This window comes from Adiantum capillus-veneris, chromosome 17, assembly GCF_014529385.1.
Source record: "Adiantum capillus-veneris isolate H3 chromosome 17, ASM1452938v2, whole genome shotgun sequence".
Taxonomy (NCBI): Eukaryota; Viridiplantae; Streptophyta; class Polypodiopsida; order Polypodiales; family Pteridaceae; genus Adiantum; species Adiantum capillus-veneris.
In genome coordinates, this window is record NC_140947.1 from 111,112,076 (window position 1) to 111,184,164 (window position 72,089).

The 72,089-nt window shown below is 43.0% G+C and overlaps 1 protein-coding gene across 3 annotated transcripts; it reads left to right on the plus strand.

Annotated features, from left to right (window-relative positions):
- The first annotated feature begins 31,221 nt into the window (after nt 1–31,221).
- Nucleotides 31,222–49,770, plus strand: LOC147437878 (uncharacterized). 3 transcript variants are annotated; one of them, XM_086487307.1, is made up of 7 exons: nt 31,222–31,560; nt 31,938–32,024; nt 46,806–46,883; nt 46,963–46,995; nt 47,089–47,151; nt 48,332–48,445; nt 49,209–49,770. In XM_086487307.1, exons 1-7 carry the CDS (start codon nt 31,294–31,296, stop codon nt 49,404–49,406), a joined length of 840 nt encoding a protein of 279 aa, XP_086343433.1. In that variant the 5' UTR covers nt 31,222–31,293; the 3' UTR covers nt 49,407–49,770. The 3 variants fall into 3 exon arrangements, with proteins under 3 accessions (XP_086343433.1, XP_086343432.1, XP_086343431.1); XM_086487305.1 differs by having other exon boundaries at nt 31,223–31,560; nt 46,963–47,151; XM_086487306.1 differs by lacking the exon at nt 31,938–32,024 and having other exon boundaries at nt 46,963–47,151.
- The last annotated feature ends 22,319 nt before the right edge of the window (nt 49,771–72,089 follow it).

Genomic DNA, 72,089 nt, shown 5'->3' on the forward strand with positions numbered 1-72,089 from the left:
GGGACCCCTAAGTCCCAAACTATGATGACTTTTTGCTTTCTAAAAGAAACCTTAGTGTTGTGTTGGGTTAGGGAAACTTTCATCGTTGTTTTTAGTGCATAATGGAGACTTACTTTAAATTTATTTCACTTTCATTTCATATCCTGACATGTCTTGACTTTTTTTGCATTCTATTGTTTTAGAATATTAAAGTAAAACTTGACTTGCATAATTCTAGTAAATTCTATGGATACATACACGCACGCATACACATATATATTGATGAGTTTTTTTAATTTCACATTTCATTTCACAGCTTCACATGGCTTGACTTTTCTTACATTCTATAACTTAATTCTAGTCAATATTCAGGAAAGTCTCTTTTATTAAGCAGTCGTCGCGACTGAGTTTCCTTCCCACAAAGAAACGAACTGAAAATACTAGCATAAATTTGAAATTTGCAAGATTTTTGAACTATTTTCTCATATATTTCACCAGTTTTTCTTCCCTTTACCATGGTTTGCAACCAGGTAGTCTCCATTTTCAACTGGCTCAAGGCTAAGCTGAGGCAATCCTTTCTTGAACACCGATTCTACTTAAACTCACCCTAATGATTTTATCACGTTCTAATTATTTTAGAAAGCCATCGTGATTCTTTCACTTGTTTATTCTAGCTCTTTCCTTAACTAAAGACAATGATCCTTTGGTATGATTTGAGTGTTTTGTCTTGTTCTCTAAAAAGAAGCATAACAACATGCCATCGTATCTTTTTGGACTATATAAGTAGTCTTTAGTAAAGGATTGAATGTTGGGTGAATCTCTCTAACATTGGATAAGGCTTGCATAATAGTGCCACATGGCAAGCTAATGATAATAAACTTTTGTTTAATTATTTTTTAGGTTTTTGTGAGAGGGTGTTGAGATTTGTGTGCCTCTCTCTTTAAAGAGGGACGTTGAGTATTGTGTCAAATATTATTTTTTTATGCTTTTAAATATATTGTAATCTAAATAATTCATTGTTATATATTTTAAAAAAACAACATAATATTTTGTTGTGATACGACATATTCCAAAATACTATTGTCACTTTCTATTTTTCTCTCTCACAAAAAAAAGCTCTTACTAATGAAATTCTTCTCAATAGCCTTATGTAGGCCATAGTGAATTTTCACCTTTTTACCATGATTGAAAGGATAATATAGAACTGTTACCTCTATTATGTTACCTCTATTATATATTTTGAGATTCCACTCTTGACTCACATGAATGACATTGACATTAAATAATGACATTTCTGTTAAGTATGGAGCTTGATTTACCCTTGTAATTTTCTGTGGTAAAAGTGCACATTTGTAAGGCCCCCATTATGAGGAGAAGCCATCGTGTGTGAAGGAAAATCACTCACCGAAAACCAAAATTTTCACGGACAAGAATCAGGGGCAACTTTAAAGGCCTCGGGGACAGAGGCCCTCGAGACTTTTTTTTTCGCCGGAATATTATGGCCGGACGGGAGCCGGAAAGTGGTCGAAAAACAACCGGTCGGTTGGCCAGTGGCCGGTAGTCAATGGCCGATAGCCGGTGGTCGGAAGTCAATGGCTGGTGGCCGATGGTCGGAAGTCAATGGCCGGTGGCCGGTGGCCCAATTCAATGGCCGGTGACCGAATTCAAAAGCGGACTTGTCCTCTCAAGGGCGGCCACACATGGGCGGATTGGAGGGTCCGATTTGGACTTATTCGCACAAGGGCGGCTACACATGGTTGTCTCTCATAAGAGAGGGCAACCCTTTTGGCCTATAAAAGGAGGCCATTTCTACACACGTTTCATAGTGTGAAGTTGATGCAACAAGGTGAGTGTGAGGTGGTGAGAGTGAAGCAAGGCGGGAGCTCCATTAAGGGTATAATCCCTTTGTAAACTACTTCTTGTTTTGAAGTACTAAAGCCATTGAGTGGCTGCTTTCCCGTGGACGTAGCCCACATTGGGTGAACCACGTATATCGTGTGTACTCTCTCTCTCTACTCTATAATCTCGTGTATATAAATTTGTCTCTCTCCATTAATTAATCTACTCAATAATCTATTTAGCTACGTCTTATTTCCTAACAACTGGTATCAGAGCAAGGTTTGCTCGTAGCTAAATTATCTCGAGGAAAGGATTCCTTGAATTGAGTGGGAGTTATGGCGGAGGAAGAGAAGCTCAAGATTGAGAAGTTCAACGGCAAAAACTACCAACATTGGAAGATGCAGATTGAAGACTATCTCTACCAGAAGGACCTCTATTTGCCACTAGGCGGTCTTGCGAAGAAGCCCGCAACAATGGCAGATGAAGCATGGATTGTCCTTGATCGAAAGGCACTGGGAACAATTCGGTTAAGCTTGGCGTCAACGGTGGCCTTCAATGTTTTGGAGATGAAGACCACGGAGGACTTGATGAAGTCACTTGACGACTTCTACGAGAAACCATCTGCATCCAATAAGATATTTCTTATGAAGCGCTTGTCAATATAAAGATGGCAGAGAATGGTTCAGTTGTAGAACACCTAAATGACTTTAACACAAACATAAGTCAACTTCGATCAGTGAAAATCAATTTCGATGACGAAGTGCGAGCTCTCCTTATACTATCATCTCTACCGGATAGTTGGGACAGCCTTGTGATGGCTGTAAGTAATTCTATCTCTGGCACAAATACTCTTAAGTTTGATGATGTTGTGGGTGTTCTCCTAAGCGAGGAAATGCGAAGGAGAAGCACAGGAGAATCATCAAGTGTTGCACTATCAGTGGAAACAAGAGGAAGGCTTAAGGAGAGGTTCAAAAACCAAAAGGGTCGTGATCGCTCAAGGCGGAGCAAGTCACGCACAAAGTCAGTTCTTGAATGTTGGAACTGCGGCAAGAAGGGCCACGTCAAGAAGGATTGCTGGTCCAAGAAGAAGAAGGAGACAGAGTCTCAAGACAACAAGCCAACATCGGAGGCCAATGTGGTAGGTAAAGTAGAGCAAGATGCTCTAATTCTCTCATTAGACAATGTGTCTAATTCCTGGATAGTAGATTCCGTGGCTTCATTCCATGCGACACCACACAAGCAACATTTCCAAGACTACACCAAAGGTAATTTTGGGTATGTATACTTGGGAGATGATGAAGCTTGTGAGATTATCGGCAAAGGTACAGTTTCTGTCAAAACTGCTAACGGAAATGAATGGAAGCTTAAAGATGTTAGGCATGTTCCTTCTCTTCGCAAAAATTTGATCTCTACAGGACAATTGGACGATGAAGGTCACAACATTGCATTCAGAAACAAACGGTGGAAGATCTCAAAGGGATCTTTGGTGGTTGCCAAGGGTGAAAAAGTCGGTACACTTTACTTGTGTACTATTAGCACGCAACCTTCAGCTTGTGCAGCAACTACAGAAGTTGACAGTGCGGTGTGGCACTACCGACTTGGGCATATGAGTGCCAAAGGAATGCAAATCCTTCAAACAAAGAAGCTTCTACCAGGTTTGAAAGAAGTGGACTTAGAGTTCTGTGAAGATTGTGTTTATGGTAAACAAAAGAGGGTAAAATTTAAAAAATCAGGAAATGAAAGAAAAAATAAAAAACTTGAGTTGGTTCATTCTGATGTTTGGGGTCCTGCAAGTACACCATCACTTGGTGGCTCATTGTACTATGTAACATTCATAGACGATGCGACTAGAAAAACATGGGTTTATGTCATGAAGAATAAATCCGATGTATTTTCCATATTTCAAAGGTGGAAAGCCTTTGTGGAGAATGAAACAGGTACCAAGGTTAAATGCCTCAGATCCAACAATGGAGGCGAATATTGCAGCCAAGCTTTTGAAAGCTTTTGTGCTAGCAATGGCATTCGGAGGCAAAGGACAACCCCAAGGACACCTCAACAAAATGGGATTTCAGAAAGGATGAACAGGACAATCATGGAACGAGCACGAAGCATGCGGCTACATGCAGGCCTACCGCTTGAGCTTTGGGCGGAAGCTGTAAGTACGTCTGTGTACTTAATCAATCGGTCACCCTCAACGGCATTGGATGGGGGAGTTCCAGAAGAGGCATGGACAGGTAAACCGGTGAATTATGCATTTCTCAAAGTGTTTGGGTGTGAGGCTTTCATGCACATAGATAGAAGCCTAAGATCAAAGCTAGATGCAAAGTCCAAAAAGTGTTTCTTCATTGGCTATGGAGAAGAAGACTTTGGGTATCGCCTATGGAATCCTGAAGATGGTAAAATCTTAAGGAGTAGGGATGTAATTTTTAACGAACAAAATATGTACAAAGATTACTTGGAAAGAAAACAAACAAAAGAAACAGGTGATGAGTACATGGAGCTTGAGGACGGTGAAGACTCAAGGACTGCAAACGGTGACAATGTGCAACAACGTCAACCAAATGAGGAGCCTCAACCTATTCCCCGAAGATCTACAAGAGCAAGTAGACCTCCAGAAAGGTTTGTTCCTTCCTTCAACCATCTCTTGATCTCAGATTCTGGAGAGCCGGAATCATATGAAGAAGCTATGCAACATGAATCCAAAGAAGAATGGACGAAGAGCATGCAAGTGGAGATGGACTCACTACATCGCAACCAAACATGGGAGTTGGTTGAGTTGCCTAAAGGTAAGCGGGCACTTCAAAACAAATGGGTGTACAAGCTAAAGGAAGAAGAAGGTGGGAAGAAAAGGTACAAGTGTAGGCTTGTGGTAAAAGGTTTTTCTCAAAAGAAAGGTATTGACTTCAATGAAATATTTTCTCCTGTTGTAAAAATGAACTCAATTAGGCTTGTCTTAAGCCTTATGGCTGCTCATGATCTAAATCTCGAGCAAATGGATGTAAATACGGCATTCCCTCACGGTGACTTAGAGGAGGAAATCTACATGCTTCAACCAAAGGGGTATGAAGTAAAAGGTAAGGAGAAAATGGTTTGCAGATTAAAGAAGAGCTTGTATGGTTTAAAGCAAGCATCAAGACAATGGTACTTGAAGTTTGATCGATGGATGTTGGATCATGGATTCACAAGATGCAACTCGGATCACTGCGTCTACACGGAGAATTTGGGAGATGGGAAATTCATCATCCTAATGTTGTATGTTGATGACATGTTGATTGCAAGTGCTAACATGCAGGACATCAAAGACCTAAAAGAGGAGCTGTCCAAATCTTTTTCAATGAAAGATTTAGGTGCTGCAAAGAGGATACTTGGTATGAAAATATCAAGGGACAGGACGAAGAAGACAATAAAGCTATTTCAAGAAGATTACATCAAGAAGGTACTAGAAAGGTTTGCAATGCAAAATGCAAAACCAGTTTCTACACCTTTGGCTGGTCATTTTAAACTAACGAAGGATATGTGTCCAAAGACACAAAAGGAGATAGCCTATATGTCTAAAGTTCCATATGCTGTAGCGGTAGGTTCTCTAATGTATGCTATGGTCTGGACAAGGCCAGACATTGCACATGCAGTGGGAGTTGTGAGTAGGTTCATGGACAACCCAGGTAAAGAGCATTGGCAAGCTGTGAAGTGGATACTTAGGTATCTAAAAGGGACAACAACAAATGCTTTGTATTTTGGAGGAACTGATATTTTTCTAAAAGGGTATGCTGATGCAGATATGGCAGGTGAAAAAGATACTCGAAGGAGCACTACTGGCTATGTGTTCACGGTTGGAGGCACAGCAGTAAGCTGGGCTTCAAAGCTGCAGAAAGTGGTTTCACTTTCTACCACGGAAGCAGAGTATGTAGCAATGACGGAGGCAAGCAAAGAAATTATGTGGCTTCACAGATTCTTAGAAGAGCTTGGATTCAAACAAGACAATTGTGTCTTGTACAGTGATAGCCAAAGCGCTATCCATCTTGCGAAGAACTCAGCCTTTCATTCAAGGACAAAGCACATTGAGGTGAGATATCACTTCATACGCACTCTTTTGGAAGAGGGACAACTAAAGCTAAGAAAGGTGCATACAAGTGAAAATTCTGCAGACATGTTTACAAAGGTGGTCAACAAGGAGAAGTTGAGCTTTTGCTCATCTTCAATCGGCATTCAAGGATAAGAAGCCAGAATGGAAAGCAGTCACAGGTTTGGTTTGGAGATCAGTCTCCAAGTGGGAGATTGTTAAGTATGGAGCCTGATTTACCCTTGTAATTTTCTGTGGTAAAAGTGCACATTTGTAATGCCCCCATTATGAGGAGAAGCCATCGTGTGTGAAGGAAAATCACTCACCGAAAACCAAAATTTTCACGGACAAGAATCAGAGCAACTTTAAAGGCCTCGGGGGCGGAGGCCCCCGAGACTTTTTTTTCCGTCGAAATATTATGGCCGGACGGCAGTCGGAAAGTGGTCGGAAAACAACCGGTCGGTTAGCCGGGGGCCGGTAGTCAATGGCCGGTGGTCGGAAGTCAATGGCCGGTGGCCGGTGGCCGAATTCAAAAGCGGACTTGTCCTCTCAAGGGCGGCCACACATGGGCGGATTGGAGGGTCCGATTTGGACTTATTCGCACAAGGGTAGCTACACATGGCTGTCTCTCATAAGAGAGGGCAACCCTTTTGGCCTATAAAAAGAGGCCATTTCTACACACATTTCATAGTGTGAAGTTGATGCAACAAGGTGAGTGTGAGGTGGTGAGAGTGAAGCAAGGCGGGAGCTCCATTAAGGGTATAATCCCTTTGTAAACTACTTCTTGTTTTGAAGTACTAAAGCCATTGAGTGGCTACTTTCCCGTGGACGTAGTCCACATTGGGTGAACCACGTATATCGTGTGTACTCTCTCTCTCTCTCTCTCTCTCTCTCTCTCTCTCTCTCTACTCTATAATATCGTGTATATAAATATGTCTCTCTCCATTAAGTAATCTACTCAATTATCTATTTAGCTACGTCTTATTTCCTAACAATTTCTTTTGAGATTCTTTTAAAATTAAGTTTTTTTAGAAAATTTCTTCTCTATCATTTGTTCACGAGTTGCCTCTTCTTTTTTATATCCTTAAAAAGGCATTACCAAACAAGGCATTAAGGGGTGCATTCATAGAAGTTTGATATCATGATGTGAGATAGTGCAATATTTTCATTGGTGAAATAATATTTTCATTTAAGGACCTCCTCATAGTCCATTTTATTGAATTTTTTGGCTTTCTAAAAGAAACCCTTAGTGTTGTCTTGGGTTAGGGAGACTCCTTTCATTTCACATCCTCCATGATGGAGACTTACCTTTCATTTCATATCTTGACATGTCTTTACTTTTCTTGAACTAGTATGTGACATGCACGTTGCCGCGACTACATGTGTGTCAATTGAAGCGACCATTGTTCTCCTTCCCTTCAACAGGGAGGGCAAATGTTGACAAATGCCTATGATCCCACTTGTGCATCAACCACCACTTTAACTACTCTCTAGATGACAATGTATAACAACACACATGGTCTAAGTGCTCCCTCCACATTCACATCAACCAAGCACAAATCTATCTTTTGGATCAACAATATATCTACCTTTTTGAGTGTAAGATCAAACAACTAATGAAGTGTAGTTACTCTCCACATTCTTGCGGATTGACCAAGGACAAATCTCCTTCTAATTGGTCATGCCAAGCTCCAACGTACTCCTCCTAATGATGGCAAGTGTGTCCCTCCCCCCCCCCCCCTCTCCCCCCCAATTTTCTCTATTTGTGTGTGTGTGTGTGTGTGTGTGTGTGTGTGTTGAGTTCAAGAATTATCAAGTCACTTTGAGGTCTCTTGGGAATGAATTAAGTAATGGGCTCCCTTCGCATGATGTCTTGTCTTAACATCCTATGTTACTCTCTAAGGAGGCAGCAAATTTGCGATTAGGCTAGAGACATCCCTCTCACACAATTGATATGGGACCTTGGTGAGTGGTAGTGGCCCTCTAAATAGACTAATAGAGAGCTCATATTCTTCTTTGGATATAGTGTTTGCATTGAACGGCGAGTTCTTTAGATGCATTAGCATTCCCTCTCACCATCCTTACCAATCAAGGCATTGGTCATGATAGCAACTCTCCCATGCTTCTCTTGTGTAGTTTTGGTCTTGCATTTGGGGCATCATAGTCAACTAAATCATCAACTGCTATTTGTTGGCACTTAGGATGTATGTACCAACCAACATGCCAACATTACACCACATAGTAGTAGAAGAAACTTTGCCATTGGTATGCACAACTGATTTGGTGAGCAGTGTGTTTTTTGCTTCTCAAATGCAATATTCATGATGGGTGTGTGACATGGGGGTGATTGCATGGTTATAGCAACTTCATCTCTATATGTGGATAAATTTCAAACTTTACAGGTTGGATTGCACTCAATCTAGCTAACATGTACACTTGCATCTACCAAGACTCGTCACATGGATGCTGAGGTTTCTTGCAATTGACCATAAGCAGGTTAGTTACATAAGGAGCATATTGTTTGTTTGTGTACATTTGAGCACAATTGGCACCTTAAAATGTGAGGGCAATGAAAGCAAAAAATTTCACTCAATCGTTTCTCTTTGCAAGAATTTTGGGCATCATGCTAAAAGAAAGGGCGTGCTGCAAAACACACACACACACATACACACACACACATACACACACACACATACACATACACATACATGTACACACATGGAGCACACATGCACGTTCTTCATTGAGAGAGAAGACTGTATTCAACCATTCACATGCTTTCCCTTACCCATATTTTATACCATAGCAACCATTTGGCTTAGCTCCACTCCCTTAAATGTGAGACATAGCATTGAGGCACTACATGGAGGAGAGTCTCTTTTTGTACGTGAATTATATCCCTTAACAATTTGAGAGTGCGATCATCATACCCTACATGAGTGCTCAGCTCCTGATCACATCAAACTTGCTTTACCCACATTTTAGCCCATACCATGGCCTACATACCTTTCTCTCCTAATAACGACCTTATGGAATCAACTTGTGAGTGGTGGCCACCCTTATATCCATAGTCTTCAAGCATGTTACATGTTGTACTCGATTCCAAAGGTCAATCTGACCTTTAAGGATTCTGTGTGTGTGTGTGTGTGTGATTAACCTTTGAGGTCACTGTGATTGTTTCTATGGCTAAAATTTTTAGGTCCTTCTGATCTTCTTCTTCTTATTATTATTCTCTCTCTCTCTCTCTCTCTCTCTCTCTCTCTCTCTCTCTCTCTCTTCTAATTTGCTATGCAGCATGACGACTTGTTGCCAACAATGTTTGGATTGGATAAGTTTTGCCTAAACTTAATAGCTCAGAGTCAAGATTGGTCGGTCTCAAGATTAACGTGTCTCAAACCACGTGAGAAGGAAGAGAAACATCTCTCTCTCTCTCTCTCTCTCTCTCTCTCTCTCTCTCTCTCTCTCTCTCTCTCTCTCTGGCTGCATGTCTAGTTTGTAGTATTAAAATGAAGCATGTGAGAGACTAAAAGCCCGATCGCGTGTACCAGCGAGCCTACTTTTTGCCCGATCACGAGCTGGCTCTATTTTACACTATTTTTCTCTATTTTACGATGGAGTTTTTTCTTTTCCCCTTGCCCTCAACCGGCATTTTTGAAATTGAAAACGACATGACATTAAGCTAGGACACATTTTTCCCAAACATTGAATCGAAGACCCGCCTTGCACGATCGTTGTCGTGAGCACTATAGCAGCAGGCAATGCCACATGTCCCCTTACAAAACCCCTTTTTTCTTGCCTATGTCAGGAGTTCGAGATGTGAAAACTTGGGAAAGCTAAACAGCTTGGATGGTCATGTTGGAGCTCTCAACATTGTAGCATCTGCTAGACTGGCCTAAAAAAGACAAAGAAAGTGTGGAGACGGATGTGGGTCCCTCTCTCCCTCTCTCTCTCTCTCTCTCTCTCTCTCTCTCTCTCTCTCTCTCTCTCGTGGTGTGGAGGGCCGTAGCTAGCGAAAAATGGAGCTCGTTGTGATCAAGGGTGGCGGACATGCAGTAGTAGAGGAGTAGGTGGCTTAGCAAGCGCTTGTGGCGAGTGGGACATGTATCAAATCCAGACTCTTGACATCCTGGCCAGCAGAGGATTGAGGTTGTATAAGGGTATGGGGCTTGTGCATATCAACTGTTGGCAGCCAGGGGTGTTGATAGAGAAGACTACATGTGGTGGGTTGTGTTCATGTTCGAGTTTGGCAGAGGGGGGGGGGATTCTCTGTCATGCGCTTAGGCCAATCAATGGCGCCCTCTCTCTCTCTCTCTCTCTCTCTCTCTCTCTCTCATAGAAGTAGACACACACACTCCCTAGCAAGACTGAATGGGATCCCCCCCCCCCTCTCTCTCTCTCTCTCTCTCTCACACACACACACACACACACACACATAGCAAAAACTGCAGCAAATAACGAAGACGTCTCTCTCTCTCTCTCTCTCTCTCTCTCTCTCTCTCTCTCTCTCTCTAACCTGCGACACAAACGACGATGTCGTAGAAAATGAAATATGATCTTTCTCTCTCAGACCTACGATAAGCCACATCTCTCTCTCTCTCTCTCTCTCTCTCTCTCTCTCTCTCTCACACACACACACACACACACACACACACACACATACACACACGTGCATGTTTGAGACGTACCAACTTATCCATGTGTGGCATAGCTCGTTGCTCGTTTTTTTTCAAGCTGCGAAGTAGAGACCCTTTACAAAAACAAAAGTAATCACCCTTCAAACTTGAAGGCTGGAGTGAAACTCCATGGCCTTGCTAAAAAGTTCAAATAATATAAATCTATATATAGTACTAAGTATTGTAACCTTTTTTTTCAGAACTTAAAAGTCAAAACTAAGTCTTTTCATTTTCTACCATCATAGTACTTGCTACTTACCCTTCACTTTTACATTTCAAACCAAATGTTTCTTAAGGTTCTTGAAATGAAGGAAAGAGTCACACATGGATCCCTTCTTGGAAATCTCTATTCGCTCCTCTTCAATTCTTTACATGGAATCTCAGCAGATCCATTGAAGGCATTCCGTCTGTTATAAAAGTCGCAGCAAATTTCCCTTGCGACTCCCAAAGTTTGAGCTCAAGACGTCACAGTCAACGAGTCATTGCACTGAGCCAGTTGATCGTCACCGGCTTCGTGCTTAGAGTGCAAAACGTTGTATATAAAAAAAATAGCTCTCGTCGTTCTAGCCTCACGCATGACATTGGCAAGCTCGTTACCTCCACCTACATGCCCACGTGTCGAGGAGAGAGAGAGAGACCCTTTAACTGAACCCACGTGTCGGGGAGAGAGAGAGACGCTTTAACTTTTCTACTTTTCCCTCGACCTTCACCTTGGCATATATTGTGATTCCGTCTAATTTAGACTTTTGGACTACCTATTCCTCCCTTGAAAATTTTAAGCTTAATTATATATAGTATAGATTATATTGTTTTGAATGCTAAAGTGAAGCTTCACCTTGCATAAATTACACACACACACACACTTTTTTTTTGCATTCTATTGTTTTAGAATGCTAAAGTGAAGCTTCACTTTGTATAATTCTAATAAATTCTATACACACACATATATCTATACTCTTTATAATGCAGCTTGAAATTTCCAAGAAAGGAGAGGGTGTCCACTTGCCATTCCCTTGTTCATTTCAAAAAACACCTACAAAATATCTAATCTAAAATGCAAAAGTAAAAGGTAAGATTGTAAGAAATGACAGCCTAGCCTTTTCAAAATGTAAGAAGTGACAAGGTTTTTTAAATGTAAAATCAAGATACTTTTTATTTCACATAAAATAAATGTTGAAGTTTAATTGGGCATAACAAAAAGGGGATAACTTCAGTGGAGGTTTTGTTACTTGATGCGAATTTGTTTTTTGAAGATATAACAAAAACAAAATATCTTTTTTTTTGTTTAATGAAAATATAATTTTTAAAGATATATTTGGTTTTATCTTTTTAAGGGGCTTTTTTCAAGACCAATATTGATATGTTTTAGAAAATTTTGGAAGTATGTATTTCTTTAAAGAGCTTGAGAAAAAGAAAAAAGCTTGCTTAATGTCGACTTGGTGTTGTTTCGCTTTGAGGACATACATGATATGCAAATGCAGGGATCGTTATCCGCATTATTGACCATGAGAGAGAGAGAGAGAGAGAGAGAGAGAGAGAGAGACCATCACATTGCATGTGTGCATACACATGTACATTTATGAGGGGGAGAGAGAAAGAAAGATTTTCCCGTTGAGTTCACGCACTTTTCAAATTTTCAAGATATTGTTTTTTGGCATTATTGTATTTTTAAAGGATAGCTAAAGTTTTTCACCCGTATAAAATGGATTAAATGCCCTACAAAGACCAACCCTCACATTAACACCCCAAATGGGTAGAGAGATTTCCCAGTTGTGATGGACCTTTTACCAATTCTTGGATATTTTGTCATTTTCATTTTTAAGAGTTAACATGTGGGCCATGCTTAAAAATCTATAAATTCCTTAAATTTTGGCAGGCAAGGGTGTCATTTTAAAATCAACGAGACAGAACACCTCAAAATGGGTAGCGAGATTTCCCAGTTGATGGACCTTTTACCAATCCTTGGATATTTTGTTCTTTTCATTTTTTAGAGTTAACATGTGGGCCATGCTTAAATATATAAACTCCTTAAATTTTGGGAGGCAAGGGTGTCAATCTAAAAATCAACGAGAGAGAGAGAGAGAGAGAGAGAGAGGGGGGGGGGGGCGACAATTGTTAAGTGCCGTATTTAATGTGTTGAAATGCAAAATCCAACAAATGACGCAAGAGGAGAGAGGAAGATAGAACAAAATGCTCGCGTGTAGAAACAATTTAAAGTGACTTTAAAAGTTACAAGACAAGCCTTCAACAAAAGTGAATATCTATGGGAGGGAGGAAGAGGAGGAGGAGGAGGATAAAGAGAGAGAGAAGATAAATAAGAAGAAAATTGTTGATGCCATCGGAACAATCCCAAAAGATTTATCTCACAACATGGGTAAGAATAAAGTTGTTTTTGTTTCATTTTCTCTCTCTCTCTCTCTCTCTCTCTCTCTCTCTCTCACACACACACACACACACACATACACACACACACACGTGTCTTGATAAAGGAGAATTTGAAACATTATAGGAACATCCAATGAAATCTCAAAGATCTATCTGATGGTAGAGAGAGAGAGAGAGAGAGAGAGAGAGAGAGAGAGAGAGATTCCAATCATAGCCATCTATATTTCTCTTTTCAAAAAAATGAGAAAAAAGAGTTCGCTTCTCCTTTTTAAATGTCCACCTGGGATAGTCACTTCCACTAGAGGGTTTTTTTTTTCCGGGGGGGGGAACGAGGGGGGAGCATAGAAACTTTGAATGTGATAGTTATTGTATTGGAACAATAGCAAGATGCCTCTCTGTGACAAATGTGACAAACTCAAGACATATGTGACCAATCTTTCCTTCAAGCATATGTGTGTGTGTGTGTGTGCGCGCGCGCGTGCACTATGTGCACATATAGACATAATTGGAACATATCATGATGTCAAGACCTATGTATATATATATATATATATATATATATATATATATATATATATATATATATATATATGTGTGTGTGTGTGTGTGTGTGTGTGTGTGTGTGTGTGTATAATGCTTGAAGCAAAGATTTGTCACATATACATATACATATATATATGTATATATATATATATATATATATATATATATATATATATATATAATATATATATATATATATATATATATATATATATATGTATACATACATCCATACATACGTACAAGGATAGAAGCAAGTAAGAGAGTGGAGTAGAGATATTGAATCCAATTGCGTTCCTATCATTGAAACCAATTCTAAAACTCACTCCATTTATAAAAAAAAGTTGTATTATTACATTGAATTCTCTTAGATTTCAGCTCTTCACACCATGCTAACTTATGTAATCTCTATAATAAAGCTTGGTAGCATTGCTAGATCAAGGTAGACCAAATGAAGGAATCTCTCTCTCTCTCTCTCTCTCTCTCTCTCTCTCTCTTTATATATATATATATTATATATATATATTATATATATATATATATATATATATATATAAAGAGAGAGAGAGAGAGAGAGAGACACACACGCGCGCGCACACACACACACACACACCCAATAGAATTAAGTTTGTTGAACAAGGGCCAGCACCTCATGAAAAATAATGTGTATGCGAAGCTTCCAATCTTGGTATCAAAAGAGTGCTTTGCAACATCTATTAAGAGGTCGTGTCATGCATCACTTTTATAAATGCGATAGACTATACGTGTAGGAAGAAAGTATTGATAGTGTTCCACTTGGAAGAGAAGATAACCCTATGAGAATAGAGGCATTGTTTCCTTGGCCGCAGCAATGCGCGGGTCACATACTAGTATTAATTAATTCTTTTTATTTCACCTTTCATTTCACAACTTCACATGGCTTTACATTTCTTGCATTTTATAGCTTGATTCCAGTGAGTGTTAACGTTCGAGAAAGTCTCTTTTATTAAGCGACTGTTGATCGAGTTTCTTCCTCACAAAGAAAGAAATCAGAAATACTAGCAGAAATTTTGAGATTTGGCAAAAATTTTGGACGACATTCTTACATATTTCATCGGTTTTTCTTCCGTTTACCATGGTTTGCAGTTACCTAGTCTCGATTTTCAATCAGCTCAAAACTAAGCTGAGGCAATCCTTTCCCAAACATTGATACTAGCTTAATTTAACCTAACAATTTTATCACTTTCTTATTGTTTTTGAAAGCCGTCGTGACCCTTTCACTTGTTTTATTTCTTATGCTTACTAGATCTACTTTTTCTTATAAAAGCATTGATGTATTGTTTTGCTTTAGTTAGTAAACGAGACTCTTTATTTTATTGTTTTTATTTTATTGACCAAGAAGCCCATAGGGGAGTGGTAGAGAAAACGTGCAATTCCTCTTTGCAACTCTCACCATCCAATGGTCACAATCACATTACGTTTTCTTCTTGACATTTCAAATCATTTCAAAGAAAATTAACACCATATAATACTAAAAGTTGATTGTTCAAATCAGGGCTATACAAATATATTTTCGTTAACCGATGAAAATAAGGACAAACTTGAAATTCTCTCAATTTTTAGGTCAAAATTTTAAACTTTTTCCGGTAATTACACAAAGTTGTATAAATTTGCTAATTTTGTAAAAGGTAAGCTCAAAATCTAACCGAGGTATTATCATTTTAGCCGGTTAAAATACACTCGACCTCAGGTTTCTCTTTTCTGCTAATCTCACATTATGTGAGATATATATTATATATAAAAGAAAAATTACAACTGCACCATGCTCCAACCGAGCTATGACCAAACAAGATCCAAAGTATACGTGCCTTTTATAGGGAGGCACAACCCCATACAATAAAAAACAAACATCTCGGGGGCTTTTACATGGATCCCCCCAACCCGAGCTATAAAAAAAAAACCACCTTGGTTGCCACCATCCAACAATTCTCTGCCACCGCCACACAAGATGCCCAAGGCTAATCCGTCCTCAATCAGCACAACAAGAGAAAGATAGCATCCAAAAGAGAAGTATCCGAACAGTTGAAAGGACAACCATAGTAGAGGCCATCCACACAGGCATCCAAAAGCGGTGTCCCACCACAAGCAAAAGCACCAGATACGTTCAAAACCATCAGACAAAACCAGCATCACATACGTCAAATCCATCACCCAAGAGCCATGAACTGGAAGCCCAACCACAACCATATTGAAGATCACGCCGCAACATGAACTCGTCCTTAGAAGTGAACCAACGGGCTTTTGCAAGGGGGCCTTGCCCTTTTGAAGTAGCATTGGCCGCTAAGATAACCTCTGTAAGGGGAGGCCTTGCGGCTTGAGGGAGCCCGAAGGAGGTGCTTCAGGAGGGCAAGGTGGGGGGTAACACCGGTTCACATCATTGCTTGCTTAATAAAGTATGAAGAATATTTATTTGAATTGTTGTATGCAATGTTAAATGCTATTTCACAAACACACACACACACACACACACACACACACAGACACACACACACACATATGAGAAAGAACCTTATTTGTAAAGAAGCCTTACTATACTCATTTTAACATTTTCATTATGAAAGTGAGTGAGTGTGTGTGTGTGTGTGTGTGCACGTGCATCTCTCTCTCTCTCTCTCTCTCTCTCTCTCTATATATATATATTATATATATATATATATATATATATATATATATATATGTATATAATTTCTCTCCATTAATATGTCAAATGTGTTCTAATAATCGCTCAATTTATTATAGCAAAAAAAATTTCCTTCTTGAGGCCATCGTGAAGTCTTCACCTTGTTTTATTTTATTCTAAAATATCAATGTGGTCCTTTCACCTTGTTGTTAAAGAGGCCCGTCATAACATATATGCCATTTGTGATTATGTGTGTATTTGGACAATACAATTTTATAGTAAAACACAACAAAAATGATATGTAATTGTAAGCACTCATTAAGACCTACTGCCAATTGTTGCCATCCTCTCTAACTACCATCATTGGATCCTCACCAATGAACTTGACCTTATGCTTGTGAGCCCTCACACCACCTTGATCATCCTTCTTTATTGATTGCACAATCAACTCTTAGCCATCTTACAAGTGGCGGCATATGATCAAGCACTTTCTTGCATCACAATGCACAAGACAACCACATGTAGTAAGTACAATGCAGTAGTGGTGAGTAAGAAGCCCACAAGATTTTTTTATCAATCTCAAGTTCCTCTTACAACCCACAACCTTGCTATCGATGTCAACAATGAAGGGCCATGTGAGGAGTACGGGCCTGCCAACAAGCATCGATATTTGTTATTCCTATTCTCTCTACAAATATTGGAGGTAGGCAAGCAGTCTATCATATTACCTGGTTTGAACACACCACCAATAACAAGCTAATTTTGTTCACACCCAAACACAAAATATCACAAAAGAAAACCCTATTCAATTAGTGTATTACCTTGTTTTATTGGGTACTTGAAAAATGCCGCTCGATGAGAAATGTGAACTAAAATAATTATAATCTAAGGAATGTGGCTGATCCTACTAGTGCATGGAGCACAAAGTACTAATCATAAGCACTAAAGAAGGTGTAAAGACATTTACAAGGCTAGCATACTAGATAATGACAAAAACCACAAAAATTGACTACCTTATCCATTAGGGTTAAACACATTATCAATGGATAAATGGACCTTAAAAATATCAAAATTGGTATGTGGGGAATACAAGCCCTAAGGAGCACAATGAGCTATTAAGCTATTGATTTGCAATGTCACCCCTTGAGAACTCATGTATAGGGAAGTAACATATCTAATGTGATCAATCCACAGAAGAAAGTGAGCCTAAAGCTTTGCAACAGCTTTGACATTCTCACGAGGCACATAAGACATGCTCATCTCTCATGCAGAGAGTCTCTTCTAGAACAACTGATAATGCACCTTGATGTGCTTTGTGTGAGCATGGAACATTGGGTTCCTTGAAATTGGCAAAGCACTCTATCAAGGAAGATCATGGTGGTAGACTATTCTCCACCACCCAAGTTAGTCAAAAAAGGCATCTCGACCAAATACACTCGCCAATGGCCATGCCAAGTTAGCCTCACGACCATAAGTGGCCATTTTAGGTTGCATGATCTATCAAGCATGAAGCAAAAACCATTAGGAGACACTTATGTGTCATGGCAACCGGCCCATTTCGAGGCTGAAAAAGCATGTACATATAGCTGAAACCATCCTCCCTTGGGATAACACTAGTAGTAGCCACTTGTGTGTCATAGCAACCGTCCCATTTTGAGTCTAAAAAAGCATGTACTTATAGCGGCAATGATCCTCCCTAGGGATAAAACAACCTAAGATATACGGTGCCACTTAAGTATCAAAAGATCCATTTAATAGACTCCAATGCTTAGACCTTGATCTATGCATAAATCTACTCAACTGTGAGACTGCATATAAAACATATTGCTTTGTAATGCATACATAGCTTGGAAAATTAATAGCGCACTGATAAAAGGGTGATGTCAAAGTAGTGTCTAGCCTCATGAAGCTTCAAAACTATCTTCATAGAAGTAGAAATAGACTTGCAATCTTCATGGCTAAATCACACAACAATGTCTCAATGCACTTTGTTTGCCACCAAGTAATAGCTGAATCTACTTGCTTAAATTGTATGCCCAAATAATGATACCAAAGCCCCAAATGTGACATGTCAATAGAGGTATTAAAATCAATCTTAAAGTCAAGAATATGTCCCTCATTTGGTCAAGTGACCAAGAGGTCAACATAAAGCACAACGGTCCTAAATATATCATTTGCATGATTGAGATACAAAGTGCTCTCTGTTGGACTATTGTGAAAACCATGTGTTCTTAAGTAAGTACAAATCTCTATATCAAGCATGTGGAGCTTGTTCAAACCATACAAAACCCTCTTAACCTGGCACACCTTGTTTTCTTCCTCTTTTTGCACAAAACCACAAGGTTGTGCTACATACACTTCCTTATGAAATCACCTTAAAAAAACATAGTCTTTATGCCTAGTTGATGTATATTCAACCATTATGAGCTATGAATGCACAAATGCTATGAATGGTAGTCATACAAAAAGTGTGCAACAAAAGTCTTATCGAAATAAATGCCTTCTTTTTTAGTTACAATTTTGCCACAAATATTAGAAAATCCCAATTAAAACACATATATTCTACAAATCCTTTATAAAATAAATTAAAAAAAAAGGTCTTGACGTATATCTCTTTTGTGTGTGTATGTGTGTGCTGATCTACTACTGTATATGTGGATGCTATTTTTGCACTTGGGAGAGAACAAAAAGGGGGAGAGGGGGGCTAGGTTTACCTGAGATCTACTCTCTCTCTCTCTCTCTCTCTCTCTCTCTCTCATCCACAAGCTCGAAATTAGCTCGCAATACAATTTTTAAAAAAATTATACGTATTATCATTGGTACCACTATCAATATGGCCGTCGGTATTTTAGTTGGTATATATTGACAATAATACCCAAAAAAAATTTGATTTCAACAGATCATCAAAAGGTGTAGGGCAAGTACCGCCATTACCTTTTTGATTTCCTAGTCGTGATGTGGGGTGTGTGGAACTGATAAGTGACTCTCAATGCTAAGTATTGTGGAAATGAGCGTTGTAATTGAGAGTCCACATTGTGGTTGGGACAAGAATTATCATGTACATTGCAAAGTCTGTAAGGCCCCCATATGAGGAGAAGCCAATAGTGCACATATATTTGGTGGATTCTAGCTTGCACACTGATGAGGTCTTTATTTGTGATCATGGATGGTGCATAGTAAATTCAGGAGGCCAACCTTGGGGTCCAGGGAGGGGTTCGAGGGCAATTCCCAAAGGAAAATTTTAAAGGAATATTCCCAAAATATTCGTTACAATACTAAGTCCATATCTTGGCCATATGTACATTCCATTGGTACTATGGCTGGTGGCGGTGGCCACAAACGGTGGGTTAGCATAGTCAATATTGCACATGCCACACACACATATGCACACACTTATCTACCATCCACCCGTAGCACTTTATAAGGAGGCCATCTCCATGAACTATGCCACACACACACACACACACACACACACACACACATATCTACCTCCCACCCGTAGCACTATATAAGGAGTCCATCTCCATGAACCATGCCACACACACACACACACACACACACACACACACACACACTTATCTACAACCCAACCATAGCACTATATAAGGAGGCCATTACCATGAAACATGGTATCCATATTGAAGGATAAACAACCCCTTATATTCTTGCCTACTAGGTCTAGTTGTCTATATCACCATCTAAGCTCTACCTTAAGAGTGCATGGGTGGATGACTCCATCAATTTGTAGTAGTGTTAATCCAAATTTTGATTTGCCTTTAAGGTACTTTGCATCATATCTCTCTCTACCCTCCTTGCTACAAGATCCTATTTTGTTCTACATTTGTTACAATAGAGGGTAGCATTCTCAAGTATAACATCCACTTCATCACGCACCTTCACGTTCTAATTTAAGGCCATAGCAATACGTTTTCAATTGGCCACATCATACTTTGTCAATTTATCCAATGCATATTGCCTATGTGACAACTATATGCATCCCCTTTGGTGCGTATAATCTCAATGCCCAAAGAATTGTGTAGCTCTCCCGAACCCCTCATGTCACAATCTTGCTTAAGACTCTTTAAATATTGAGCTTCAGCATCACGATTACCACCAACAATCAAATCATTGACATAGATGAATATAATCACAATATTTGCATGATTTTTCTATACATACAAGGGGTGATCCCCATCAAGCATAAAAAAGTCAATAGTAAATAGGCTACACTTGTCTCATGCCAAGATTTGGGTGCTTGCTTCATCCCTAGTTGTGCTTTCCTTAGCTTACATATGCTCCGGATGTTTTGTATCCTCCTATATGTGGATGCTTCATATACACTTCTAGCAAGTCACCATGAAAGTAAAAAATCATCACATCCATTTGATGCAAAGCCCAATCTGTTGTTGTAGCCACTACAATGATGGTACAAACATTGGCCATTCTAGCCACAATGTTTAACGTCTCTGCATAATCTATTCCATAAGTCTGTGCATAACACTTTGCCGCTAATCTAGCAATAGTAAATAGGCTACAATTCTCTCATGCCAAGATTTGGGTGCTTGCTTCATCCCTAGTTGTGCTTTCCTTTGCTTACATATGCTCCGGATGTTTTGTATCCTCCTATATGTGGATGCTTCATATACACTTCTAGCAAGTCACCATGAAAGTAAAAAATCATCACATCCATTTGATGCAAAGCCCAATCTGTTGTTGTAGCCACTACAATGATGGTACAAACATTGGCCATTCTAGCCACAATGTTTAACGTCTCTGCATAATCTATTCCATAAGTCTGTGCATAACACTTTGCCGCTAATCTAGCAATAGTAAATAGGCTACAATTCTCTCATGCCAAGATTTGGGTGCTTGCTTCATCCCTAGTTGTGCTTTCCTTTGCTTACATATGCTCCATATGTTTTGTATCCTCCTATACATGGATGCTTCATATACACCACCTCTAGCAAGTCACCATGCAAGTAAAACATCCTCACATCCATTTGATGCAAATCCCAATCTGTTGTTGTAGCCACTACAATGATGGTACAAACATTGGCCATTCTAGCTACAATGTTGAAAGTCTCTTCATAATCAATTCCATAAGTATGTCATAACACTTTGCCACTAATCTAGCTTTGCACCTACTTATGGTTGGGCCATTTGCATTGTGTTTCACCTTGTAAACCCATTTATAAGCAACCCCATTCTTTGCTTTTGGAAGAATCACCAAAATCCTTGTTAACACATACAAAGGAGATTGATATGAGCTCAAAGAATATATATGATACATTGTTGCCTTTATTTGATAGTAAATGTATGAATATAAGTCACACTTATAGCCTATGTAGGTTTCAAATGACGCTTTAATTAACTATTTTCTTCTAAGATTTACAAATGTAATTGATGAGGATAGCATTGAAAACGAGCAGGCTAGAGGCATGGCAAAGTGGTTGGTACAAACCTTGTGTGACAGTCAGTTGGGTGTACCTTTTTCTAGTCATACTTGTTCAAGTTCTCAGAATGTCTCTTATGCATTAGATTGTTATGTTTTGGTTGTGTCTAGTATATATGATGAGGCACAAAATTCAGACAACAAGTTGGCTCCACTGTAATACAAGAATGATGCTATTGTGAAAAGTGGCACATGCTCTTTGTATGACTTGCCTCCTGAAAAAAAAGACCATTGGTGCTAATTGGGTTCCCAAGGTGAAACTTATGCCTAATGGTATTGTTGATCACTATAAGCCTCCATTGTGTCATGTCTTTCACATGTTGCCACTAAAGCTTACCAAATACCTTTCCACTGTACAACCTTCCTTAGCCATGTTAAAGGGCAAGAAAATCATCACCATGCAGCCGAGGCCTAAGGAGGATGAGCCGCCAAGAAGACCTTGCTGAAAAGGAGTTGTCCTCATTGTCGATGTTAGTAGCTTTGAAGTGGAGGCAGAAGGGTCTACAGATGAGGATGCTATGAAATAAACACCCTTAGCACAATGAAGATCCGCCGATAGTCTCTGATGGACCCATTCATGGACTTCAAAGTGGAGATAAATTACAAGGCAGAGGTGAATGCAGTTTGGCTGCAGAGGATAGGGTTGAAGGCCTTTGCCTCTCTTCCATGGGATGAGTGGAAATTCAACTACTGTGCTAAATCATTGTTGGACATTCTTAGAAAAACAAAAGGAATTTCTCTAGAACTCTCTCTTTAACTCTTGAAGTTGTAGCAATAGTTTTTAAGCTACCATTGAAAGGTGCCAATGATTCCTAAGTGTTCTGAGTTGTTGTTGAAGAAGGAGTTTGGGGCTAAGGTGGAAGGAGATACTATATGTTGAAGAATGTAATATTGCAAGAAGGGAGGAGTTAAAGTGTTATTTGGAGTAAATTTTGATTATATGTCAAAAGAAAATTATGCTCCTCTATGTTTTGCATAGCAAGGTGGTACAATCAATTGGGGTAATTGGCTATATGAGAGGATTTTTGCTAAAGTCTACTTGTCTGAGGGGAGGGCTCAAAATAATAGTAGATTGTGTGCTTATTTAGCTACTTTATTAGTTATGCTTAGATGTTTCTAGTAAAGACAGAAGAGCAAGGGATACTTGATTTTCCAATAAAGCAGCAGTGGTGAAGGAAGATCAATTGTCCAGTCAGAAGTTTGACTTACCAACAAGTTTGGAAGATGATCAGGAGAAGCTGGAATCTTTTAGGTTCTTGGTGCATGCAGGGTACACAGAAGAGGAGGCTCTTAGGTGAGAAGGAAAAAGATAAAGAAGACCATAGTGAAGAGAAATTCATAAAAGAGTTGGAGGATCATTAGCTGGTTTTCTTCCACTCATGCCTCTGGGAATGGAGGAGCAATAGTTGGGGTTGCTAACAAACCAACAGTTTCTTACTGAGGTACAATACAATCAAAGGGGTTGTTGGGTGGCAATATCCTTGAAAGAACCCTTCAATTATACTATTGTATGCATATATGCTTTTGATTCCTTTTGTGAGAGAGCTGCAGTTTGCTCAGATTTTAGTTGCTTGTCCCCTCCTATTGTTTTGATAGGTGATTTCATATGGTTACTAACATCAATGACAGATGGAACTCACTTGGTCAGACCATACAAGTAAGGAGAAGGAAAAGTGTGATGAAATGTTATAAGCATGCACTAGTTAATTTGTCTGAGAGCACTAGCTTTACTTGGTCCAAAAAAACAACAATATAATTGTTTTAGATCAGCAAGGTTAGATAGATTTTACATGACTAAAGATGCTATGCACGATCACTGGCACGTGTGTTGCAAAAATGATTTTTCCCTCCTCATTTTTTATCATAAACCATTGATTTTTGAGCTTAGTAAGGGTGAACACAATTTTAGGTAAGTGTGGCCTCACCTAGATAACTCTTTGTTTAAGCTTGATTCAGTTAAGAAAAAAGTGCAGGGTATTTTTGAGGATGCCTTTTCATGCAATTAGAATGCATTTAGAGCATGTAATATTGCCATTAAAAGCACTTAGAAGTCTTTTGCACTTTTTAAAAGACTGGCCAAGGATAGGAGAGCTTGTAGAAGGATGATGGTAAATGAAAAAATCTCTCAACTAGAGAATGAACTTCCAGTAGATAGTCCGCCTTCCCTTGATCTTTTGACTCTTAAAGAGGATATGAAAAGGGAAGAGCTTCTAGAAGCACAAGGTACCCTTGCTTGGACCAAGCAATTTTGGGTTGGAAAAATTGATAGACCCAATCCCAATATGTTTGCCTTGTTAAAAAAAGAAGTGTAGGGACTTTCTTGCCCTTTTGAGGGATAAAGATGGCATTAAGGCCACCTCCAACAAAGAAAATATGGAGTTTGCTAAGGCTTATTTCTCCAACATTTTCTCCCCTCTAAGGACATTACAAATGCGAGGGCTTGACAAAAAATAGTGCCATTAAAATTGACCAAACTACTAGACCAACCACTTTTTGAAGGGAGATTGGAGAAACCATTGGATGTTTATAACTAAAGACCTATCACCTATCTAACTTCTATCTGTAAAATTTTATCCCTCTCCTTGGCTAGGAGACTCAGTCCTCTCATGGATGGGGATGGAGGGAGCTTTATGGAGGGAGCTTTTCCAGATTTTGCTCAACTAACCAATTAAAAAAAAAAAAGCTCGCTTCACTCCAGAATCAGTCGTTGGAGCGAGCTTTTCGGAGAGAGATTTTTTCTTAGTCCCTCTCTCTCTCTCTCTATATATATATATATATATATATATGTGTGTATATATATGTATGTATGTATGTATGTATACATATATATAACACACACACTCACACACACACACACATCTATTTCTATATGAGATAGATATGTGTGTGTGTATATGATTGGAGACTATGTACTCAAGAAAGATAGAGGGACACCATCATCACTCAACAAAGGCTAGCCTTAGCGATGCTAAAGACTAGAGTCCCCTACTGAGCAATAATTGGTTCTCCTGAGGTCGAATCAAAGTACACCCACCATCCTTGATGGGAAGGTAAAGTAATATATTTCTCGATCAAGGCATGCCAATCCGGTGGAATGGCCTCTTCAATCTCTCCAAGGGTGCATCTGTGAAGATGAATATGATGGTTGGGTACAAGACACCGACAACATCTAGAGATCCAAAATGAGGAGGGGTATGTGACAAAGCATGATGCAGAAATTGTTTCCAAGGCTTTGCCCCCGGAAACGATCCCCGTACTATGAGCTTCACAAGAAATTCCTTGCTGTGAATCTTTAGATCAATAATCCCCAATCCTTCCTCCTCTCTTGGCAAAATGATTGTGGCCCAATGGACTCATGGTTGAGTGTCAATAGATCTCTCTCTCTCTCTCTCTCTCTCTCTCTCTCTCTCTCTCTCTCTCTCTCTCTCTCTCTCTCTCTCTCTCTCTCTCTCTCTGTGGCAATCAAGTGAAAGACCAAGATCGGATTGAGATAAAAATACAAGTCATGAGCAACTAAGCTAATTGATGCATAGTAACAATAAAGCCTAGTCGAGAAGATACACTTGAGGGGAACTAGGTGATGAAGGTCTGCAACTAACAACTTGCTCGACAATATTGCAAGAGAGATCAACACAATCACAGCCAAAAAGGTTAGGACAATGGAGACTTCCACTAGGTTGCAAAAGTGCTCGATGTTGCTGCCACTTCTCCTCATCCCACCTTCTACTCTCCTCTCTTCGCAATATACGATGCCTCCATGGACGCTGCTACATCTTTTGCTTAGCCAGTGGATTTGTGATTAACCATGCAAAAACAGAATACATAGCTTCAAATGGTCAATGTCCTAATGTGGTAATGCATGCTAGATATCAACATATTATGGATGGTCAGCTTTTCAGATTGCTTGGTATTCCTATTGGATTTCATGCCACCCCGAAACAAAGATGGAATTGGATAAGTTCATTGCAAAGCTCTTCACCTGGAAAAAGTATTGAGTTTTTGTGTTTAATCATATCTCTTGTCTGCTATTGTCTTTTTCTTGTCTTGCTGGTTGCCATCACAATACCAGCTTAACAGGTTGTTCAGCTTGGGTAGAAGGTTCTTGTGGGTGTCATGAATGCTTGAGAGTTAGTCGCTGCCTGCATCGTTGCCTACATCATCGCTAGAAGGCTATAGAAGAATCTAGAAGGATCTAGAAGATTCTAGAAGTTTCTAGAAACATGGAGAAGATTCCGAAAGAATCTAGAAGTTTCTGGAAAGGTCTAGAAAGTTGAAGAAGGATCTAGAAGGTTCTAGAAGAACTAGAAGGATCAAGAAGTTTCTAGAAGCTTAGAGAAGATTCCGGAGGAATCTAGAAGTTTTTGGAAAGCTCTAGAAAGTTGAAGAAGGATCCAGAAGGCTCTAGAAGAATCTAGAAGGATCAAGAAGTTTCTACAAGTTTGGAGAAGATTTCGGAAGAATCTAGAAATTTCTGGAAAGCTCTAGAAAGTTGAAGAAGGATCCAGAAGGTTCTAGAAGGACTAGAAGGATCAAGAAGGATCAAGAAGGTTCTAGAAGATTCTGACCTCCTCAAGAAGAACCTAGAAAATCCTAACCTCCTCAAGCACTAGTATAAATAGGGATCTTGGGCCACAAGCCCCTCAGTCTTGCCAAACTGTTATGAGCGCGTATAGAGCTAGAAGAGAGCAAGAGGAGGCGCTTACAATGTACATGAACTTGGACTTGATGATAAGCTTAATATTGATTATAAGACTTAATACTTTATTAAGAGAGCTATATACAAGACTTGGATTACATGAATTGAGTTCAAGACAAGGCTTTCTTGCATGGAAGGTTCTAGATCCTTCTTCAACTTTCTAGAGCTTTCCAGAAACTTCTAGATTCTTCCAAAATCTTCTCCATGTTTCTAGAAACTTCTAGAATCTTCTAGATCCTTCTAGATTCTTCTAAAGCCTTCTAGTGATGATGTAGGCGATGACATAGGCCATGATGCAGGCAGCGACTGACTCTCAAGCATCCATGACATTACCCCCTCCTTTAGCGACGAGTTCCACGAGGAGCTGTGGTGTTCCTTGAGTTGGGCTTCCATGGATGTTGTTGATGGAACTCTTGGACTTTGAGAGATGCATGCTGTAGATTGTGTGCTAGTTCCCAGGTTCGTTCACTAACATCATAGCCTTTCCAATGCACCAAGTACTGTAACCTGCCACGCGAAACTCGAGAATCTAGGACTTTCTCGACCTCATATTCGTCATGTCCTTGAATCTCAACCGGAGGAGGTGGTTGTAGGGCTCTTCCTGGGATCTTAGATGTGTGACAAGGTTCTAGGACTGAGACATGAAAGACCGGATGGATTTTCATGGATGAGGGCAATCGGAGTCGATAGGTGATTGGATTGACTTGACGGATAATTTTAAACGGGCCAAGCCTTTGATAATCAAGCTTTTGATAGGGACAAGATGAACGTAGATAACGTCAGAGGAGCCACACTTTATTCCCTTCTTTGTATTTTGGATGTTGCATGCGATGGAGATTTGCACTTTCCTTATACTTGGATTGAGCTTCTTTGATATGAATCGTAAGTTCTTTGTGAATTGCAGATAATTGTTGTGTAAGATGAATAGCAACTGGATTCTTGACTTGATAGTGTCTGTGGATATCCTATTTGGGATGTTGACCATAATTAGCAAAGAATGGAGTGTGACGGGTGGAGGCATGAAAACTGTTATTAAAGGAGAATTCTGCTAGCGGTAGGAGCTCGACCCAATTATCATGGTGATAATTGATAGTACAACAAAAATAATGTTCTAAAACTTGATTTACTCTCTCTGTTTGTCCATCACTTTGTGGGTGATTGGCTGAGGAGAGGTTGATTTGTACTCCGAGTAGCTTGAATAAGCTTTTCCAAAAGCTAGAGATGAATTGTGGGCCTTGATCAGAAACTATGTCATCCTGTAATCCGTGATAACGATAGATATGTTGTAGAAAGAGTTTGGCCGTACCTTTGCTGGTGATGGTTTTAGTGGTTGGAATGAAGTGTGCCATTTTTGTAAACCGATCCACGACTACTAAAATGGAGTCAAATCCTTATGACAAGGGTAGCTCTACAATGAAATCCATGGAGATGGATGACCATGGTTTGGTTGGAATGGGCAAGGGACGGAGTAACCCATGAGGACGGCGACGAGGGGCCTTTGATCTATTGCAAGTGTCACAAGTGCCTACATACTCCTTGACAAGCTTCCACATTTGAGGCCACCAAAAGTCGCGGGAGAGAAGCTCAATTGTCTTATTAACCCCAAAATGCCGTGCTGATGGAATATCATGCCGTTGCTGAAGTACCTCCAAGCGTGTTGGTCCTGGCAAAATATAGAGAAGACCCTTATAGTAAATTAGTCCATCAATTTCTTGAAAGTCCTCATTAACCTCTTGTCCTTGTAGTTGTTGTCTAATATTCTGAGCAAGTGGGTCTTTGGCAATTTGCATCTTCACCTTAGAAAGAAAAGTAGAATCTTCAGGAGCTTGGCTCATGGTGGCGTTTAGCTTAAGCTGCTCAGGTTTCAAAATCACCGACTCTGATTGATCAAATGTTGCATCGCCTTCTCTAGGTGCAAGGTAGGATCTTCTTGATAAGGCATCTGGCTTAGCTTGTTGACGGCCAAGTCTATAAGAGATAAGAAAATCAAACCTTGATAGGATACCACTTCACCTGGCTTGGCGACGATTCAAGACGCGGGATGTCATGAAGTATTCCAAATTCTTGTGATCTGTATAGACAGTGATCTTATGAGGAGCTCCTTTAAGTTGGTGACGCCAAGTGTCAAAGGAGTCGATGATTGCTAAGAGCTCTTTGTCATGGATTTCATAATTGATTTCTGCAGCTGAGAACTTGAGGGAATGAAAAGCCACTGGATGTACTCGACCATCCTCTCCTACTTGGAATAGAATAGCGCCAAGGGCAAAATTTGAAGCGTCTGTTTCTAGGATGAAAGGCTTTGTAGGATCTATGTGAATTAGAATGAGTGCGGTCGTGAAAGCTTGCTTGAGAGTCTGAAATGCTTTCGCGGCATCTGAGTCCCAGACAAACTTATTATGGCCTGTCAACCTTGTGAGTGCTGTAACCACCTTGGGTATCCCCGTATAAAGATACGATAAAAAGTTGCAAATCTGAGGAAACATTGAACATCTCTTACCGAGGTGGGTGTCTCCCAATCAAGGATGGTTTGAACCTTCTTTGGATCCATGGAGATTCCATTTTCTGAAATTACATAACCAACAAATTCCACCTTAGATTGATGAAAAGAGCACTTCTCCAACTTTGCATATAACCCTGATGCATGAAGCTTTTCAAGCACTAATCGTACATGGTGCTCATGCTCTTCTTGGTCCTTGGAAAATATCAAGATATCATTCAAATATATTACCACAAAATAATCCAAATACTCCCGAAAAATATCGTTCATTAAATGTTGAAAAATAGATGGGGCATTTGTGAGACCAAATGGCATGACGGTATATTCAAAGTGGCCATACCTTGTCCGAAAGGCTATTTTCATCACCTTCTTTGATTCTGACTAGGTTGTAAGCACCACGAAGAAGGATCCAGAAGGTTCTAGAAGGATCCAAAAGGCTCTAGAAGAATCTAGAAGGATCAAGAAGTTTCTAGAAGCTTGGAGAAGATTCCGAAAGAATCTAGAAGTTTCTGAAGCTCTAGAAAGTTGAAGAAGGATCCAGAAGGTTCTAGAGGAACTAGAAGGATCAAGAAGGTTCTAGAAGATTCTAACCTTCTCAAGAAGAACCTGGAAAGTCCTAACCTCCTCAAGTAACCTCCTCAAGCACTAGTATAAATAGGGGTCTTGGGCCACAAGCCCCTCAGTCTTGCCAACACCAGTTGTGAGGCTCCTATGAGGAAATCCCTCTTCTAGTTCTTATATTCAAGTCTTGTCCATGCAAGCAAGCCTTGTCTTGAACTCAAGTCATGTAATCCAAGTCTTGTATCTAGCTCTCTTAATAAAAGTATTAAGTCTTATAATCAATATTAAGCTTATCATCAAGTTCAAGTTCTTGTATATTGTGAGCGCCTCCTCTTGCTCTCTTCTAGCTCTATGCGCGCTCATAAGAGTGGGGTGGATATGAATAAATCAATAAAATACCAAAGATTGCTTGGAATATTTGTTGCATGTCCAAGGACAGAGAGAGTTTAGGAGTAATGGATATATAGAAACTGGCCACCAAATTATTTGCCAAATGGGTGCTCAGATCAACTACCTCAAATGACTTATGGGCATGCTTGATCAGGAGAGATAAGCATATCTTCCATCTAAAGGAGTATAGAGCATGGAAAGACTTATCCTTTGAGGGCCTATTATTTTATAATGCTAATATTGTCCCAAAAGGCTCTAACTTGGTTTGCACGTATTGGAAAACCTGATTCTTCATCAAAAGCTATTGGACTCCTACTAGAAATTTAATGCATACTAAGCTCTTCTGGTTGAATGACTCCATTTGGTTTGGGCATTACCTAAAGGACACTCACGCTCCTCTCATTAGAAGGCCCCACAATTGCTACAAAGTTGGGATCAAATGTTTGGAAAGACGTCTTCAAAGATGAGCAATTGCTAACAAAAGCTCAACTTCTCCAACATACCGAATTTTAGTTGGATGTGCAAATCATGTCTCAGGAATAATGGAGGTAATGAAGTCGGGGCACCAATTTTTTTCAAAAAGCAACAATTTACTTCAACAAAGATATGTAAACTCATTTACAACTCAACATGCCCTCAAGTAAGTATGGAACTCTCTTTGGTAGCAAAATTTGAGCTTCTTATGGAAGATTTCTTGGAATTCCCACCAATGGGCTTACAGGTTCAAATGCCCATGGGCTTACTGTTTATCTGTCAAGCAAAATTTCCTCATGTGATTAATTGTTCATCAGGGGTTATGGATTGGTGCTAAGGCCAAAAAGATTGTATTTTTTATGGGATTTGTTGCATGTCTCGTCTTCGAAACTCTTGCTCATGTGTTTATCAACTGTCCACACAACTTCCAATTCACAAAGGAATTACTTAGAGCCTCTGGTGATAGTCTGCTCCAGATTTCATGGAAGTCAATTATGTTGGGGGAATGCAAGCAGATGGATATCCCTTTACGGACCTGTTTTCGAAGCGCATAGATCTGGCACATATAAAATGAGAGGAACAAGGCTGCCTTTGGTAGATTCCATCATACCAATCTTGCACAAATTAAGGACCACTTGCTTGATCATCATGAGGGAGATCACATCCCATATCAAGGAAGCCTCTCATTTAAGTATTAGTGAGATTAAAAAGTTATTTGTTGGCAGAAATGGAGAAAGTGTACTTTGGCCATTTTCGAGAACGCCAGACTGTATAGGATTTATGAGTATTTGGAATGGGTTAAGTGGCTTTAAGCAGCTATAGGCCAATTTTCCGTTCCTTCACTATTGTATCACAAGTAAGGATAGCCCCTATCTACCTTAGGGGGATTTGTATCTAGTTATTTTTCCCAAAAAAAAAATCCTTCAGGTTGCGATTATGCCATTCAGCTCTCGTCTGAACCCGGCCTTAGCCACATCAGCGAGACAGTCCAACGCGGCAGTCTGAACCCTGCTCAAATGATACGTGTCGATTCGTGGATCTCTTCTTGACGTGAGAAGACTATCGGCTGCTCACCAGCTTCTGCGATGGCGATGGTGAGCGGCATGCCTGTCTTCAGCCACAGTCTGCCGAGGTGGATGCATTACAAGGGCGCCAGGTGCCTGGGACCTCAGGGTGACTTGGCCTACCAGCTAGACGACGGCTTCAGCTCCTTCATTTTACCCCTTCCCCCTCCCCCTGTTCTTTTCCCTCGCAAGAACTTGAGTCGCAAGTTTGCTGTTCTCCTCATGCGCTCTGCTTATGATGCTGCAGACGAACTCGACTTTATTGCCATGGACAAGTTCCAAATGAAGGTAAGCTAGTCTGCCTTTTCTATGTGGTGTGTGTGTGTGTGTGTGTGTGTGTGTGTGAGAGAGAGAGAGAGAGAGAGAGAGAGAGAGAGAGAGAGAGAGAGAGAGAGAGAGAGAGAGAGAGAGAGAGAGAGAGAGAGAGAGAGAGAGAGAGATGTCCAAATAGTAATCACAGGTTTCTTGCATTAGCCTAAATGAATTTGCACCTGTAAAATTTTGCATATTTGTGATGAAAGCACATCTGCACAATGCATGCCAATTGCTAATTCTTGAAGCATGACATGTGCATTGCCTGGTTTACTACATGAATGTGTAAGATCGTGAGTCTTGCTTAGTGGATGGATGCTTTCAATGCTAACATTCCAACACCAATCTTGCAGTTTTGGAAGCTCAGACAGAGTGAAGTGGAGCCCTACACTCTTCAGTACAGACCTCTAAATGTCAAGTATGGAGACCTTACTGATCCTGTCTGTGCTCTTCTCCTAATCTTGCGAACTGTAAAGTAGTTTGTTAGTCACTCTACACCTTTTGCTTGCTTTAAGAAATTGTCTCCCGCCTGACTTGAGTGACTATGGTCCAAAAATGTGTGTTTAGGTAGGTGCTCACAGCTGCGAATCAGGGACAATTTAGGCATGTATCTTTAATGAAGAATATAGCTCCATCGCCAATATTTTTAACTTCTTACCTTGAGTTGCTGAAAGAAGAATGAATGTCAGCAGGTCTCTAGATTGTAGTATGTTACTTAACATGCTGCATACTGTTTATTACGTCTAGAAGCAAAGAGCAACAATTATGCCGTAGAGCTGGGGAAGTGGATATGCTCTAAACACAAGTGAGAGAGGGGACGAGAAGAATGTGCGCCAATGCACGGGGGGCGGGGCTGGGGGGGCTGGGAGGGTATAGAGAGAAGAAGAAGAAGAAGGGAAGAGACATCTAAATGTAGTAGAAACAATCCAAAGAGGTCCTAGAGATCTCTCCCTATCACACGTGATTGATGGAAAGGCTATTTCATTGATTCACGCATGCACAAATGCATGTCTGACATTTTTTTTTTCCCGAGAAAAAGATCCTTCTATTAGTTAATGAAACTGCCCATAGGTCTACAACCACCTCTTCAAGAGAGGGTTACAACAACCATGATGGGGAGACTCTCCCAATGAAAAACCAGCATATGTACAAAGGGGCTAAATCAAGAAATGGGGGGAGGGAAAAGCCACACAGGTGGTCAGTAGTGCCATCGGAGTACACCCTGGACCATGGTGTAGAAAGGCCCAGGACGCCATAGTCGAAGGAAAGCCTCTCTGCGCTCCCGCATGCGGTCGGAGCTGCCCTGTAGTCTCTCGAGCTGTCCTCTGAGAGTGTGGATCAGCTCTAGCCAAAGATCGCGAATAGTCTCTGCTGGTGGCACAGGGCGAGCCTCAAAGATGCAGAAGCAACGGGCCCGCCAGATGAACCAGAGTGTCAGGCCATTGATGAGCTCCCAACACTCCTCTCTCTCACTGCACCACTCCTGTGGAGTAAGCTCTATGGTAGGTTGGAGTGTAGGTCGCCCCTCCTGCATCACTATCATCCTGTTGGTGGAAGATAGCTCAAACTGAAGTGCCGGGCCCGTGAGGGTTGACCAAGCCGCTGCTCCCCAAGTGTACTGTCGAGCCGTGGAAAGAGCAGGCATCAGCCGAAGAACTCGAAGCCACACCTGCTGTGCCAAAGGACAGTCCCAAAGACAGTGGCACTGACTCTCCACAAGATGGTCACAAGCTGTACATGCGGCCGAGAGACCACTATGCACTAGCCAGCTCCCAATTGTTGTAGCTTTGTGTGCGACTAGCCACTGAAACAAGGTGACTCGCCTCGGTTGTCTGGAGCCCCACAATCCTCCAGAAGGCTGTCAAGAACTCAGCTGTGAAACCCTCCTCCTGCCAATGAGGTGCTGCAGCGGGGCGGGCCTCTCTCTGTGCTGCTAGTATGTGACGTCCCAGTCGAACAGTGTACTGAAAGAACGGGACACTTGGGTGGTCTGCAGAAGAGAAAGGGTCCCTCCAAAGCCACTCACCAGGATCCCACTGTATTCGTGCTAGTCGACAACACTCCCAAGCCCACAGCCTCCAATGTCCAGTCTCAAGAGTTGCTGGGTCAGGATCGATGACACAAGTCCTCCCACAGATGCCCACCTCTCAAGATCCTCTGAAAACAACACTCTACCACCTGCGGGGCCTCTACTGCAACTCGCTGTAAGCGTCCCTCACCCTGTAGCTCGAAGAAAAGGGATGGAACAGTCTCTGAGCAGGCTCGGACTGAGATGAGAACCTCCAATCGTGTGAAGGCTCCCATCCTCCTGGGTGCTATTGGCTCGAGAGGTGTGAGCCACTCTGTTGGAACTGCCTCTGAGATGTCTTGGCACATGCTCTGCACCCCTCTCATGCCCTGTAGCTGGAAACCCTGCACCTCCTCTGACAAGCCTGAAAACTCTAACCAGTCACCTAAAGAGCGCGTTGGACCCGCTGCCATGGGACCCCCGGAAACATGAGGCCGACTACCAACCAAGTGGCCTCTCTGAGTGCTAACCATGGGGTTCCAAACAAGGGGCTGTCGTAGGCGCTCCTCCGTGCAAGTAGACTGTCGCTGCTCCAGGCCTCGCCACAAGTGCTCCCAAGATCGAATCAAACTCACAGCGAAGCGGTCCTCCAGTCTCCTGCTCAAACCAACTCTGCGCATCTCTGTGAAGATCCATCTGGTCGAAGGTCGCCAGGGGCCTCCAACCTGAGGCACCCTAGCACGAAGCCGCTGTAGCAAGAACTCCTTCCAGGGCTCCTCACCTGGAAGAAGTCCTCTGACTATGAACTTCCCAAGAAGGGCTCTGCTCTACTGTGTTGGGTCAATGATCCCAAGCCCTCCCTGTGAACAAGGAAGAGTGATGACCTGCCAAGCCACTTTGGCTCGGGCTATCTGAGTAGTCACGTCCTGAAGTTCCTGATCAGCCTCTCTACCTGGCTGATACAAGAAGTCGAGAAGATCCAGCAAGAAGTGATGTACCACATAGTCGCCAACAACACTTGGTTGGCCACTTCTACTCTGCCAGCCAAAGAAAGTCTTGCTGAGCTCCAGTGTAACAACTTCCTCCTGATAGACAGGAGGAGGGGAGCAATCTGCTGCTCGGGAGACAAGTCCAAACCAACCTGACAGTCCAAGTATCGAACTGCAGTCCCTGGGGGAATCCACCTAAAACCCTCTCCTGGCATCCAATCGGGCATAGGAGCACTACCAACCGAGAAAGCCACTCTCTTTCTCCAATTGATCAGTGCGCCAGATGCACAACAGAAGGTCTCCAGAGCCTGCTCACACCTATGAAGGTTGGCCTCCTGGCCATTGAAACGAACGAGGAAGTGGATCTCCCGGCTACACGGACCGCCTACAGATACGCGTCGGACGAACCACCCGACCATAGCCACCATCCGGCAGCTCCCCCGTGTTGGGGCCAACGTCCGAGGACGTAGGCGTGCACCTGTAAGACCGAGCGTCCCATACCACTCTCTTGTGAGCGGGACATAACATACTTCCCCCCTTAAGAACCATTGATGTCCTCATCAATGAAGTGGGGATACTGAGCCTTCAAAGCTCTAACAGGTTCCCAAGTAGCAAACCTTTCAGATTGACCCTTCCATTTAATTAAGTACTTGTCATAAGCCTTTTGGCGCGAATGACGGGTACGATGATCTAAAACTGCTTCTGGTTCCCGAGGAATATACTCAGTTTGGATATCTTGTCATACATTTTCCTCGATAGGCACAACAACGTCTGCTTCGCCCAATTTCACTTTAAGGCGGTTGACATGAAACACTGGATGTACACTAACATCCGAAGGAAGAGCCAGTTTGTAGGCAACTTGGCCAATTTTCTTTGTGATCAAGAACGGACCACAATATCTAGCTGAAAGCTTATAATGCTTTCCTGTTCGCATAGTCTTGGAATCCTTGGGTATCTTCAGATATACCCATTGTCCCACATCTAGAGTCCTTGGAGACCTCTTTTGATTAGCATAAGTAGTGACTCGATCACGGGCCGTTCTTATACTATCCTTAGCCAATTCGAGCATTTCCTGCATGTCATACAAGAAATCACGAGCTTGGCGTTCCTTGACTTTCTCGAAGCCAATAGCAATTGGGGATTTAGGCTCAAATCCATACATCAGCATGAACGGGCTAAATCTAGTAGCAGAATGCTTGCTACTATTATAGGCAAACTCTAACTGTGGAAGATACCTTTCCGAGTCAGACTGCCTATGAGAGACATAGGCTCTTAACATGTCCTGTAACGTCTTATTCATCCTCTCAGTTTGTCCGTCGGACTCAGGATGGTTAGAAGACGACATACTCAACTTTGTCTGAAGATGAGCAAACACATCTCGCCAAAATCGGCCAGTGAACTTAGTATCTCGATCACTGACGATATCCTCTGGCAGACCATACAGCTTATAAAGCTGATCGACAAATAAAACCGCCAACTCATGGCTTTTTACTGTCGACTTTGTTGGTATAAACTTCGCCATTTTTGTGAGTCTATCGACCACAACCCAAATAGCGTCATTGCCCCGACTAGTATTTGGCAAACCGACGATAAAGTCCATGGAAATACTCTGCCACTTGGCATCTGGGATTTCCAATGGATGTAGCAGGCCAGCTTTCCTAAGGCGCTCTGCCTTATTGACTTGACACTGAGCGCATCTCTTCACATAGCTCTCTATGTAAGAGCGCATTCTTGGCCAATAGAAATATTGTTTGACCAAAGCCAAAGTTCTTTGGATGCCTGGGTGCCCAGCGCTAGGAACATCGTGGCATTCACACAAAATCCTTTGTCGAATCTCATCGATTTCCGACACGCAGACTTTACCATTTCTGAACAATAGTCCACCTCTAATGGAATATTGTCGTTGTCTCGTCTCTCGAGCACAACTCACTTGGGTCTCCGGACCACCCAAGCCTGTATGCGAGTCATGCCCCGCTTCGACCTCGTTCCATATCTTGCCAAAATGGCCATCGGAACGACATAGCCCTTGGAGAGAGATAGAAATCCGTCGAGATTTCAGCCATAGACAAGGCATTAACCTCAGGAATCCTGCTGAGCGCATCGGCAACTCGATTGCTGGATCCTTTTCTATAACGGATCTCAAAGTCAAACTCTTGCATAAGCTCAACCCATCTAGCCTTCCGGCCTCTGAGATCACCCTGATCACAGATATAGCGCAAGGAATGATGATCTGTCCATGCAACAAACGTAGAGCCATACAAGTAGTGCCGCCATTTCCTCAGGGCGTGGACTACGGCGTAAAGCTCCTTTTCATACGTTGGATAACGCATCTCAGCGTCAGAAAGCTTCTTACTTTCAAACGCGACAGGACGTCCATCCTGGTATAATGCCGCACCAATAGCATAATCACTAGCATCCGTTTCAACCACAAACGGTTTGCTAGGATCTACAATGTGTAATATTGGCGCAGTAGTCACCAAGTGCTTTAGTGTCCGAAAGCTCTCGTCGAGGCGCTCATTCCAAACAACAGGGGGATTACATTTACGATGAGGACCCGAAGTCTTCGGCCCTATCACCCCTCCTTTTAGAAGTTGTGTAAGCGGAGCAGCAACTTTAGAGTAATCCTTGATAAACTTGTGAAAGAATCCAGTAAAGCCTAATAAGGACTTTACTTGGCGTACATTCTTCAGAATGGGCCAATTTCGCACTTTATCCAATTTTTCAAGGTCGACGCGAATTCCATCGCGGGTAATGATGTGACCCAAGTACAGAAGCTCTTTCTTTAAGAATTCACTCTTAGAAGCCTTAGTGTAAAGCTTCTCAGTTCTCAGTACTTCGAGAACAGTGCGTATATGCACTAGGTGCTCAAACAAACTTCAGTTGTAGATCGAGATATCATCGAGAAATGCAACAACGAAGTTGCCCAAAAATGGTCTTAGCAGATCATTCATCATCTGCTGGAACGTAGCTGGAGCATTGGTCAAACCAAAAGGCAAGACCAAAAACTCGTAGTGACCATAACGCGTATGGAAGCCTGTCTTAGGAATATCTTCCAGTTTGATCCGTATCTGATGATAGCTTGATCGCAGGTCTATCTTCGTAAAATACAACCCTCCATGGAGCCGATCTATCAGATCGTCCATGCGCGGGAGCGGATACTTGTTCTTGACAGTGAGCTTATTCAACCCCTTGTAATCCACGCAGAAGCGCATAGTGTTATCCTTCTTTCGAGAAAGTAGCACTGGCGCTCCCCACGGGGATTGGCTAGGCCGAACAAAAACCCTGTCGAGATAATCCTTCAGCTGTCGTTGAATCTCGTCGTCCTCGATTTTACTAAACCGATAGGGTTGCTTTGAGAAGGGCTGACTACCAGCCACCAACTCAATGCCATGATGTACTCCTCTCGAAGGCGGCAAGCCAGGAGGTAGATCATCAGGAAAAACATCCTTGAAATCAGTCATGATTTCTCGGATAAGGTCGGATTCGTCGGAATCCCCAAGTTCAACAGAAGAACATGAAACATTTTTACGAAATTCAGTGACAGAAGTACCAGGCACTAATGAATCAAACCAAGCAGATGGTAGACATTGATAAAAGTCAACATCAAAAGACTTTATTTCTTTATACATTTCCAAAGCAGTAACAACTGGTATTGCAAAACCATCATTTACAGACTTCTGATTACAAAGCGACACAGATACATGAGGCATGTTGTGCTTAACAAAAACAAGAGAGTGATGTACATAGTCTATATACAATGAGTTTTGTTTATCATAAAACCATGGAATCCCTAAAATAATATCTGCTCTGTCCAGGCGCATGATGTGGAAATCCAGGTTCTCTTTGTAATCAGCCAGCTCGAGCGACAAGTCTGGAACCATCCGATTCCATACATCCGTATCCACGCCACAAGCCATCTTCACGCAATACTCATGGTCACTGTCCCGCGTCCGCAGGCTCAGTTTCTGCACCAATTTTGCATCCACAAAATTGTGTGAGCTTCCATTTTCAAGGAGTACGGTCACGTCGTGACCATCGATCTTCCCGGGGAAACGGAGAAGATCGTGCTTATCAAATACTTTGGTGCTAAAAGTACAATTAGTGCATGAACTGTGCGCTAAATGATGGATTTCAACTTGAACAACATCAGAGTTACCTGAGATCTCGTGAATATGAACCGAAGGACGACCTTGCGGTTTCTGTGTCTTCTTCTTCTTGGGCTCTATCCTTGATTTGGTGACCCGTCTAGCCACATCCGAAGCAAGCCCCCTTCTTCATTGCATTAGCAACTGCAGCATTTCTGGCTTTCTTCTTCTCGTGAGAAAATCTCGGCGGTGATTTGGACTTATGCTGGAATCGGGGTCGCTTCCTCGAAGCACCCTCACCGGATTGATGGTCTGCAGTTCTTTTCTTCTCATAATTCGCTCCATTTATTAAATGGAACGTCCTGGCCTTTGCCACTGCATCCTTGACGTCAGCCGGGGCTTTATCCTTAATTAAGACCCAACGGTAATCCTCATGCAATCCCAGCAGATACATGTGCACAGCGTGCGTAGAATCCACCTTGCAGAAGGTGAGCGCCTCTTTGAAAGCTGTCGTATATTTATCAAAAGACAGTTTTCATCGAAAGACTCTGTAGTTTGGCGTAAGCTTTCAAAGGGTCCATTTTAGCGAAATCCCTCTTGATTTTCACACAAAAGTCAGCCCACGTCATAGGCTTCTCTGTCATGTCGCGCCACCAGATAAGCGCCTTACTGTGCAGATAGAGAGGAATTGTCTGAATCCTCCGTTCATCATGCTCCCCATGGAGATCAAAGTATGTGGTCCACTAGTGCAGCTAGTTATTTATGGCCAGTTCCGTACACTCCTTCTCTTCCCCTGAGAAATTTGTAGTTTGTACGGAATCGTGGCGGTCGGACTACCCTGTGAACGCCCAAAAGCAGCAATCTGCATCCGCAATTGCTGGAGATGGGTTTCGCCCTCGGAAATACGCGCTGTCGTCGATTGAGCCATATTTTCGAGAGTAGAGAGTCGGAACTGAGCCCTTGCACGACCCCTTCGAGAGAGGCGAAGCGAAGGTTCGTCTGAACATTCGCGTTTTCCAGAGCGGTAACACGCTAGTCGAAACTCTGGAAAGTACTTGTAATCCATGTGTAGAGAGCATGCGTGAATGGAATTTGGATATTACTTGGCACATCGTCACGTTGCACATTTGAGCTGGAGGAATCCATGGCAGAGCGCGTGAAAAATAGGAAATTTCACGCAAAGCTGGGGCTTTTCTACGCTTTTCGGTCGCGAAAAGTTGAAGTTTGAAAAGCTCTACGCGTCGGCGTGAGCGTCTGAAGGCGAGCAGGTGATGGCGGGAGCGCTAGCAGGTGAGAGAGAGGAGTGGCAGGAGAGGAGCAGGGAGTTCAAAAAGTGAGGCTCTGTAAACTCTGCAACTCTGTGAGTTTTTTTTTAATAAACTCAGGTTTCAGACCATACTTTAAAAAAACTCAAAAAGTCCACATTTAAAGAGTCTGCCCATTTTATAATGGGTACCCCTTTTAAAAAAAACGATGTAGGCCTTGCAGCGTGGGAAAAAAAAAGCGTGCGCTGAAGCTGTCGCGTGGAGACCACGAAGGAAAGAATCAGGCGTGTGGGTACCCGTGGCCAGCACGCAAAAGGGGCGTCAGTAAGGAGCCAACGTTGGAAGGTGGATTCCACGCCAGCAGTCAATGCTTTTTGCACGATTGTTCCTTCACTGCATATGAGCTCACGCTACAGAGAGAGGTAATTCTCTCTCTCTCTCTCTCTCTCTCTCTCTGAGTAAACTGCGCACAGAAAGAAGACTACAGAGAGAGTAAATAAAAACAGTATGCTGAAATTGTAATCTGGAATCAGCAAATCAATAACTAAATGACTGATTTTCATCGAAAATCAGCAGAGTTGACAAAAATCCCATGATTTTCAGCACCTGCACATGCTAAATTGCTGAATTTTATCAAAAGTCAGCGAAAAACACAAAAAATTTCACCTGCAAACATACTCATGAGAAGAAAATAATTAATTAAACTGTCATTTCATCAAAACTTGCATGAAACAGTGGTTATCCGACTCGAACCAGCCCGCAGGTGTGCACACGGTCCTTCGTGCAACCAAGCTGGCTGTGATACCATGAAACGAACGAGGGAGTGGATCTCCCGGCTACACGGACCGCCTACAGATACGCGTCGGACGAACCACCCGACCATAGCCACCATCCGGCAGCTCCCCCGTGCTGGGCCAGCGTCCGAGGACGTAGGCGTGCACCTGTAAGACCGAGCGTCCCATACCACCCGGCCTCACCTCCTCGAGGTGACCTCGCGCACTCCTAGCCTCGCGGGCTAACCACTGGCACTCTACCAATGGGGGTCGATAACTGTAAATGAGGCCTTGGCCTCCCTTCTATAATAATGGCCGGCCACACTGGCCGTGTTCACACTACGTCCGCCCGGACACTGGACGCCCATCCCGACGGCATCTGGGCTAGATCCCCTCTCCTGTGAGCGGGACATAACTGCCATCTAAGTACAAGGCTGAGTCGTCGGCAAACTTAGCGTCCAGTAGCTCATCTCCCCGAATATGGAGTGCTAAGCCCCGTAGACCAACCTGCTGCGACACCAAAAACATGCTCATCGCCTCCGCATAGAACAGAAAGAGGAAGGGGGCAAGAGGACAGCCTTGTCTGACCGAACGTGTGAGCATGAAGCGATCACCTCTACCTCCTGCCAAAAGTACCTGATTGTGAGACTGTCTGTACAAAGCTGACACCCCTCTGATCCAAGCATCTGAGAAGCCCATCTTGCGTAGAGTGCCCTCTAGAAAGTCCTAGTCAACTCTGTCGTATGCCTTCTCAAAATCGAGAAGAAGAATCACCAGATCCTCACCATGGAGCCGCGCTAGGGCAGAAGCCTCCCAAAAAGTAAAGATGTTGTCAAGGATACTGCGTTCCTTGACAAAACGTGTCTTAGTCCCATGTATAAGGCTCTCTAGAAGTGGCTGGATCCTCAAACTCAGAGCCTTGGCAAGAATTTTGTAGGCTGAGTTGAGGATGGTGATGGGGCGCCACTGTCAAATCTCATCCAAGGAGCCACCCTCCTTGGGAATGAGGTAGATCAAGCCCTCACTCATGCTGTCAGGCATCACTCCTGTGTGCAAGATGTACTGAAAAGCACTACAGAGATCTGGGCCAAGCAAGTCCCAGTACTCCAAGAAAAAACTGGGAGTCAACCCATCCTCACGTGGACAACTACCACGGGAGAGGGCACTAAGAGCCGTGTGCAGCTCCTCAAGCTGAAGTGGCAGCTCAAGCCTATGACGCATCTCCTCAGTCACAAGGCAAGGCATCTGTGCCCACACCTCCTCCCTGCATGCATCCTGACGCTCTGACTGAGGCTCTGCAGACAGACAGTAACTCACGGTAAAAGTCAGTAGCAACTGCACGCATATCCTCAGGCTCAGAAGCAATGGACCCGTCGGGCCTCCTCAACTGACTTACCTTGGCATGCGAATGTCGAGGTCCCACTGCCTCGAAGAAAGCACCAGTCACTCTGTCCTCTGCAACGAAGCAATGCCCCTTTTGAGACGCTGCTCCTCCTCTTTCGCTGCAGCCCGGCGAGCCAAAGACTCCTGGAGAAAGAAATGACTAATCTGAGCTAGTCTTGAGGCCACTCTGTCAATAGGAGAATCCTGCCTGTCCAAGCTCTCTGTCCAAAGAGCCTCTACTCGCTCTTTGAGTGCAGAGTCCAGCAAGACCCTCTCTGGGACGCGAAGCATCGTGCTCCCTCTCCTCTACTTGTCTTCCATTGTGAGGATCACTAGTGCATGGTCCGAGAAGGAAGTCCCTGCCAGAATGCCAACTGTCCCTCCCAAGTCACTGAAATGGTCACTAGTGTAGAAGCGATCTATCCGCGAAATATTCACTCCTCCCACTCTGCGGTCCGAACGAGAGAAGGCAAGGCTGTCTGGGGGCCTCACAAAACTAGAGTGCTGCCAAACATCCGAGACCCTCAGAGTCATACAAAACCTCTCCCAAGCTGCCAGCTCAACTACATGCACAGTAGCATGGCTACCACCAATCCTGTCAGAAGGGTCCTCCAACATGTTGAAGTCCCCCCCTATGCACCAGTGTTCTACCTGCGGCAGAGACTCAACTATCTGTGACCAAAACTCTACTCGAGCACTCGCCATATTGGGCGCATAGATGTTCAGGAAGCCCACAAGGCAACCCTGAACCTGCATAGTAATCCACTGAGCCCTGCCTGACACAATAATCCCTCTGCCCACAATGGCCTGCTGCAAAGAATCCGCAATAGTCATACATACCCCACCTTGGATGCCTCCAGGTCCAAAAGCAGCTGACCGAAAAGTATCATATCGTCCGCGCAAGAGCTGACCACAACGTCTAATGCGGCTCTCACACAGATGGTGCTCCTGAAGCATAAGGGGATCAATCTCTCCTCCCACAAGGCAGTGCTGAAGCTCCTGATGCAGTCGGCCCCATTGACGATGAAACTGGGGCCCACCAAGTCCCTGCACATTCCATGAGACGATCCTCATGGGGAGCGAGAGAGAACAGATGCTGCCGCAACAGCTAAACGTGCTATCTTCGAGGCGGGGGGGGAACTCGGGGGGAACTCGGGGGGGGGGGGAGGGGCTGTCGAGGGTGAAGCTGAGGTGGGGGCTGGAGCAGGGACCTCATCATGCTCAAGAGGACCGAAACGATTCCCCGTGGGAACTCACTGCTGCTGGGCAGGCGCCTGAAGACCACTCTGAGTGTCAGGTTGTCTCTGTGGCCCTTGTCGTCGTCGACCACGGATCTGCTACCATCCCTCCTCCGCTGGAGCCCTAGGCTCTGAGGGAGGCTCTGCATGTGTGTGCTGTGTCTCAGCCTGTAGCTGCTGGCCAGCCCTTGCAGGCTGGGGCTGAGTCTGTGGTGTAGGTCAAGGCCTCCTCCGTGGACAGGCCTTCGCAAGATGGCCCATCTGTCGACAAATGAAGCACTGGTTCGGGAGACCCGAATACTCCACGCTCTGTTTGAACCAACCCCCACTAACCCGGGGCAGAAGAATGACCTTCGGGAGCGTGTGAGTGTCCCTAACCAGAACGCGAACTGAGGAAATGCCGGCAGCTACCGAGGCTGCCGTGCGAGGTGTCTCCAGGATAGTCCCAATCGCTGAGCCTATCCTGGACAAAAGTGGTAAGTACTCCCTCCGCAAACCAGGAAAGCAGACGGAGATGGGGATGTCTGCCTCCTCTACCAGAACATCCGAAGCAAGGTCAAAACCATGTCTTCACTATCGAAAGTGGGCTCGAGTTGCTCAGATGGTCAACGGACTCATGGCGATGACCTTGGACACCATCTCAGAGGTCTCAAACTCGATCTGATAGTAGCCTCGTCCGAGTATCTGTACGTCCAAGATCTTGCCCACCTCTGCAAGTAGGTGGGCCTGGAGAAGGTCACGCAGCTCTCCTCTGCTGGGTCGGGTACCGAGAATCTTGCAGATGACAGAAGTCGCCTGCAAGCGCTCTACCTCTGCGGCTAGGCTCGCTTGCTCTGTCGGTGAAAGAGCAAGTTGAATGGTGGGCTCAGCGGGGTCGGGCTTCGGGGGCTTCGGTAGAGTCCCTCTGTGGCGAAGCTGGAGCCTCCATATGTGTCTGCTGCTGAGTCGAAGAAGGCGGGAAGGACGCAAAGCTCCCAGCAGGCCATGGGGACAGACTCCTGCGAGCAAAAACGGGGGTTGCGGGGGGGGGGGGGGCAATGCGAAACGGGAGAAAAGGGGCGGGGGGCGAGAGGGGGGGGGAGGGCAGCAGGCGGGGGTAGGCAGCGGCACGGGCAGCGGGCGGAGATGCGGGCAGGAGCAGTGGGGGAGGAGGGGGACTGCGCACACAGGGGACGGGAAGCGCGGGCACGGGCTGGGGTGGATAGCGCAGGGAGCAGGAGGGGGGGGGAATACGCGAAGGCGGGGAGGAAGGCGCAAGCAGCAGCGAGCTCCCGCAATTCTCATGTCTGACATTATGAAGCAGATTTTTGCTTTTTCCAAAAACTTTATCCCCCTTTGACGACCTGTTGCGCATAGCTCATTTACTCTGTCAGACTATTAAGCCACTCATATATAGAGTCGAAGCAGAATCTAACTACTACTTTTGTGTTGGAGTATTCGGAGTTTTGCTGCTTCACCATAGTCTAGGGCATACTTGGATGGCTAGTGTGTCCTCTGGATGGCCACCTACTGCATAGTGGCATCATTGTCCACGGTCAGCCAGTCTGGCATTGGGGCACCCACAGTTGGGCCTTATTTTTAGGGTGCTCTCTCTTTTATCCATTTATTTATGGGTCGTGGATGCTTTCCCCTGCTTCCACCACCGACGCCTATATATGTAGGGCACGTGGGAGGCTTGGTAGGCCTCTTGTAAGTCTTATACCGCCTATTGCTGATTGGATGGTTTATGGTGGTTATGGGGGGATGATCAGTCCCCCTCTCTCATCTCACTTGCATCTGTCTGGGACCTGCCCCCCCCCCCCCCCCCCCCCCCCCCCCCCCCCCCCCCCCCCCCCCCCCCCCCCCCTTTTGGGCTTCTGCCCACTCACACGGTATCAAAGGCCTAGATGTATCTTTATCCCTAGATATATCTTTTGTTTTTTTTTGGGATTTTCCTCATGATCTCATCGTATATCTTTCAAGGTTTATTCCCATCACTTGTTTATGGACCTAATGGATGATTAGATATCTTAATTGCAATAACTGACTGATTGATGTACTCTTACAAACGTTTGTTTGAGTATGAGAGATGAAATGTCTGCTGCATTTTGTCTCTTCTCACCAACAGGGGTGATAGTGACAATTGATATGATGGATTTAGCGTATCTAGACATCTGTTAGAGATCGGATGTGATGACTAAAGGATTCATTGAACTTAGAGTTCGTGCCTAAGGTCTTGTAGAGAGCAAAGATGTGAATGTGATTCTAATGCATCAATAGGTCTATCTGGATGAGATGATTGGTTATTGATCTTATGGCATCAAAATTTCCAGAAGGATGAGTTTTGAGCTCGTCTTGAGATGTTAAGATAATGATCTTGGTACATCAACAGTTTTGGATAAATTGAGTTTAAAGGTTTGCATATGAGTGTTCAAATCAACTATATGAATGTGGATTGATAGCCGCAGTGTGGATTAGGATATGTGCAGATGCATGATTTTGAAATGTAATTGTTTTGTGAGGATGCTCATTGACATGTTTGCATGGAACCATAAGGTGATGTGAATCTGAAAGTGACAAGATTAGTAGATCAAGACATCTGTTTAGAGATCTGCGCGATCTGGATGTGTTGCTAAACAAGTCATATTGATCATGATTCGTGTCTGAGATATCGACAGGGATAATGATGTGAATGTGATTGTGGTTGTTCAGCGACTAAGTGTCTTTGTGCCAGTGCATGGTTTGAGCGGTCAAATGCATGTATGCATAGAGTTAGTGCCTACTGAGCTGGTCCATTGTTTACTATCTGTTTTACAGGTGTAATCGATGGCAATTACTCTTCTTTTTTGGGGGGGTATGGGGGGGGGGGGGTAGGGGTATGTCTCAAAGTGATGATGTGGAAAATGACGTGACAAGAAGATAGAGAGAGAGAGCTAAGAGTATGACTGGCAGAATCTTGGCAATTGTGCCATGATTCACAGCTGGAAAAGATTGCTCTATGGATGCCGATGCGGCAGCTTGCAGTTAGCAGTTGACTTTGTACAACGTTTGGAGGTGCCTTGTTTTAGTAGGTGTTGCTTTTGGGCACCATGCTTCTGTATCTGTTGTTTTTGGGGCTTAAGTGCCCATATCTAAGTGTGCCTTGGGGGTCACTCTAGCAGTTTAATGCATGGTTGCGTAGTTGTAGAGTGACTCCTTGGTAGTTGTACTGTGTAGCTTATTAATAGAAAGAAGTACCGAAAGGGGCGCTAGACTTTGGGGCGAGTGCATCCAGAAGTGGAACTCCGCCATTTGTGTCTCTTGTCTACTTGTGAAGTTCTCTCTTTCAAGTTGAAGTGTTTGCTATTGTGGTTCAGTTTGGTGATTGTTGCAATGATTTCACCGCCTTGCTAGTGGCTTGCGAGGAATAAATGGTGTGGGTTATTCTGGCTAAAGACTTTGTCTGTGTTTTGCATCTTCTTGCAGCTTATTCTGGCTAAAGACTTTGTCTGTGTTTTGCAGCTGTATTTTGACTTCATAAGTTTTGCTCAATTTGCAACAATCTCTAATGAGATGAAAAATGGTCAATATGTGTTTCAGGTAATTAAGTGCTTCAAGATTACATTTTTTCATACCAAAGACAAGTTTGTGGTCCTATTGTCTCGAATCTGTTATGTAGGAGAGAAATGGAGCCAATGGTGAGCTCCAAACTGTAAGAAGAGATGCAAGTAGTTTGACAAATTCCCAACTTCCTCAAGCTTTTACCAGAAGAGCTGGAAATCTCATTTATAGCAGATTGCTGCAGGGTTTTGAAGGTGAAAGTTTCAATGTGCCAAGGCCTTGCCCTCCTAAATCAGACTCTACATGTGTAAGCTGAGTCTCTAGCTTGAAGCGGTAGGCTGCTGTCGTACATGTTGTCTAGCACTGTCATAAGTATGGGTGCCATGATTTTCTCTATGTTTAATAGTTTCATAGTTTGACAATAACATAATTGATATCTGCACCTACAAAGGCGAATTGCTGCGGCAGTGTGTTGCCTGCGAGATTACGTTTTCAGATTGAAGAGCCACCTTCAGAGGCTTTTTGGATTTCATTAACATTTTTGTGCTCATCTGCAGTATAGAATGCTGCCTATGTAGGATGCATCATACTAGTGGAGGTCATGCCATCATTGGTGCAAAGAACTGCGTAGTTTGTTATCTTGTTTTTGTTGTTTGTTTGCTTCCTGTAAGATTTCTTCCAGACAAGGTAGTGCTTGGGTGTCTGTGTACGCACGTGGGAGCACGCGTACATAAGAAAAAGAAAGAAAGGTATATTAACATCTTCTAGAGGGCTGAACTCGGCCTCGTGGGTGGTGGTGGTTTGGAGGGGTAGGTATCTCTCTCTTCTGTTGCAGATTTTGGTGCAGGTTCAATGCTTCTTTGCAGATGGACTTAGGATTTTCCTGCATCGAGGGATATGCTTTTAGGTGAAGTGGTTTGTCAAGTGCTTAGTAAACAATGAGGGCATCGAGATTCTAGTGTTAAATTGGTAGTTTCACAAGTGATCCTTAGACTGGAGAGGAATGACTCGTACTTTCTTGAGGCCCGCAGGTGGACACAGGAAAAGGCTTTGTCATAATTCTGGGCCAGTTACGTTCGTAAGTACAACTGCCCTTTAAATTTTTTCCTAGATATTGCTCATTTGGATCCTGTTGGATAGAGGGGCTTAAATGCCTTTCTTATTCTCTAGTCGTATATGTTTTATGGATAGCCAATTGTCCGATTGTCCAAGGTATCATGCTATTGCACATTGCAAAGTAGTTGAGGGTGCAGCGTTTTGTGGACGGCCAATTGTTTGATTGCCCAGGTTGGGGCTCCTGGCTGCCTCTGCCCATATGTGCGAGAGATTGGTCTTTGTGTAACGCTGTTTAGTATGTAGTCTTCTGCAGTGAATTGTTTTGTGTGCTAAACGTTTTTAGTATGTAGTGCTGTTAAGCATTGTAATTCTGTACACCTTGTGTTAGGCTATGCTAACAAACATTCCTGTTAATTGGTTGTGTTTTGCAGTTGGCAGAAGGCATTAGCAAACTTCTCCAACTTTTTGTGGATCAAGGATATGCTCTTAATGCAAATGTGGAGGAGGTCAAGATTGACAAAATGGCGAATGATTTAAAGCTGAGGGTAGGATCTTTGCTTTTCTTTTCCTCTCTTCTTTTTCCTCTGACGCTCTCTCAGTCCTTGGCAATCTGTATTATATCTCTATTTGCAAAGGCATATACTACTGGTATCTAGCTAAATGGCAGTGTAATCATGCTGCATGTTTTACAGTTGTCACTTGGTGTGCAACTCAAATTTTGAGTTGCTTATGTTGTCTTTCCTTGATCACTCTCCATCATGCTTGCACATCATTAATAATCCTGTGTTTATTGCATACTCTTTTGTCATAGTGCTTCCACCCAGCTGAGCATGTGACCTCTATGCATGGGGGAACGCCTTGTCTTTGGTTCTGAAAAGGACTCTAGATTGATCAAAAGAGAGCTGGCTCCTTAATCCGCACTCCTGAGACATGTCACACAGTTACAGTTTTGATAGACAAGATTGTGTTTGGCTAATAATTTGCAGGGCTTTCGACAAGTTGTTCCGCAAGCTTTAGGCAAGAATCGAAGGGTTTGGAAGATGTAAGACAAATTTTGTGAACTGGATAGTATAGGAGGCAAAGGTGGTTGTTCATTGTCTGTCTTGACCATGCATGAGCTGGTGCAAGGCTAAACTGCACTTTGGATTCTTGATCCAAGTATTACTTGATTGTTGAAATGTTTGGTCAGCAATGATGGATCGTGTACCCTTTTGTCATTATCATAATCATGGTATATGGCTTCTTGTGGTATGTGAATCTTATGGTTTCATCTCAACCTGTTATATTTTGCTGTACAATGTGATTCAGATTCGCCTTCTAGGAAGTTCGACCTTGTGGGGAATGCGGACACTGGCAAGCAGACGGGCCTCAGTTCTGAATAATTTTGACGCACTCGCTGTGAAGGCCTTTCTTGAGGCCAGCTCACGGAGTGCTTCATTCAACATTCATTTCACCGACACTTACAAAGAGGAGATTTGGACAGTCGGCAATTCGGATCAGTTGTAGTTCAACTAACGAAGTTTTGTGAAAAGGTGGTTGGTTTGTTGTGGTATAGCTTTACATGTATTCAGAAATAGATCGTATGAAATCACCTGAAAGTGGAACTTGCATGAAAAAACAAGAGTTTGTCGACCTTTGCAACACATCTAGTAGTCTGTCTAGCTCTGCCACTTTGTTCCTTGTTTCTTGGAATGTAGCCAAGCATCCCAAAAGCTAGTTGCCATGTAATTGAGCTGAAACTCTTTTAAGATATGAGACTTGGGACTTACACATGAGTGACTACCTAGACCCATGTTGTATTGTATATTCATGAATATGATATTCATAACATTACATCAAGAAAATCTAGTGGACGTCTTTTTGCTGTGTCTACAGTTTTTTCCTATGTATCAACGTTCATGGGAGCCAATATACAAGTAATACTTGTTTGTCTGCAGGTGTCAACACATAAAGTTGTTGGTTGTGATGGTTGTATAGTGGAAAGGATGCTTTCCACTAGTAGGATGCTTATTCAGTTTGAAATTGTGTTTGTGTGAGAGTGAGAGGGAGGGGGAGAGAGAGGTGAGAGACGAGATGGATTGTACTAATATCGTCTTCAAAGACCAAAATGACCTATGAGACCAAGAAGGTAAAATCATAGTGAGACTTGATACAATTGTATGGACACCATGATCGATCGCACCAAAACAGATGGTCATATATGCGTAAAACAACTCTATCGAGGTCCACAATCTGCAAGCATTACTAGCATAACTAAACCAAGTGTGCCAAGTCTGGGACAAACAACTCAACTGAGTACAAAGCACATAACCATATGCACAAGTAGTGAGCAAACAGTGCTCAAAACGCATCCCAAGTAGGCTTGCAAAGATACGCTAAAAAAACATGTAGAAATTGGAAAGCATGTGAGCCACACGAGCATATGCAACTCTCACTCTTGCGAGTGTGCACATGGTTGACAAAACTTGTCAAAGTGAGTAAAAAACTCAATCGCTAAACCATCAAAGAGTAGGCTATGAATACGTGCAAAACATGGCAAGAATATGGGGACAAATGAACATAATTTCTCTGTATTTTAAACAAAATCTCACAAAAAAACAGAAGCACAAATAGTATCTATGCACTGCCAAAAGCTTGGCAAACTAGCTCACTCTTGAACGAGTGGCTCTATGGACTTGTAATTGTCCAAAAACACTATAAATATGTGAACGTGCTACCTACTAGCTATACCTAGCTCAAGTTGTATCCACATGCATACGTAGCAAGAAACTTTACAAAACCGCGCTAAAATCACTCTCTAGAATGTCCCATGCAGTCATACATGATCACTATTTGTGTCACGTAATCTGCATTGGGAGGACTGTGCAACCTGTGAGTAAATCACCTAGAAACTGGCGCAACCTCACCGATCGAAAAACATGTCGCCCGAAAGCCAAACTCGAAGTACAATCCAGTCGAGTGTGGTCGTAAACGTCGTCCAACAACCGAGTGCCCTTGTGGGAAATCTGCTCTAGAATGGTTTGTCGAAGCCATGTGTCGGTATGTATCGATGAAGCAGGAAAATGGAGAATCATCTAAGTTGAACCATTGTCGAAGGGGGGGGGGTCTGGCCAAGGAGATGCTGCGGAGCAGAGCATGCTCGTGGGAAATCCGCTCTAGAATGAATCCATATGTGTCGGTATGTACTGCTGAAGTAGGAAAATGGAGAATCAACGAAGTTGAATCACTGTCGATGGGGGGAGGGGTATCTCACCAAGGAGATGCTGCGGAGTCGAGCCACTCCAGATGTGGACTAGATAAGAGCCAATGCTGCTCTTGCTTGTTTGTCTCCTGCCAAGTTGAAGTTGAGATGCCGAGGATGTCAAGGGAAACCGTCGAAGCCAAACCGCTCCAGATGAGCACATGAGAGGGTAGTCGATGGCGAAGGTATGTTGGAGGAGAGCCAAATTGCTCACGCTCACTCTTGCTATGTCGAAGCTAAGAAGAATGGTCGATGCCGCCTTCCGCCATTAGATGAAAATTCTTGCCAATCTCATAGCCGTCGACATCAAAGCCGATGCAAAGTCGAGACGAATGCCGAAATCTGGTGGTTGAGGTGAATGGGTGCCAAAGGAGAGCCGATGTGCTCTCTCTCCCTCCCTCGCTCTATGCCAAAGTTGTCGAAGGGGGTGTCGGGCTAATGCCGGGGGATGCCCGGGGTTATTCGCCTACATGCTAGCCGAAAAACAATGCGATCAAGAGAGCTCCTAGCTCTCTCTCTTTCTTTTACTTTGTGCCGATCACGAGCTGCCAAAACTTTGCGATCACCAAAGCTGGCTCTTTCTCTCTTGCTCGCTACTGAGTGTGTGTACACACCCTTAAGAAAAGAAAAAAATTAATTTATTCCTCTCTAATCTTGCCTGATTTTGTGCGTGTGTGCACGCGCATCAGCACCAGTGCTCGAAAAAAACTTTTTTCCAAAAACTTGGCAAACCTACATATGTGAAACAATAGAGGTAAATTGACAAAATTTGAAGGTTTTTACACTAAATTACACTAATTTTTCCAAAATTTTCTAGATTTTCTCACCTTCAAATATAAAATTTAGAGGTAAATTTCAAAATTTGTAGGCGGGACTACACTAAACCTAGGTTTTTTTCGAGCACTGAGATTCAGCACACACTTTCCTTTTTACCTCTGTTGTGAAGAGTGTGCCACCTTCTTGCTTTGCTTTGCCTTTGATTTTCAGCAAATTGCACGCTTTGCAAAGCTTTAGGGTTAAGGGGCCAATTAAAAACCGGCGCGTTGTACCGAGACTGACAGCATCTTTCAATACAACAACTTTACTCCAATTGAGAGACACATTTAGTCGGGCGGTGGACTGGTTAGAGCAAGGCGTGATAAGTACTCAGCCGTCTGATTCTGAGTTTAAGCCTTGTTGGCTCTGTGGTCTTAATTGAACCACTGGCTATCTTCCTACTCGCGGCCACTTTTTTTGACACATAAATTTTTCTTTGGCGACTTGCATCTTGCGCTTTACACCGGTCGTAACATCGCCTCTATCCCAGTCTCCAGATAGACCTTGCATTCGGCTCTCGAATGCGGCCTTTGATGCTGAAAATAGTGCAGAAGAGTGGCGGCAATTCATCGCTCCTCTTAGTGGCACTATACTCGGTGTTTTACCCTACTCAAAGCTTTTCCCAAAACCTACTCACAGTGGACGAGTGTCTATTTCCTCCTCTTTGCTTTAAGCTCACAACCTCAATTGCAAGCCTTGATTCCAATGCTCAACTATCTCTTCCAATTTCTCTACAAAGCTTTTCAATTCTCCCAAGGTTCCATGGATTTGTACTGCATGTAATGCCTTGCTCAATAGCAAGCTTGAGTACCTGCACAGTTCAAGATTCCCTCTTCTCTAGGGTGGGGGGGTGGGGGGGGGGGGGGGGGGGGGGGGGGGGGGTTGGAGATGGATACAAGATCCCCAATTTCTCAACGAATGAGTGAAATCAAACTCAAGAAGAATTAATAACCATCGCCTAATTCTTCCTATTGGAAAGGGGGAAGGGGGATACACACCCGGAACACACAATGTGCGACTCTCTACAGCCCAGGGCAAACATAGGATACACCAATGCACACACTCTTCTCGAAAAGCTCCAGCACATATCACACACCCAAAACCTTTGTTTCACACTACAAACACACACAATCCTCGAAAAGCTCCAGCACATATCACACACCCAAAACCTCTATTTTACACCGCAAACACACACAATCCTCTCTCTCTCTCTCTCTCTCTCTCTCTCTCTCTCTCTCTCTCTCTCTCTCTCGTTGCATACACGGACCTCGGTTCAGGATTGCACCCAACCACATTGACACAGGCAACACCAAGCAAAGCACACGAGTAGAAGAGAAAAGGGAAAGGGGGGGGGGGGGGGGGGGATGGGCAAGCTTCTCCTTCCAAAATCTCATAGAGCCACCATGGCTTACATAGAGCAATCCTCTTCTTCACCTGCTCAACAAACTCCTCTTGGCCCAAAAGCCCTTTACAACTCTTAAAAAAGCCCTCTTATAGGGAGTTCTACTTTCGGGGAAAAAAAGGTGGAGTCTTTTTTGCTTGTGTAGCTCAAGGGAGCCTCTTTTTTGAATTGGGACCCCATTTCACATATTTGCACCCATTTTAGTACGTTTGACAGGGTGCCAACACCTCAACACCCCTCTCTCACTTCATCACATGAGAATCACTCTCCTCAAGCCCTTGGGGGATATCACGGCGCCGTGACAACCCCCTTGGCACACTTTCCCTTCATTTAAACATTTCGCCCATTTGTGGGCACTGTGGGAATTCCCACCAAGAACAGTGCCACATCATCACATGCACCAAAGTGTCGTTGACGGTCGTGGCTCCGATTGAGGAGCCATCTGGAACGGCTTCTAGAGCATCTTGATTACCACAGTCCAGGACACCATCTTGGCTCTTTAGACACTTAGGTCTGCATCCCATTTGGCTCTTTCTAGAGCTCTTTTAGCCTAAGAAACCACCGTATACATGCATTTCACCTGCACCTTGCCTGCCCAGGCCTTACATACCAACTTTATCCCTTTATCCCACTCTTGCCAACATCTCTAGCACAACATAGCACACCTTCCAGCATTGACCAACTCTGGTTGTACCATCATTGCCCATCCCCCTCTTGAACATTTATGTTCAACCAAAAATGGTTTTATTAAAGTAGAAACGTACAACACGTTGCTAACACTACAGCAAACTGAAAAAAGCATAACCATATATATAGTATGTACAAAGCTATATGTCCACCACACTTAAGCCTCTTCAGGTGGGTTGCCCAACCCCCCATGCTACAATGTGATTCACATCAGGTACCAAACTCTTGTCGAAGCACAGCTTAAGCCGCACCCCATTCACCATGTTTCTAAGCAACTTACCATTTGACCATGCCAGTTGATAGGTCCCGTTTGGAAAAGCTTTTTGTATCCTGTACGGGCCCATCCACTTCTTTTTTACCTTCTTCTAAAAAGAAAAATCCAAGTAGCTCTCATATTTCATCACCGAGTCCCGTTCCTCTATCTTCTTATCCGGCAAGCTTTGGTTGAACTTAGCAATCCGCTTCTCCCGCAGCTTCACATAGTAATCCGCTGATGCCTCTCTATTCATCTGGAAAGCTTCAAGATTGACAATCCAGTCCTGCAAAACTTCATGCTGCGTGGCATTGACTTGCTACATCCACTTCAAAGAACTTTAGTTGTGTATGTACTGGAAACACTGCTTCCTTACCATATACGAACTTGAATAGAGTGAAATTAGTAGCCACCTTGTATGATGTCCTCCTGTACGCCCATAAACATTTCTCAAGATTTACCTCCAATTATGCTTTCTGCTTGTAAACATACTTTGTCATCATCTTTATGATTTGTACATTGGCACTCTCTACTACACCCTTGCATGGCGGATGATAGGGCGAAGAGAACCGGTGCTAAATGCCTAGTTTCTCAACCAACGCCCGCATAAGCTTGCTTCTAAATCCCTGTCCTCTATAAAAACAAACACCCATGGTACTCCAAAACGACAACATATGTTATCAAAAACAAATTGAGCCACAACATGAGCATTTACCTCCTTAACTGCCTTCGCATCTTCCCACCTGGTAAGGTGGTCAATACCTACCACAAAGTATTTCTTCCCACTTGTTAACTTCCGGAGTGGACCAATGGCGTCCAGACCCCACTTCTCAAGAGCATTTTTGGCAATAATAGTCCCCTGTGACTCAGCTACCAGCCTCCTTTCACCAATAGTCTGACATTTGTGATGGTCTTACACCAATAGTGCACATCACATAATACCGAAAGCCACCAAGAACCTGCTCTTAAAATTTTAAATAAAACCTGGTCTCTACCTTAATGCCCACTTTCCTCATGACATTGTTGTAACACCATGCCAATTTCCTCTTTGTAAAGCACCCTCTCCAATACTCCATCCCGACAATAGACCATCAAATCCTCCCCTATTGAAGCGAACTTGCGATCTCTCTGTACTATCCTCCATTTCCACAGCTCAGACAATGTAATGGAAATGACCTATGAACATTGAGGATAGCAGAATTAAGATAACTATAGTGAGCATTTTTATGAGACTACAAATAGAGGGTGAACTTAATTAGCGGTAGCAACATAACCATTATACTTAATTAACTTGGCATGAATAATACTTTGCAAGAGAGATAATTAGAGAACTTGACAACATTTGAGGACCGGATTTATGTGGAATCGGTCCCTCCTCCAAAAGGATTTTGTATTATAATTTCTCCCATAAAGAGAGACTTGATACAATGAAAGCTTTGTGTTCCTTGAGACCTTGATGGTGCAATGAAGATAGAGAGCTTCATGCACCACAATTATGCCCATAACTTAGCTAAATGAAAGCATTAACTTGTCCTTGGCGTCAATCCCAAAACCTTAAACACCTTCAAAGGTGGAAGAGAGCTAGCAGGGAATGAGGGTAGGGAAGAGGAAGAAGAAACATTCTTATGAGAAAGAAATAGTTCCTCACTTATCATCACTCTTATTGCTTAGCATAGCATAATAGCATAGTAACGAAGATAGAGAAGATGGAAAGCTTTAGCATTGGAGCATGGCTCTTGGTTGGATTTGCATTCCGTAGCCAAGAGTGTTCGTGTATGTTGGGGTGTAGGCCAGGTGGCCGTGGGAAACCGCCCCTATTTACACTTTCACCTAAATGAATATAGGGAGAGAAAGGGAGAGGGTTGATAACTCTCTCACTTTCCTCTCCACTAACCCCAAACCTGCTGTGTACTGTGCTTTATCTCCCCCTTCCCCATTTTCTCTTCTTCCCCCTCTCTTGCACACACTCCGTACACGCACACGTACGCACAACAATTGGTATCAGAGCTCAGGACATCCGACCCTGAGCCCCGGCTCACCGTGCACGCAGCGACCCTCATCCGAATTTGGAGAGCGTAGAAAGCCTTGGAAAATCAGAGCCAGTAGGTCGAGCATCACAGAGATCGAGGAGCAATTGAGCCTCGTAGCTTGCCTTGGGGATTTCGGGTAGCCTGTACCGGGCAGTAGGAGCCATGAGCAATCTCGATAAGGGTCAAAGCTAATCGAATAGCTCAAGAGCTGCGAGCACACAATAGCTTAAGGTATTATAGCCTTGGATGCAATCGAATGCATAACAAGAATTCAGGCTGGTAGCGAAGCTTTGGGAAATCGGGCATTGTGCAAGCAGCCGAGGCCAAGCAATGCAGTAATTCAGGCAGCAATGCCGTGAGCAGAGGAGCCTATGTGTGTGTATTCAAGCAGCACTGACCAGGGCCGAGCAAGACGTCCACACACACACTTGTTCTCCCACAGATCTCAGAGAGTCGCCCAAAATTGATAGAAATGAGAATTCTGCATAATCGACAGCAGGCTGCCTTTTGAGATTATTGGGGGAAATCGAGCAGCGAGTCGGCAGTCAAAAGCCGTGCAGGGAGGCAAAATTGGCATTGAGGTCTCGGTCGAGCAGTTGAAGCTAGCGTGGGCAGTGCAAATCACAGCAAGAACCACACACACACACTCACTCCGTGTATAGCGAGCCAAGTTTCGTGGATCGAGGAGAACTGAGCAGCGAATTGCGAGCAGGAGTGAAAGGGGCCGACCAAGAGCTGTCGACAGCAGCAAATTGTTTTTTTTTTCTGCGTGGTGACGACACACACACACACATACAATGTGTGTGTAAGCAACAAATCGAGTGATTGGAAATTGCCGAGCAGCAAATCGAGCCTCCTGTGGCCATAGCAATTGGGGAAGTCGGGCTCACTACGAGCAGTAGCAAATAGCGGAATTTGAAGGGCGAGGCATGGAGCAGGTGAATGCCAGGTGATGTAGCCAAAGAACCGAGCTTGTGGTGGTGTTGCTCTCACACACACACACACACACACTCACCCACAGTCGTCGACTGCAGGCAGGTTTCGACAGACATTTTTTTTTTTTTATTTGACTTACCACACTTTTGTGTGCAAGGGTGGGTTCACACCCCCCCCACCCCCCCCCCCCTCAACTACCCGACTTTCGACTTTGTATGCTCCCACCACCAAAGCCCCGAGTCCCCAAGCTTGGAGATAGATAGATAGATAGAGAGAGAGAGAGAGAGAGAGAGAGAGAGGGAGAGAGAGCAGACACATTGTGTTCGGCTACAAGCGGCGACTAAGCCCGGACATCACCCGACATCGGCCCATTTCCTCGGCATTTCTCGCCATCGGAGCCACTTCCGCCGGGCGGCGGAAAGCGACATCGACATCGACACCGCTCATGCGCACCAGCTCGACACTGCTCATTCGGCGGATCTCCGACATCTGACCCAGACACCGGGCGCTTCCCCACACGAGTGCGTTCCCGCGATCGACGACCGTGCTTGTGACATGCACGAGTGAGGTACCTCTATCATAGAGGAGTGACACCCGGCAGCGGCACCGAGCGCACTGTACGACACAGTTTACGGATACGACACCTTTGGCGGCTATTCGACTATCATATTTCTGCCCGGCGGCAGAAATCGGCACATAGAGACACCGACACGCAGGTTATAGGCTACAGGGGGTTTTTCAGCCCATTCACTCACAGATTCTCCAGGTTACCAGACACAACGCTTTCACAGGCGATTTGACAGTCATTTTGACAGCAGATTCTCTGCGGACACATGCGTTGACAGATGCATTTTGTTGTGAGCACACCTAGTGCTATTGAGCTCTTTTGAGAGCAGATATCCCCGCAGGGATCACTTTCACTGCATGCAGCAGTTCTTGGCGCCTGTTTACGTTGAGTTGCGGACACTGCCCATTGTACTCCGTGTGGAGCCATTTTTGGCTATTTTGGCAGTTTTTCCCGGCCGTTTCTAAGACTCGGACCGGAAGAGCCCTTTCTGAGACTGTGGCTAGTCCATTTGTGTCTGCATTAGCTTTTTGGAGGGTCGATAGCGTGAGGTTTTCTTTCAGCTGGCGTGTGCTCGAATGTTGAGACACCTTCGGTGATACAGGTAGCTGGAGTTCCCCTTTTACGGTACCCTCGCCATAGGATATGTATTTATGCTTTTGACGCCGAGTTGGCACTCACATAGCAGTCGTTTTGTGCAGCAGATGCCCAGTTAGTGCAGTTGGCACATTTATATGCATTTTGAGTTGAGTTTTGACTCCTCATACAAAGGAGACTCTGCCGGATTTACTTCCCACGAGTCGTGATTTCCATTGTTGGCACTTTTGAGTTTATTTCGGTTGAGATTTTACTCCCGCTACAAAGGTTACTCTGCCCAAATTTCTACAGCTTCTCGCCATAGTCATGGAGATGCATATATGGCTGGCAGTTCAACAAAGCCAAGAGGCCGTGACAGGAACAAATACAAAAGAAAAAGTAGAGAGCGGAATCCTCGTAGTCCTAGCAGACACAGGAACCAAAGTAGAGACCGCAATGCCAAAAATGTCGAGTGTTACTATTGCCACAAGAAGGGTCATTACAAAAAGGAATGTCGCAGTTTCCTAAGAGATCAGAAAAACATGCAAAAGGATAATTCTGGCAAAGGCAAAAGTACAGTAAAGATTGAGGAGCTCAATATTGTTGAGTCTCCCATACCTATCACTGCAGTAGAGGATGCTCCTCCTCCAATGATGCTCATTATGCCCACAGAGATTCATCCGGAGGTGACAGCAGATGCCTCAGATGTTCTCATTTTCACTTCAGATCTCACTCCAGATGCTTTGGTTGCAGAGGATGAGGGTTATGCACAGAATTGGATCCTTGATTCTGGTGCAACTTTTCATGTCACACCGCATAGAGAGTGGTTTTCCTCTTATGCATCCATGCATGGAATTGTCAAGCTTGGTAATTCCTATGAGCTTGACATTATTGGCATTGGTGATGTGAAACTTCAGATGCATAATGGCACTACTTTTGTGCTACAGAATGTCAGACATGTGCCCAAGCTTACGAAAAGCTTGCTTTCTATAGGGCAATTGGATGATCTTGGCTACACTACAGTTTTTGGTAATCGTTCTTGGATGATCCGCAAGAACAACCTTATCATGATGAAAGGCAATAAAAACGGATCCCTGTACTCTTTGTTTGTTTCGAGTGTCGACGAACACTCTATCTATGTTGCCGAGCTGCCGTCTCCTGAGTTGTGGCATAGCCGGCTAGGGCATATTAGCCAAAAGGGAATGAAAACACTTCAGCGTTTTGGCTACTTACCTGTGTTAGATTACATCCATTGTGTGAGCATTGTCTGTATGGCAAACAGACTAGATTGACATCTTCGCCATTGAATAAGAAACTAGGCGAACCTCTAGACTTGGTGCACAGTGACTTGTGTGGTCCAATGCCACATAAAACTCTAGGGGGGGCAAACTACTTTCTCACATTCATAGATGATTCCACCAGAAAGGTGTGGGTGTATCTCCTTAAGCGTAAGGAAGAAGTCTTTTCGACATTCCAAAAATTCCTCGCCATGGTTGAGAACCAATCAGGAACAAAGCTCAAAGCTTTTCGCACGGACAATGGTGGAGAATACGTCTCCACAGAGTTCAAGGATTTTTGCAATAGAAGAGGCATTCGGCGGCAGTTTACTGCTCCATACACACCTGCACAAAACAGGATAACTGAAAGAATGAATCGTACGATTCAAGAGCGAGTTGTCTCTATGATGTCTATGGCGAAGCTTACTCCAGAGTTTTGGGGGGAAGCTATTCTGACAGCAGTGCACATCATCAACAGGTCACCTAGTTCTCCTTTGAATTTCAAAATTCCAGAGGAATTATGGACTGGCAAAAGGCCAAGCTATGCGCATCTACATGTATTTGGATGCGAGGCATATGCACATGTGCCCAAAGAACTTCGTCGGAAGTTAGATCCCATATCACACAAATGCATCTTTATTGGCTATGGTGCAAACAGAGAGATGGGATATCGTCTCTGGCACCCAGAATCAAACAAAGTCATTCGTAGCTCACATGTGATTTTCAATGAATCAAAAATGCACAAGAAGCCCATCAAAGATGCTGAGTACAGACGTGTTCGTTTTGAGGATGTAGCCTCCGAACCAACTCAGTTCAGTAGTGTTGCACCTACTCCTCAAGTGCAAGATACTACTATTGCTCCGGAGAGAGCAGAGTCCAGCAGTCAGGCACTGAGACGCTCTGAGAGAAAATCACGTGCGCCCGAGCGGTTTGAGCCGGGTATGCACCACATTTTGGTCACTGACAGTGGAGAGCCAACCTGCTACAAAGAAGCTATACAAATGGAGGATAGTGTTAAGTGGGAGCAGGCTATGCAATCAGAATACAATTCGATTGTGGCTAATGAGACATGGGATTTGATTGAATTACCAAAAGGCAAAAATGCTTTACCTTGCAAGTGGGTATACAAGAAGAAGTATACAGCGGAAGATCCCGAGCCTAGATACAAAGCTCGTCTAGTTGCCAAGGGTTTCAAGCAGCAAAAAGGTGTGGATTTTGATGAGATTTTCTCTCCAGTAGTCAAGATGACTACACTTCGCACCGTGCTTGGCTTGGTTGCTATCTAGGACATGGAACTTGTCCAAATGGATGTCAATGCAATATAATATAAAGTATATATAATTGTCTTTATATCATATAATATAAAGTATATATTATTGTCTTTATATCATATCATATTTACAATATATAGATATGTACTATACATATAATTTACTATAAAGTATACATACCATACAATATAATATGTATTTTATAATATATTAAATATATAGATAGATATATAATAAATATTTTAAGAAATCATATAATAATAATATTTGTAATATGATAAATATAAAGTAAATATATTATTAATCAACTCTTAAAAATCACATAATAATAATGATAAAATATAAAATTTAAACTATTTTTTAAATTTTATTGCAATAAGGAAATATATATACAATTTATTTTTATATATATGCATATATTTCAAAGGATTGTGAAAGTGAGGTGTGTTAGCAAAAAGATATAAAGAGATGTTAATTCGAATGTCTTACTGATGATTACTATGTGTATCTTGAAGAATGAATATTCCAAATCTATAAAAATCGTTTTCAATGAATGCATTAACTCGTTAGAGCTATATCCTTTTGCACTTTCTTTGTGTCTTAGACACACTCTCTATCTTTCTACTTTAACTCCTTAGAGCTATATCCTTTTGCACTTTCTTTACCTCAAGCATTCCTCCTCCTTGTCTGTTTCAAACATGAGAACTTCAGCCATTCTTTCTTAGAAGATTAATGTTCCTCCTTTCTTTAAATTTGAAGGTTTGCAAGCAATCGTTTAGACAGGGATCTCTGTGTCTAAGTTCAATGTGCTACCAAGATGGGATCACAAAGACCAAAAGCATTAACTCCTTCATCGTACTTTGTCATCTGCTTACCACATTTTACATTCAGATGATTGTGTTTATGTGTCTAATAGTTTAGAAACAATGGAAGATGTTGGTGATGATTCTCTTTATGCCACACCATGTAACAACAATTCAACTCCATTACATTTAAATGTTGATACTGATGAAGATGCAGAAACAATTATCCTCAAAAAAGGGAAAACAACTAAGGCACCAGAAACCTGTCTACAAACAGAGGGGTTGGTTGAGCAAATGAGGCAAGAGTATTCAAAGGATACATCCATCATTGTATGGATTAAAAAATAGTGGTAAATCATGCAAGCTATCCAAACTACCGGTGGTTTGTGAACCTCCCAAAATGGTTGAAGAGCCCCCAATCATCTATAATGGCAATGTTTGTTTCAAGCTTCCTCTAGCACATGACAATAAAAGTATGCTTGGGATGGAGCAGAATTATGATGGTCACCTTTAGTCTCGACCAACATGGCCATAGATTGCACATTACATTTGGGCTACTGTCTTGGAAGTCATCAATGTTCCAGGCTGACGTGTCCTTTTTACTTGAGTGAAAGAAAATACAATGATGCCCTTTTCCATGGTCATCTGGATAGACAAATCAGCATGTGCTATCTTGCTGCGAAGGAAAAACTAAAATAACTTGCCACATTGTGAGAAAATGGTCACTTGTTCACATGTTTGCAAGCGTATGATTTATTGTGTGATTCCAAAGGAAGCCACAATAACATGTTTGGTGATCTAGTCATGCCAATACGAGTTCACATAAACCTGAATATGTAATGGAAGCAAGGCAACACAAAACCACAGGGAGACCATGCAATATACAGTTTGCTAGAGAGGATAATGAAGAGATATATGTCATTGAATATGAAGCAAGAGAACGCATTTCAGAGAAGGAAGGAGAGGATTCAGAAAGGTGTATTCAAGAGGTCAAAGTTGCACACAAAGAGTGGGCTTTACGAACGATGCCAACCAATTGCGTGAGGAAATGTTTCAAAATGGAAGGGAAGAAAAATTGTGGTAACAAGTTACAGAGCCGTCAAGTGAGATTGGTTGCACCATGTTTTTGGTCTGAGAGAACATTTATAGACAAGTTGATTGCACAATGGATATGGTTCTACAATCATGATGAAATCCATACACCAAAAATACACATACAATTTAAATTTTCACATGCCATTCCTGCATTCAAGCGAGTGGATATTGGAGCCAACTTATCAAAGGAAGAGAGTGACAGCTTGGTGTGAAGTGATTTTCAATTTGCAAATTTTGCAGCACCACCATGAAACATGTAAAATACATCTATTTTTCTTACGGAGGGAGGCTTTAGTAGCAAGAAGCACAAGTGGAGGCATGGTATTTCCAAAGAAGCGCAAAAGAAATTGGAGTCAGCTGCTAAGTATGCTTGCAACATTCTTGGAAGAGAAACTAGAAAGAGAACAACACATAGTTTTTTGAGTTTTGACAATGAGTTGTTATGATGTACACATAAAGGCAGAACCTAGTTTCACAAGAGAGAATCATCACAGAAAGCTTTTTTGGTGTGTAAGCACATGTACTATGTGTATGAGCACATACTTGGGCTTCAACCAAAAGAGCACACGGTCATTCATCAGCCTGCACTAACTCCCATAGACCTTGCATTTTTGTTGTGGCAAACCCGCAAGATAAACCCTATGGTGTAGTGACCCTAAACCTTGTGCGGCGTTGAACTATATCTTCTCTTATGTATGAGCTACGTGATTACTTCTCCCCACCTTTTGAAAATTTTTTGAATCCCTTTTAGTTATATCTTTACTCTTTGTGGTATCTATCTTTCCAACTATACAAGCTCAAAGATAGGTCCTTTGGAAACTTGTACATGCTATCTGGTGTGTATCGTATGAGTAATGTCCCTTTTTGGTGAATTTTTTTTGTGTCATTAGAAAAGGCTCTAAATCTAAAGTCAAGTTATTGCAAACTGATACATGGTTTTTTTTAGTGTGTATCATATAGTAATGTCTCTTTTTTAAATTAACATTTTTTATACGTTAGAAAAGGCTCTAAACCTAAAGTCAAAAAGCTCGCAAAAATGGTTCTGATTGCAAAAGCTTGAAATCGGAAGCTCGCAAATAAAACATACTCCATTTTGGGCCCTAGGGACCATGTGTTGTGTTGTTTGTTCAAGAGGTGGGACAATCATCAATGCAGGCACTCGAGGTATGTCTGTCCATACTAAGGTTGGTATATCGGCCATCGCGCACTTAAATACTATGCAATCCTTAGCTTGATGACCATACCTTCCATAGGCATTGCAATTCCCATTGAATTTTACTCTAAAAGTAGGGCATTCATTGGTACTATGCGGTCCATAGCATACTGAGCACCATTGTTGCTCCCTTCTTGGATACATATGATTATTTTGTGGAGCACGATTGTCTCTAAGACTCTCTTGAATAGCCTTGGTGAGATCTGCTAAAGTCATCTCAGATATCTTTGGCTCCTTAGCAATAGGCTTTAGGGTCATTGGTTAATGCCCTGATGCTTGCGAGCTAATAGATTTAGGCTCATCAGACACTCTTTCTCCTTGAATCATTAAATTATCCTCCAATTGGATCGCATTGGTGGTGACTGCTTCCCAAGTGGTGATACCTCTAATGACTAGGCCATTGTAGATATCCTCATGTCGTAATCCCCTAATGAATCTATCAAGCAATTGATTATTATTGAAGTGCTCATTTGGATTACAACGAGAATTCAAATGCTTCAAGCGACTAATAAAGTCTCTCACCGACTCTCCTTCCTCTCGTTGGGCTTTCTGGAGCTGAGAGACTACACCCCAAAGCACTCCCTCTCGTATGTATTCTTTCAAGAATAGTCTCCTAAGAGTAGGGTAAATCGTTTTTTCTTCCACCCTTAGGGTTCTATACCAATCCCCTGCCTTCCCACTTAAGGTTAGGCTTACAGCATTACTCTTATGCAGGTCATTGTGTTCTCCTAGAGAATCGCATATTTGTTCAAACACTTCGATATGCTTTCTCACATCCCCGTCTCCACTAAATTTTTGTGTGAGCTTGGCTATTTGTACTGCCTTTCTTCTAGGTCACGCATATTCTCAGCAATAGATCGACCAATAGCTTGAGCAAATGTTGCCAAGTCACATAAGTGAGCAGGCACCGTGGGTGAAGGTGCTCCAGAGACTACATGTGGAGTAGGTATTGGCATTGGGCTTGGCGCATAGGAAGCCCTTGGGTTCCACGTTGGGTACGATGTTGTGCCATGTGGTGGCCCAAAGTTCATATGTGTGGCCCTAGGCATAGCAGACGTTGGATGTGACATGCTAACGCTAGCCGGTATGGTCCCATGGAAATAAGAGCTTGGGTGTTGTGGTTGTGGAGCATAGGTTGTTCAAACAATGGGAGGGGTAGGGACTAAATGAGTACGAGGACCCATGGGTGTATACGATTGGTACACACTTGTAGGTACTGTTGTAGAAATTGAGCTACCATGTAGCGGTGCTTTACTAACAAATGAGGTCCATGGCGTGTTTCTTCGCATGCCCATCATTGGGGTAGACATGGCAGCCGTGGTGTCATCAAGGGAAAGATGAGCTAGACTTGGAAAGGTAAAGCTATCACTTGTGGGCTCAGATTGCACTGAGACCCCTGGCAAAACAACATATGGAGGATCCATCGGACTTACTGAGGGAGTGTCCATTTGTGATAAGGTCAGTTGTTTAGCCTTCCCTGTATCCAAGAATCTCATGAGACCCGTTGAAGGCATGTGGATCCCCTTGTTCTGTCTCTCTAACTCAATCACCCTATGGATGACCTCACAAACTCTTTGTTGTTGATCCTCCACACTAGTAGCACCCATTGTGGATTGTAGGACATCTAACCAACCCACGTGATAGGTGTGACCTGTGTATAGGTTGGTCAGAGTTTTCGTTTGTATTTCATACTCCCAGCTCTCATTTAAGAACGCTCCATCTAGAATTGAGGTGCTAGGGGTGTCCTTTGAGCTACATGCAATGTTGCTTTCTAGGGGTTGGCCCTTAGTGGTTGCTAAGTCAGGAGCACTAGATTGCTCTCCTAGCAAAGATATTGACATAGGAGCTTTTGATTTTAACTCTCTTTGTTGCTTCGCCTTGCGTAAGCTCTCAATTTCATTTTCCCTCGCTGCAAGGATATACTTCTCAACCTCTTGCACTTCGGCAAGGCTTCTACCATCAAGTAATATAACCTCGGAGGGGAATAGCTCTGAAGAGTCAGGAGGTGCAGTGAATGAAGTATTCACGTGCACATTCTCTAAGGGCATAGAGTCTACGTTGGTCATGAATGGAGAATTTACTCCCCCACCCCCCTCATTTACATCATCAACTCCATGTTCAGAGCGAGTGGCTCTACTAAAGGTTTCCTTCAAGCGGCTAAGCACGCTCGGCCCGGACCGCGGGCCCATGGCATGCATGTCTTGGCTTGAGCTATCGGGATTAGGCCTTGGAAAACCCTCCATGACGTCATAGTCAGAGGAAGAGTCACTAGCCGCTATGTTCGGGTCTTGGTTTGTACTACCTTGGGTCCCCGCCAAGGGCGCGGAACCTAAGGTAGGTGGATATTGAGAACTCGCATAAGTCAAAATTCTCTGTAGTTGCTCTGTCTCTAGCACACGACCAGAGCGTAGATGCATGTGCCTTTGGCACCCTACAAGCATCGGGGAATAACCTCGAAGGTTAACCGCTTACTTTTTTAGGTGTTCGTTTTCACTCGTTTTTTTTAATGTTTTTTAGTGATCAATTTTTTTAATTAAAGTCTATGATAGCTCAAAACAAGCGTATCACTCAGAGGGTCGCGGTGTGCTTTACAGCACAACGTTTGGTCACCTAAAGCTCCGTTGGTCCTCAAAAAAATCGATTTTTAGCTACGTGTGAAGCTAAAATACGTAATTTTAAAGGGCGACTGAGGTGTGAGCCTGAGCATGAGCTTGAGCTTGTGTAGGGGCTTGGGTTTGGGAGATATTCCCGATCCCGATCCTACGTTTAAAATTTTTTTAATTTTTATTTATTTATTTATTTTGGGGATAAGGTCGTCGCGGCCTGCGCCGCGCGAGCACACACACACTCTACCTACCTACTTACAACTAATACACCTACTGTTACATACTAACACACTTCATTAGCTCTCACAGATCTACTTCCTACTTACTTTACTTTGCATTACACAGAACTAACAACCTTAATACTAACACCTTCTCAAAGAGAAAACACAGTACCTTTCAAAACTTCATTAACAAACAAATACACAGTAGCAAAAACAAAATCCTTCTTCTCAGCACACACACCTTCCTTCCCTACCTTTTCTACAATTGAAATTGTACCACAAAGAAGCATAGAGTGCCACTCAAGCTTAGTGTATGGCATTCCCCGGCAGCGGCGCCAAAAATGTGCACGTATGTCACACGTGTCAATGCAAGGAACTTGCCGATACACTGTGTGCAAGCCACAAATGGCTCCAAGCACACAACAAGCCTAAACTAGTAAGTTCAAAGATGGCGAGTGTCACTCACCGCTCTACGCTTGCTGTCATAGAGGATTCCTCACCGCGAAGAAGAAGGAGCCGCCGCTGCTTCGCATTCAACCGCTTCGTCGCCGTCGTGCCGTCGTCGCAATTCTTGATCGCTTTCTCTCTCTCTCTCTCTCTCTCTCTCTCTCTCTCTCTCTCTCTCTCTCTCTCTCTCTCTCTCTCTCTCTCTCTCTCCCGCATACACACACACACAAGGAGATGAAGAAGAAGAAGATGGAGATGGAGCAAGAGCACTCTTCAATTGCACAAATGAGAGAATGAGTGAATTTTATGTTTAGTTGACTTTTATATGAGCTCGCCCCATTCACACTTGGGCCCCCATGCTTAGCCAACTAATCCCTTGAATGTTCCAGTTAGAGTGCGCCTCTCATCGGCGATCACTCTTACCCTTTTCCTATTGGACCGACAAGCCCGGTACCTAACTCTACCAAATAAATAATACAGCGTCCGTCGTAGGTGATAGGAATGTGCGTGAGGGTTAACAGCGGTATTTGCCACTATCCTTGTGTCCAATGGTTTTTCAATTTTGGGTCTCATCTTATCAGTCATTTTGTTTCACTTGTGCTAAATTTTGTCATCCTTATGGTGTATCAACACTTCCTATCTGGGGATGTTTCATTTTCCTCGCTTCATTAGAGCTTGATCAGTTTTTATGAGCCGTTTGCATATTCCCAATCTATGTGTTTCAAATTCAAGATGCAGATATGTCAGCCATCTTTGCTCCAAAGTCTGGTTGGGGCCTTCAGTCTCAGCGTGTGAGCTTGCAATAGAGCTTCTAAAGGTTCTAGCACTTTGTCCACTAAGACTGAACCACCTGATGATATTTTGGAAGACACGGCTTCTTCTACCCGTTCTTTGTTCTCTTTTTCACCTTTAAGTTGCTCACTTGGTTGTTGTAGCTCTATTTCCAAGGAAATCTTTTCTTTTAGCCTCTTCGCTTTCAATTTGTCTCTTTTTGCTTTTCAAGATTTGCTCTAAATCCTTATCGCGTCAAACTCTTGAACTCAGTTTAAATTGGTAGGTTTTGTTCATCTTTGATCGACATGTTTCTTGTAGCTTCTTGAGCCTGAGCCCTCATTACCACATTGATCGAAATTTTTGGCTCAATCTCTGATCCACTCAAACAAAGCAAAAAACCAATGACATTCATATTTTCTTTCCCCTTGTTTTTCAAATTCTTGGGGCAGTTTGAAAGTAAATGTTCTATCGCATAACCATCATGAAACCCAAAAAAATTTGTACGCTCAAACTTGTGTGGACAAACTCTTGCCCAATGATTACCTCCACATTCATAGCAAGGACCTTCTTGTTGAGAGCCTTGTGGTGCCCCATTGGTTGTCCTATCCTAGGAGGATATCCTCTAGGTTTATAATTTTGATTCTCTATGTACATGAGCGTGTTTTCGTGTAAGATGGCAGTGCAGCCTCATCTGAGCTTAGCCAAGAAGGATAACCCGCATCTACATATGCAACACCCTCAGATTCTCTTCATGTAGGCCTCTAATGGCTCTTCATAATACAAAGTTGGTGGCACCATGTGTTGACTTGTGAGTGCTTCTATAGGCTATGTATATCAAACAATTGCCTTGTTGTCTTGAAATAAAGGAGGTTGTTGACCCAACACAGACTGAGGCTTATCGCCCCCTTGTGCTACATTATTTGGGTCTATTTGGTATCTTAGTGGTGGCGGAAAAAGTTGCACCCTCCGAGGTCCATAAGGCCTTTTCCTCAAATAGTTCTTGTTGTAAAAACACTCGTTTGTCTCATGATTGCTATACTTCTGCTCGATCGCACACCACTTCAAAACTTGTGATAAATTTGTTGTTGCTGGTGGTTGTTGTAGGTTCAAATTGTGTTAGCTATGGTTTATTCTCTTGTCCCTTTCCTTGAACATCTAATCAACATTAGCTATGGTTTATTCTCTTGTACCTTTCCTTGAACATCTAATCAACATTTGGTGCATGTGAAGCATGAATAATCCTCTTCCTTGTGGGTTTGCTTGTGGTTGAAGAAGCACGATCGGTAGTGTTGTCCTCATCTTTCGATACCTCTCTGTAAATCTTGTAGCTGTCAACCAAATACAATGCTTTTGTAGTGACTTGCTCAAATATGGTGCATGCTTTCAAGTGCAAGTCCTTTTTAAGAGTCTCATTTCTCAAGCCCTCGATAAAGAAAACTAATAATCTCAAGAGTCTTGTTTCTCAATCCCTCAATAAAGAGAACTAATAATCTATTATCTTGCAATAACTCTCTAACAGGACATCTCTCTATATATTTCTTGAAGCAAAGCAAAGCAAAGCTTCCTTCACCTGTTCATTCTCTTTCTACTTAAAAGTGTAGATTTGGGACAAAATGTTTTTTTTTAATTCTTCAAAAATTCTCGCAAAAGTTGCTCTATGTTTGGGAAATCTCTGCTATTTAATGGTTGGAACCATGTCAATGCTATTCCCTCCAAAGTTGACCCAAATCCCTTGTACTGAGTATGGAATTCCACCACTTGTTTCGCTCTCAATTCTTGCTTAAAGAGCAAAACATGAGCATATGGATCCCTTAACCCATTGTAATTTTTGGCAACACATGTCACCATTCGATATGGTGGTGAGGCGGTCCAGGGAGGGCAACGAGAGAGGTGACCTCTAAACACTCCTTAAGGCTCCTGTGCTACTCAATTGGGGTTGGGGCTGGGGCTGGGGCTAGGGCAACCACAAGCAAGAAACAAAACAACAAACCCACATCCAAAAAAGTGAAGGAACACCACCTAGTTATGGGATGCAAACTAGGGCGCAAGAGAGATCTTGTCACTCACGACCAAGAGAAGGTGCAACAAAACACCCACAAACAATCTTACACCAAGACATACACCAAATGGAGCAAGAGAGAGATAGAGCAAAGGGAAAAGAGAGAAATGAAACTTGCGTAATACCTTGTTTGTAACTTGCAAATGGAGATGGTTTGTTAAAACGCTACCATAGAGCTTATACAAAAACTAACCCAATGCGTATTGAATGCTAAACATTGCCAACACTCACACACATTGTCTTAGGATGTGGGAGCCCTCTCACCACAATACCCTCTTACAATGGACACAAATTTGGCAATGAAAACACACTAAGAACTTTCTCAAACAAGCTCAAATGATTAAACTTAATAGACATAAGTCACCTTGCATTTTCCAAAGAGCTTTACACAAGTGGAAGGACGAAGAACCTAAAGCCAAGCACGCCTTCGAAGTACCAAAACTTCAATTGTTCATAGTGAAAGAGCATGCACAATAGTGGTTTGAGATAGGTCACTCACACTCTCTCACTTTGCAATGTGTAGCATCAAAGCTTCTCTCACACCAAGTGTGAAGCTCACAAGGTGATGACTACACCTAAGTCTCTCCTGTTAACCCTCACGCACATTCCTATCACCTACGACGGACGCTGTATTATTTATTTGGTAGAGTCAAGTACCGGGTTTGTCGATCCAATAGGAAAAGGGTAAGAGTGATCGCCGATGAGAGGTGCACTCTAAGTGGAATATTCAAGGGATTAGTTGGCTAAGTATGGGCGCCCAAGTGTAAATGGGGCGAGCTCATATAAAAGTCAATCAAACTTAAAATTCACTCATTCTCTCATTTGTGCAATTGAAGAGTGCTCTTGCTCCATCTCCATCTTCTTCTTCTTCATCTCCTTGTGTATGTGTGTGTGTATGCGTGAGAGAGAGAGAGAGTGCGATTGAGCATTGCAGCGACACGACAGCGGCGGTGAAGCGATTGAGCGCGGCGTAGTGGCGTCTCCTTCTTCTTCCCGGCGAGGAATCCTCCACGACAGCAAGCGTAGAGCGGTGAGTGACACACCGTCGGCATCTTTGAGCTTACTAGTTTAGGCTTGTTGTGTGCTTGGAGCCATTTGTCGCTCGCACACAGTGTATCGGCAAGTTCCTTGCATTGACACATACGACATACGCGAACATTTTTGGAGCCGCTGCCGGGGAATGCCATACACTAAGCTTGAATGGCACTCTGTGCTTCTTTTGTGGTGCAATTTCAATTGTAGGACAGGTAAGGAAGGAGGGTGTGTGTGTGTGTTGAGAAGAAGGATTTTGTGTTACTACTGTGTATTTTTTTTGTTAATGGAGTTTTCAAAGGTACTGTGTTTTTTCTCTTTGTAAGGTGTTAGTATTAAGGTTGTTAGTTCTGTGTAATGTAATGTACAGTAAGTAGGAAGTAGATCTATGAGAGCTAATAGAGTGTGTTAGTGTGTAACAGTATGTGTATTAGTTGGAAGTAGGTAGGTAGAGTGTGTGTGTGTGCTCTCGCACAGGCCGTGGCGACCTTATCCTTATAAAAAAATAAAAAAATAAAAAAATAAAAAATAATTTTAAAGGTAGGACCGAGATCGAGAATATCTCCCAGAACCAAGCCCAGACCCAAGCTCAAGCTCAGGCTTAGGCCTCATTCGTCCTTTAAAATTACGAATTTTAGCTTCACACGTAGCTAAAAATCGACTTTTTTGAAGACCAACGGAGCTTCAAGTGACCGAACGTTGTGCTGTAAAGCACACCGCAACCCTCTGAGTGATACGCTCGTTTTGACCTATCACACACTTTAACAAAAAAAAAATCGAACATTCAAAAACATTAAAAACGGAAAAAACACGAGTGAAAACGGACGCTTAAAAAAGGTAAGCGGTTAATCTTCGGGGTGATTCACTGACGCTTGAAGGGTATCA

Bases quoted from the DNA above. Each gene is read 5' to 3' on its own strand.
- LOC147437878 (XM_086487305.1), top strand. From the start codon at position 31,294: ATGGCGATGGTGAGCGGCATGCCTGTCTTCAGCCACAGTCTGCCGAGG. The intron at 46,884-46,962 runs GTAATTAAGTGC...TCTGTTATGTAG, and splicing joins ATGGTCAATATGTGTTTCAG to GAGAGAAATGGAGCCAATGG. The intron at 47,152-48,331 runs GTAAGCTGAGTC...TGTGTTTTGCAG, and splicing joins CTAAATCAGACTCTACATGT to TTGGCAGAAGGCATTAGCAA.